This window comes from Amphiura filiformis, chromosome 17 (genome assembly GCF_039555335.1).
Source record: "Amphiura filiformis chromosome 17, Afil_fr2py, whole genome shotgun sequence".
Taxonomy (NCBI): domain Eukaryota; kingdom Metazoa; phylum Echinodermata; class Ophiuroidea; order Amphilepidida; family Amphiuridae; genus Amphiura; species Amphiura filiformis.
In genome coordinates this window covers 56,674,542-56,746,630 of record NC_092644.1, presented here as the reverse complement: position 1 = coordinate 56,746,630, position 72,089 = coordinate 56,674,542, and the positions used below count along the sequence as shown (strand labels likewise).

At 35.6% G+C, this 72,089-nt stretch overlaps 2 protein-coding genes across 2 annotated transcripts in view; both read left to right on the top strand.

Moving 5' to 3' along the window:
* LOC140138027 (uncharacterized) overlaps positions 1-23,210 on the top strand; it is a 24,252-nt gene extending 1,042 nt beyond the window's left edge. Inside the window, exons 2-8 of the mRNA XM_072159865.1 lie at positions 1,782-1,826; positions 2,037-2,440; positions 5,364-5,411; positions 20,610-20,660; positions 21,051-21,449; positions 21,772-22,016; positions 22,742-23,210. Of these exons, the coding sequence (XP_072015966.1) occupies positions 1,819-1,826; positions 2,037-2,440; positions 5,364-5,411; positions 20,610-20,660; positions 21,051-21,449; positions 21,772-22,016; positions 22,742-22,945 (1,359 nt within the window). The 5' untranslated portion in view covers positions 1,782-1,818 and the 3' untranslated portion in view covers positions 22,946-23,210. The remainder of the gene's footprint in view (positions 1-1,781; positions 1,827-2,036; positions 2,441-5,363; positions 5,412-20,609; positions 20,661-21,050; positions 21,450-21,771; positions 22,017-22,741) is intronic.
* Positions 23,211-27,923: 4,713 nt separating this feature from the next.
* LOC140138478 (uncharacterized) lies at positions 27,924-62,750 on the top strand. Its single transcript, XM_072160362.1, has 9 exons — positions 27,924-28,073; positions 29,145-29,273; positions 31,496-31,618; positions 33,479-33,601; positions 34,808-35,224; positions 38,576-38,874; positions 60,086-60,241; positions 61,454-61,616; positions 61,803-62,750. Exons 2-9 carry the CDS (start codon positions 29,147-29,149, stop codon positions 61,946-61,948), a joined length of 1,554 nt encoding a protein of 517 aa, XP_072016463.1. The 5' UTR covers positions 27,924-28,073; positions 29,145-29,146; the 3' UTR covers positions 61,949-62,750.
* Positions 62,751-72,089: the final 9,339 nt, after the last annotated feature.

Genomic DNA, 72,089 nt, shown 5'->3' with positions numbered 1-72,089 from the left:
GTGACTTTGCTTGTTATTTAGTATAGCTGTCAGTACCATCTATTAGCTTTTGTCATCTTTACATATGTAGTTACATCACCTGAGGTGATGTCACCTCAGATATATTGGTATTGTTTTTAGCAACATTAAAATTGATTCATCCACTTGTACACTAATTTTGTCCAATTTAACAGTTTGATTAATAAGTAGAATAAACAAGATATTCCTGAAAAAAATTAGTGTCAGTTCCAATTTACAATGTAATTATTATTTGAATGTAATGTTAAAGATGGAATTGCATGAGAAGTTTTGCACTGCAGCACTGACAGGAACATTTAGTGGTAGTTCATTTATCATTAAATAATTATACACTTACATACGTGTTTTGGCGCAGCGTCAGCCTTCTATTCTAGCTAAAAACATTTTTTAAAATAAACAAATATGCAAATGAGGTGGCTAATTTGAATATTTTGCGACAAAAATCATGTGGGATCTTAAGACTGCCCCTTTACCACCACCATACCAAGTTACATCTATATACCCCCTACCAGTTCCGAAAAATGGCAAAAAGCGTTTTTAAAAATAGAAAAAATGGAAATGAGGTGGCTGATTTGCATATTTTGTGACAAAAATAGCATCTGATCTTAAGACTGCTCTTAACCATCACCCCACCAAATTACATTTCTGTATGCCTCACCAGTTCTGAAAAATGGCCAAAAGCAATTCGACAAATAAAAATAGGCAAATGTGGTGACTAATTTGCATATCTTGCGACAAAAATTGCATCGGATCTTACGACTGCCGCTACCACAACCTCATCAAGTTACATCCCTATACGCCTCACCAGTTCTTGAAATGGCAAAAAAAACCACCCAAAAACAATTTTTTGTTAAATATGCAAATTAGCTACCTAATTTGCGCCAAAAATTGCATCAAGTCTTAGGGCAGCCACTTACCACCACCCTTCCAAGTTATACCCCATACACCTCACCAGCTCCGAGAAACTGCCGCTTACCACAACCTCATCAAGTTACATCCCTATACGCCTCACCAATTCTTCGAAATGGCAAAAAAAAACCAAAAAAAAAAGTTAAATATGCAAATTAGCTACCTAATTTGTATATTTTGCACCAAAAGTCTCAGGGCAGCCACTTACCACCACCCTACCAAGTTACACCCAGATGCACCTCACCAGATCCGAGAAACACAATACAAATGTATAAGACCCCATTATAGCATAAGGCAATTTATAAGTCATTTTAAATGTGACGTATAAAATTTGTCTATAACACAGGGAAATATAAAATGTAGGGATTTGGGTACTTTTTGTTCAATTTTCACAGAAATTGAAGGATTTTGACCCATGTTTTTGTTTGTCTGTTTACCCCAGGGTCGCTGAAACAAAGAATTATATTAATTAAATCACCTAATTTATAATTAATAAAGGACAAAGAAAGATAAAAGCAAAAGTATGCTTCATTTAGTTAAAACAATAGTAACATCCCTGTTGTGTACAAAAATATAACTCTAACGACAATGCAAATCAGAATCAATTCATGGACTATTAAAGTGCACAGGGAAATGTTGAGTATGTAAATTAAATCGAACAGCCAAAATGCCAATGAGTATGTAATTTAACTAGAACAGCCTTAAATTGATATCGATATTAATATTGACATCACAGATTCGATTTGTCACATGATCGTCAAACCTGTACTAGAAGGTGTCAGTTCTGCAGGAACTGACACAAAAATTAGATTGATGTTATAACATAATTTTGTTTTTTGATCATTTGTGTATAGTTGATTGCAAGTTTCTGGCAAAGGTGGACCACCTTTAATGAACAGGTTAGTGTTAATGAACAGGTTTATTGTAGGGTAGACCTGTGTCCATTGCCCGGATCCAACACAGTACATTTTCTCAGTATTTTTTAGAAAACTTAATGATTATTCAAGGTACTAATTATTTATAAAGAATAGAAAGCACAGTATGACCTAAAACCTGCTTTTAAAACATGTTTAAAACTCTAAACATTGATGTAATTTTCCTCTATTCAGATTCTACCCCAAAATGGCATCCCATGTTGTATCTGAAATAGCAAAGGTAGCAGACATTGGTTTATCTATCAGGACAAGGTTGAAAATTGTCAAGCAAAATGATAAAAACTCGAGATCTGTATACCAGCTATTGGAAGATTTAGAACCAGTGTTATACCGGTTTACTGATGAAGAGAAAGTACATGTATTTGTTGAACGGCTAGAAGAGATTGACAAAGAACTTGGAGAACTGCTTGGGAGGTTTGATGATCCATCTGTGCAGCAGAAATTAAACCAATTCTTAAAGCAGCAAGAAACAGCAAGGAAATTTGAAGCAATATACAGGAAACTTACAACTTGTATATTATCCATACTTTTGTGTCAAGAGCCACAAAGGAATCGGAATGTAGAACAACTAAGCCAAGGTAAGGGTCACAAGCATTAGATTTCTATTGACAAGCGAAAGCGAGAATGTTGTCATGGTATTTAAAGTAATAATGTTCAATTATATAATAATAATATTAATAATCCCACCTCCTGCATTTTGCCCCCTTTTACCATTGAATTCTGTGGCATAAACATCCTTCCAAAAATGCTGGTACACACCAATAGAATCTGACTACTCTACTATGGCTATCAATGCGCATTCAAAACCAGCATCAACATTCTATTACCCAAATAAACCTATGACAATCGGGTTTTAAAAGCAAAATTGTCATTGGTGTAATAAGCACCAATGCCTTGTGTCGAGCCTTGTGCCTTGGGTAATTCTTGTTTGTAAATGTCCGTTTCAAATTAGCTGTTTGAAAAAGTGAATTTGGTTGTCCCACTTCCGGGCCAAAAATGGTATCAGATGATGTAGCTGCAGTCTGATGCATATACTTTCAATGATTTGAGAGGTGCAAATTTGAATTAATATCTACTTAAGAATCTCAGATAATGTAGCTGTCTGAGGTGATATTAAATAAGAAGTATGAAGAACACATTAAATAAGAATGGGTCAGATGATATAGTTGCCTGATGCATATACGTTCAATGATTTGGTACTGCTTAAAATGGATCAGATGATATAGCTGTCTAATTCATATACTTTCATTTTTAAATTTGATATCTATAGATAAAAAATGTCCCAGATGATATAGCTGTTTGAGGCGCGAATGAAATTGAATTAATATCTACTTATTCTCAGATGATTTAGCTGTCTGAGGTGATATTAAATAAGAAGTATGAAGAACACAGTTGACTCTTGATCGGGCTCTTGATCAACTGCGTAAAAGAAAGGAAAATAAAAGATTCGGAGGGTAAAGAGCCACAAATAATTGTGTTTGGCCTACTTAATGCATCCATAGGACAATTAATGTAACTGTTATGTATTATTTATTAGGTTGCCATATGCAATAGCCTTGTACGTTTAGATCAAACTTTGTCTATGTCTGAACATATCAGCGATATTTGCCGTTCCTCATTTCTATCTCTGAGACGTATTGGCTGCATTCGACCTTACTTGTCTGATAAAGCAACATCATGTCTGGTTAATTCAATAATTCTGTCGCGGCTTGATTTCTGCAATTCCATCTTGACAGGTATCACTGCTGATCAACCATCTCCAACGCATTCAAAATTGTGCGGCCTGTCTCATTGTCAAAAAAAGAAAGCATGAGCATATTACACCAATCCTCATCGAGCTTCACTGGCTGCCCGTCGAATTGCGCATCCAATTTAAACTCGCTACTCTGGCTTTCCATCACTTCGATAGCACTTTACCACCATACCTGTCATCTGCGCTTTGTACTTATCAAACTTCCCTCTCCCTTCGATCATCCTCTGAAAAATTACTCAAAACTCCTCAGGTTAACCTTAAATCAGCCGGTGAAAGCTCATTTCATTTTGCTGCCCCAACTGTTTGGAACTCACTTCCAAACAACCTTCGTAACATCCCCACACTTTCTCAATTTAAACGTCAGCTTAAACCCATCTCTTTCGTCAAGCTTTTCCAGATTCACAGAATTAATTGCTTCTTTGTTTGTTTGTCTTTTCATGTGTTTGCGCGCTCTGAGTTCCACGGAAGATTTTGCGCCTTAAAAGAACCATTCATTATTATTATTATTATTATTAATGATAGTAAGGTATACTTGTAATAGTTATCCTGGAAATTTGCCTTATGAATTGAAACATCAAGATATAATAGCGCCTCCAAGATCGTGTTGTCATGCCAAAATACTCATATGCATATATTCCGTATTGTCTGTAATAAACGCTCCTCCTCTAATAAACGCCCCCTCCCATTTTTCTCTGAAAAATTAATAGAAATGCAAACATTTCCATGCTTTATCGCGTGAGTAAGCTTTAAACTTGCATCAGTCATGTCAGTCTTGTCAGTATCGATCGCTAAATTGCATGGACAAAACCTATTATGACTCAAACTTCAATCCATTCCATTGCCTAATTATGGTAGAATTTCACCAGATTCTTGTTTGATGATGCACTCACGGGTGTAATTTTGTTGTATTTACCACGAAAATATCATTTTCTACTCAACTTCCGTGAGCACTGCCATGGTATAGTATTAGTATAGTCATAAATCCCTCCTTTCTACAGGAGCACCATCGGGGAATTTAACCCGATTTTTAAGTTTTTTTCACTGACAATTCACCTTCAATAAATGCCCCCTTTTGGAAAAATGCAATGCCCCATTTATTAACTTTTAAATAAATTAAAGATCAAGATCCTTTAGTACATATAATGTAATATTGCTGCAAAGATTATATGTACATAATTATGTTGTAATATGTGATGCGATCAAGCAAAATCAGTCGGAACTCGGAAATATTGATTTTGAGATATAGCCAAATAAAGGAAATATTTCCTTTTGTTTCTTCTTGTTTTGGATAAACTTTAATTGCTCATATCTTTGGAACTGGTTGTTCAATTTCAATAGGGTTTTCTGCAAAATCCAGCTTTGTAAATGTTTTTTACTATCCTGTAAGAAACTGAAAATTTATTATTGCAGAGTTCCGACTGATTTTGCTTTATCGCATCACATGTCAGGGGTCTTTTAAGGTTAAAAAAGTTCAAAGAAATAATGAAACAATTGAACCAAGACAATTTATCCAAAAAGTTTTGTGATGTGGAAGTTAAGTCGAAAATAGGTGTATTCAAGAACTTGCAATTAATATTTTGGAGATAGATCAATAGAGTTTATAAAGGTGTTCTTTCTGTTATTATGATTATATTCAGTTTTTTATCGTTAACCCCCAATTTGTTGGTAAGTTGGTTCACAAAACAAAGTATCTTCATTAGCTTTCAGTTCTACAGGATTAATGGAACATCATCTTACTTATATTACAGATTGTTCCAAGGCAGTAGATCAGCTAAAGAATGACATTCAAACTAAAAGTAAGAAATTCATACATTTATTCAACAATTATTTTTGTTTTGTTTTTTTATTTAAAGGGGGTACTACACCCCTGCCCAATTTTGTGCCTATTTTTGCATTTTTATCACAAATTAGGGCCCTATAGAGCATTGGTGACAAGTAAGATATGTATATTATAGGGGCAAAGACTACAACTACTACACTGGAAATTTTATTTCAGCACAGACAACAGTTGTGGAGTTACAGTCAAAAGTGATCAATAAATCAATAACTACTTGCCTTGAGTTGCTGAATTTTCAGTGCAGTAGTTGTAGTCCTTGCCCCTATAATATGCATATCTTACTTGTCACCAATGCGCTATAATTGTTGATAAAAATGCAAAAATGGGCACAAAATTGACCAGGGGTGTAGTACCCCCTTAAGGAAGCAGAATAATGTTTTGTGGATTTTTAAGGGAAGGGGTATGAACGTTTGGGCAGTATTTATTTTGGGACATTAGAGCACATCAGACATATCGAATTGCATTCTGAATATGAAGAATGTCCTTCTGATATCAAATAATTTTGATTTTTTGAAATTGCAATTTAATACACATTTTATGGCAAATCATTAAAAATTGATATTTTGATATTTATCAGTACTCAAGTAAACTTTATAAATCTGATGATTTATACTAAAAGTGTATGTAGGTGGGATGAAAAGCCGACGATCAATTGAAAATTTTGACCTTTTGTATTGAATATGTGACTATCCACATCGAAACGCTCATAAAGTCGGCCCCTGGTCAATTTTGTTTTCTTGCGTATTTAGAAAATATATATCATAAGCTTTACAATGATATATCATTTGACCTCAAACAATATCCAGAAGCGGGGTTATGGCTTGTTAAACTTTGCTACTTCAGTAAAAAGGTACATTAAGCGCTCCACAGACTCCGAGTATTGTACGTACAATATTGTATGCAACATATCTACGTTATTTAATCTATTGCCATTCTATTTCCAGTAATGTTTAAGTTCTAACGAATGTTTGATGACGAAAAATCGATAATATGTTACATGTAATATCTAGTAGAAATATATTATCGATTTTATGTCATCAAACATTCGTTAGAACTTAAACATTACTGGAAATAGAATGGCAATAGATTAAACAACGAGATATGTTGCATACAATATTGTACGATACAATAAAAAGTCTGAATACCCCTTTATTTTGGTGCTACAATATATCTCTTTTTCTACATTGCTGGTATTAAATATCAAATGGTCATAATTGGCGGTCACTTCAAATCATCCGCAAGTCAACGAGGTTCATGAATGTCCTCTCATTGTTAATTGTTGGTTAACTCACCACTTGAACAAGATTTAACCAAAGCAAACAAAGACTAAAGCTATTTACTATAAGTATAAGCTTATTATCCTCTTCAACAATAGGATTAAAGATTGGTATTTGACTGGATTGAAATGAGACACTTGTAGGACAATTATTAGGTACATTATGAATACAAGGTTTATGCACATTTTGGACTGTAACTAAAATACACTTTTGCCGATTTTACGAAGCGGTTTGAGATGGATGGTCACATATATGGATTTTTTTTCCAAAAACACCAAAAAAAATTGGGTCTTTTTGGGAAAAAATCCATATCTTCAATATGAAAGGTCAAAATTTTCAATTGACCGTCGGCTTTTCCTCCCAGCTACATACACTTTAAGAATATATCATTAGATTTATATAATTTACTTGAGGACTGTTATATATCCAAAATTTGAAAAATATCAAATTTTTATAATTTGTAATAAAATTTGTATTATATTGTGATTTTCAAAAAATGAAAATTATTTGATATCAGAAAGACATGCTTCGTATTCAGAATGCAATTCGATAGGTCTGAGGTGCTCTCATGTCCCACAAAAAATACTGTCGAAATGCAATAAACGCTCATTCTAGATCCCTTAAAAGGATGCAAAATATTTTGTGAGTTTTATAAAGATTATACAAAATACAAATTGTATCAATTTGGACTCCACATTATTAAATATTGTATTAATGTTTGAGAGAGGAAAAAGCTTGGAGTGGAAAATCATTTTTATGCCTCCACCACGAGGCACACCGACATCGCCTGGCTAATAATTATTTGGTGCAGCAGAGACATTAAAATGAATACACGGGATCGATACACGTGAATTGCTATGCACGATTTTGATATCAGACGAAAATCTTCGGATACTGGGTTAGAAAATGATGAATATCTCTCGTAAATGATTTTTTCTCAAGAAACCAGATGTGGTCTCATACACTTGAAAATACGTGTTGAACAGATATGATAGTCGTTAGCGTGCGCTTTGAAAATTGGCTGTGCGCTTTGAACTCAAAATTTGACCAAAACTCTAATTTTATATTGCGTTGGTCCTGTCTGTATGGACTACAGCGCGCAGCAGGCTATAGCGGCACTCACTCAAGTGGAGACAGTATAACCAATGACCGCAATGTCGTATACAAGCTTACTCACATAGCGAGAAATCAATTACCCTGTCTATTGTCAGTAGCCTTAGTCAGGTCACTTCGCTAATTATGCATCTCATAAGGTCCGAATAAATGGCCATGGGTGGCTGTGGATTCAACCTACCATGGCGATTTCTACCATGAAGATATCGGGGCGATGTCACTGTGCGAGGCATACTGTTTTTGCAATGTCCGAGCTTCCGTGCTTCCGAGCTTCCGTCCGTCCAGAGGCTGTATCTTGGGCATGGATGGGCGGATTGACTTCAAATTTTCAGGATAGGTGGGTCATGGTCAAAAACTCTGGCTACTTTTTTTTGGGTGGGGTTCAAGGTCATATACTGAGGTCAAAGGTCATTTAAGGTCAAATTACTAAATTACAGCACACAGCACACATGCTCTGCTCTTGCTCTGACTTCAATCATCAATTAACAGCTTTTACTGGTTTTTGCTTGCTACAAATTTTTAACTGTGACTTTATTGTAACTTGTGGAATATACTTGTCAATTTTTAAGGATATTGAATTCCAACTTTTTGAGATATTTTATGAAATTAATTTCATAATTTGTCCATTGGATTGTATACTAATACACCATACTGCAGTGGTTGCTATGGACTGCTCATCCAGCTGATCAATATTTATTTCAAGTGTTGGACAATTGACTGGACAATTGCACTGATGAACATAACAATGGAGCCTAGCAACCAAGTTCAGCAGCAATCAATGATGCTCAACTCTACATGTATGTCCTTTAATGGTTTCTCACATGATGAATTTTTTAATATGCCAACTTCTGTATGGGAATGTTTCCAGAGAAAGAACTCATTCACTTTGAAAGTTAATGATGAGTTAGCTTTATCTTCTCTTGAGGAGCAAGTTCAGCAGATGTGTGGTCAGCCCGAATGTCATATAGAGAAGCATGGAAGGATTTATAGAGGACTAGCATCTACATCCAGTATGTCGTCAGATGTGACAATAACTTTCTACACCACTGGAATTGTCAGAGTTCAGGGCGCAGGGTATAGTGTGTGGGTTGATGAAGTTTTACCTGTGATGGCAAAGCAGGTAATGAATGCCTTGCAGAATGCGACTGTAAACCACTCTGTGGATGATGAATCAAAGGTAGAACAACCAAATGTGTCTAAAGTCAATGCTGCCAGTGAATATACTTTTACATCCACTCCACTGAAGTCATCTCAAATGGTTAGTGATCCGTTACTACACAAATTACTTCAGTGTACCGAAGAGAAAGCTAAGTATCAAGGTGAAAATGCCATCTTGAGAAACCAAGTAACTGAGCTGTCAAAGCAAAACAAAGACTTAATAGACCAAGTGACAGATGAGAAAGTGAAGCTGCAAGTTATGATGAGTAGAGTAGCTGATGTAGACTTGCTCGAGTTTGAACTTGATTGTGAAAGAAAACTACTTCATGCTAAAGATCAGAAGTTTGCAGATGAACGCGATCAACTCCTGCTGCAAATTCAGGAACTGTCAAAACATGATAATGATATGGTAAGCACTCACACCCAGACTACATATAGAGACGTACTTTGTCACCCATCAACAAAAACAGCTACTTCAAAAGAAGAATGGAACAAGGTTCCCACCAGACATTCAAACTCGCCGCCAACACGATCACCAGCTGCAGTATCTACTTCTAATAGATTTGCGGCTCTCGATCAGGCATCAACTATGTCTCCAAATCTGGACACGCATCCTGCGGCAAGCTCAAATCCTGCATCAAATGCACCGGTTGCACCCCCAAAGTCAACAGACACTAAGCCAAAAGCCAAGCCTACTAAACCCAAAGTTGTTCTCCTTGGAGACTCCATCATGACAAGAATCAAATGTGATCGTCTCTCACGCAGTGCTAATGTTGTTAATGCTGCTGTTGGTGGAAGAAGGATTGAACAAGTTCGCAGTGATATTGTTAGTGGTAAGTGTACAGACGCCGACACTGTAATTGTTCATGTTGGCACAAATAACTTGAAACAGGACAACATCGATACTATAAAGACAAAACTGTCACAGATGTGCAATACACTGAAAACCAACATCCCCAGTCACTGCTCTGTCGCGGTATCATCAATACTTCCACGTGATAAACCTCCTGTTCAAAATATTGATGAATGCAATGAATTCTTAAGAGATCTGTGTAAAGAACACAAATGGACATACATCAACAACTCTGCTGTTACCACGGATCTACTCTATGATGGCCTTCACCCAGACACTAGGGGTATGAGCTTCTTGGCTAAAAATTACCAGAATTTTTTACGTAGTGCTCATCCTTCCCTTTTTCAACAGGGTCGTCAAAAATCCTTCCAGCGCAAACCCCAATTCATCGTGCCCCCGGGGGCTCCAGACTGGCTGAAGTATCTCCTGTCCCCAGGTGGATCCAACACAGTGAATCCTTATCGCAGAAGGTGAACTTTCAAAGTGAACTTTACAAAGACTCAATTCCTTGTAATAATAATACTAATGAATATTTTTCTAATGTTGGAAATGACTTGCCAGATGATGTTATTTTTGATAACTCCACTAATTGTAATATTGCTAAGAGTGCAATTTATGATCATGATGATATACATGTACATGCATTTAGTGAGCCTATACAAAAAATGTCTGAATCTGATATTTATGTTGAAAGTGTTGTTAATCATAATTGTTCTGGTGGTACTATTAATAATTTTGTTTGTAAAGGTTCTGCTGCATGTGATGTTGATAATGGTCATTATACAGATATAGGCTCTCAAAATAATGAAGGGTCTAAAGACTCTGATAAAGATGTTTCTAATTCTAATGATATTACTTTATATACAAGTGTCAATTCTTCTAGTAATGTTTCTAAAAATGAATGTATAAATGTCAACAATTCTCAGATAACCTCCACCTGTGGAGAATGTTTTAAAAAGGTATTTGTAAACAACTCAGTTTCTTGTTCTCAATGTTCTCTTGACTTTCACTATGATTGTACTGATATTGACAAAGTTAATTCTGTTCATCACCACTCAAATTGGCTTTGTAATTCTTGCTTTACCAGAATTTGTTTAGATGAACTTCCTTTCAGTGAGGGCCAATTTATTGATCTTAAGTGTCATTTGAATAGAGGTTTAAAAATTTGTCACATTAATATTCAGAGTCTCAGATACAAAACAGATCATCTCCAAATTTTTCTTTTCTCAAATAATATTGATATCTTATGTGTCAAGTTTCAAGTTTCAAGTTTTTATTTGGAATTCACTTTTACATCAGCGGCACTCATCTATCTGATGGTGCATCCAAGACATTAAATATACAAACAAAGCTTAATAATTATCAACAATTATATAACAAAGTAAAAATATACTCAAGCAAAAGGTACATATAAATAATCTAAAGTGAGGAAGAGGGCTAAAGAAAGAGAACGGATGAAAGAAAGAAAGAAAGAAAGAAAGAAAGAAAGAAAAGAAAGAAAGAAAGAAAGAAAGAAAGAAAGAAAGAAAGAAAGAAAGAAAGAAAGAAAGAAAGAAAGAAAGAAAGAAAGAAAGAAAGAAGAAAAGCGAAAGAAAGAAATAACTTAATCAATTATTAAAAAAAAAAGACACGTACAGTGTCATACAGATATACTTATACTATAAAATACATGTTTGTATGAGCTTTATAAATCAATACATTAATATGGGTTATAATTATGAGATCATAAGTCTTTCAATATATTACTCCTTTCTTTCCACGCATCAGTGAGAAACATTTTACTACATTTATCAAGTATAGACCCTAGATCATAGCTCTCTTCGAAGATGTTATCTAGGAGGAGATGGTGTCTAATATTTGCATCCCCAACCGAGAACATATGCCAAATTACTTCCCACCCTTTAGAACATAGATCTCTTTCAAGTCTTTTGAAGTGGTCGTTCCTTATGTAGTCCAAACTTGTACAATTGAATAGAAAGTGATCAACTGATTCCTCCTGGTTTAAATTGCATAACTTACAAAGACCCGTGTTTATATCTGACCATGACTTTTTCCTTCCTTCCAAATCTAAAGAATTAGAGCGGGCTTTGAATTTTAAGTTTGACCCATGTCTCATTAATGTCTCATTAATGAGACATGGTTAACACCTAACATTGATGATAATGAAATTGTTATTGATGGATATAATTTATATAGAAAAGACCGTGTTGGTATGGAACATGGTGGTATTGTTGTGTATATAAAAGATGGTATTGATTACAATGAAGAGGTTAATATAAGTAGGGATGACCAATGAACCATCAACTTGATTAGAACACTCCCATAGACATGCAGGGAGCTCAACTGTGCACTGCTTGCACAGACATTTCTAAATTGATCTCATTCTTTTATTTTTCAATATTTTTCTGTAAAATTTGAGGAAGTTACTGCCAATTATATTTTGTAACTATCTTGCAAATTACAGCAACATAACTTATTTCGTTTTTCTGTAAGTGTGAGTCAAAATTGGTCCATCGCCACAGTGCGCTTAATTGCCAGTGGCTGAGTTTAACACTGCTCAAGAATGGCACAAAATATTCAAATCAGTAAGATCAGGTGAAAAACGTGGCCTACTGAGCTGTAATTTGGCAGAGTTGCCAGTAATACCTCTATCATACTCTCTGTAAAAAGGTTAAAAAATTGAACAAGTAGATCTCGAGTTACAAATTAAATCACCAGCTTCCCTTTGGAATTTTTATATTCCTTTCAAATCATGTTAAGAAGACACCTTTCTGAACATAAATGTGAAGTTTCGTGCTCATTCGATGTATTGTTCACCTGATCTTAACCCTAAACGTTTTCTTATGTTTAGGCCTATAACATCTACAACTTGCTGCTGGCTATACCTTGTTTAGGACTTTCAAAAGAAGTACCTGAATGTGCAACCATAACTGTTTCAAAATAGCCCGCGATAGTCATGCAGGTAACTCCGAGGTCAAGCATTGAATTGGTTTGAACAAAGATACTCATAATGTATTGAGTGCTACTTTGGTTTGAATGAGGAATACTACAGGAACCAGCGCTTTTTGTTAGAAGTCACACATGAGCATGATGAGGATAATCTCTATTGTTGTGAATGAGTCAATGACCTTCAAAACTTAAGATTTTGTTTACATACACCTACTAATTGGTCATATTAAACCCAATAACATTGAAATTCTTGGTTGTGAAAAAAAAGTTCACCTACTTAGTGCAATTTTGATTTTGTGCCATATCGGCTATCTTGGATGATTTTTGGCAAATGTCCTCTAAATGCATGATTTCAATGCCTCGGTTTGAAAAGATAAGTTATGCCAGTGACTAGTTAAGTGCCATTTCATACGAAACCCCTTTGATGCTTTCACAATATGCTTGTTTCATGTTTGCAAATATGTTAAAATAAAGAAATATAAAGGTAAATATATGCTTATGCCAATTTTGCTCCCAACTGCTATTTTTGGACCTTGTCATTTTATTTCGTTCCAATGACCGGTCAGAATGGGAAACTTTGATAATTCATAATTCGAAAAGTTTTTGACCAATTTTGACCATTTAACCACCAAAATACTTCTGTTGATGAGTTCTACTCAGAAAACAATCTTTTGTAGCAATGGGGTCAACATCAAATTTTGATGGTTGTCCCTAATATAAGTATTGATAATGATGTTGAAGTTCTATTCACTGAAATCAATTTACCTTGTACTAAACCAATTTTGCTTGGTACTGTTTATAGACAGCCTAGTTCAAATGCTGAGTATTTAACTAAAATTGATCTTGTGTTACAGAATGCTGTGGCTAATTATAATGAGGTTATAGTTGTTGGTGATTTTAACCTTGATTTATTTAAAAGTAACTTCTCTAAAAGGTTAAAAACTTGGCTAAAAACTCAAACTTTACTCAATTGATCACTGAAGCTACAAGAATTACTCCTGAAACAAGATCTTGTTTAGATCTTGCTTTTGTAACACATCCTGACATGATCACTGCTCATGGAGTACATCATCTTGGCTTGAGTGATCATTCATTAATTTTTGTTGTACGTAAAAGTAAGAAAATTAAAAACCCTCCTAAATTAATTAAATCTCGCTCATATAAAAATTTCAATGATGTTGATTTTATTAACTCACTTAAAACTAAAGACTGGGATATAGTTACTAGTTACTCAGATGTTGACTCTGCCTGGGCAGTCTGGTTTGATATGTTCAACGAGGTATGTAATAATCATGCCCCAATTAGGGAAAAGAAGATTAGAGGATATCTCCCTGAATGGGTAACTACTGACTTCCTGAAACTTACTAAAGATAAAGAATTCTATTATGATAAAGCTCATAAAACTAATGACCCACTTGATTGGGATAAAGCCAAAACTCTTCGCAATAAAGTCAATAACTTACGTAAAACTCTTAAGAAAAATTACTACAACACAGAGATTGAAAATAACTTGCACAATTCTAAGAAATTATGGAAAACCATCAGGAAGGTTATTCCTGGTAAAAATAAGAGTTCAGTAGCTAACATTAAAGTTGATGATAAAGTAACTACTAATGACAAAGATACTGCAGATGTTTTTAATGATTACTTTACTACTATTGGCTCTAACCTAGCTAGTAAATTTAACTCTCATGATGAAGATGATATTCAAATTAATAATTTGTGTCATGATTATAATGCTGTGAATGATGCTTGTAAATTTAATTTCTACTGTATTTCTGCTGATTATGTTTTTGATCAAATTTGGAATTTCTCAAATAACAAATCTCCTTGTCTTGATGATATTGATGTCAAATTATTCAAAACGGCTGCTCCTATTGTTTGTAAATCACTTGCGTATATATGTAATCTTTCCTTAGCTACTGGTGTTTTTCCTTCTGTTTGGAAAAATGCAAAAGTTGTTCCTATTTACAAAGCTGGTTGTAAATCTAATGTTGAAAATTATCGTCCAATTTCTGTGCTAAGTATTGTTTCTAAAATAATTGAGCGTGCAGTTCATGATCAAATGTATTCTTATTTGTCTGTAAATAATTGTCTAAATCCATCACAATCTGGTTTTCGTTCACAATATTCTACTGCAACAACAGTTATTGATGTTGAAGATTTTATTCTTATGAACATGGACGAGGGAAAGGTAACTGGTGCCATATTTCTTGACCTTAAGAAAGCCTTTGACACTGTCAATCACAGTCTTCTTCTTAATAAGCTCAAGAAGTTTGGCATCAGGGACATTGAACTCAACTGGTTCAAATCGTATCTCATAAGTAGAATGCAGTCAGTAAAAGTAGGCAGTTCTTTATCAGATTTAAAACCAATTAACATTGGAATTCCACAAGGGTCTATATTAGGTCCTTTATTATTTATTATTTTTGTAAATGATCTGCCTGATAGTGTTATATGTAAAACAGTAATGTATGCTGATGATACTTCATTGCTTGTTAGCTCATCAGATCCTTTATGTCTTCAAAACAGTCTCAATCTTAACATGTGTAAAATTGCCAGCTGGTTTAAAAGAACCACCTCACTTTGAATATCAGCAAAACTAAATTGATGCTTTTTGGTACCCCTCAAAATCTTAGTAAGTACCAAAATATTTCTTTAATTTATGAGGGTGAGACTATTGAGAGAGTTGACAACTTCAAATATCTTGGAATTATTTTTGATAGTCACATGACTTGGTCACATCATATAGATTTAATTGCTTCCAACGTTTCTAAACGGTGTGGTGTTATTCGTCGCGTGAAATATTATCTTCCAAACTATATTCTCAAAAAACTTGCTGATTCTCTTGTCATGCCACATTTTGATTATTGCAGTCATGTTTGGTCCAACTGTTCACTTACTCTGTCAAGTAAGTTACAAATTCTCTTGAACAACCTTGCCAGAATTATTCTTTCTGCTGATATCAGAACTAATATTGATTCAATGATGTCTTCTCTCAAGTGGCTTAAACTAGATAAAAGGTGGAATAATCATATTCTTATTATGTTATTTAAATGCCTTACTGGCAGAGCTCCTGATTATCTTTGTTCCAAATTTTCATTTACCAAATTCACTCATGATCATGTCACAAGAGGTACTTCCTCCAATTCACTTGTTGTTCCTCAATTTAACAATAACTCTGGTAAGAGATTGTTTCAGGCGAGAGCAGCAAATCTGTGGAATAGTTCTGTTGATGTTGACACTCGCACTAATTATATTTCCTTGAGCCTAAGTGAATTTAAATCAAGAGCTCTCACAATCCACACTGTTCATTGATTTTCCTATTTTTCATGATTCTTGTAATTTATTTATACATTGTAATATGGTATTGCATATTTTTCTTGTAATATTTGTGTAATAAATGTATTTAAGTGAATTACACCTGTACATGTATGTCACAGGGCCTCCAAGAATAGCAGTGCTTTTACACTGAAGGAGCTACCCTGTATAAAGAAAGTTGAAATAAATAAATAAATAAATAAGTCCGTCCGGAGGCTGTATCTCGGGCATGGATGGGCGTATTGACTTCAAATTTTCAGGATAGGTGGGTCATGGTCAAAAACTCGTGACTTTTTTTTTGGGTGGGGTTCAAGGTCATATACTGATTTCAAAGTTCATCTAAGGTCAAATTAATAAAATTGGTACAGTCAACATTTAGAGCCAAATTTTTGGAAGGTCATTTCCGGGTCATCCGGGGTCACCCAGGGGTCATCTAAGGTCAAATGACTAAATATTGTCTTATGGGCATGAAACTTGGTGGGTACAGTCAACATTTAGAGTCAATTTTTTGGAAGGTCATCCGGGGTCACCAGGGGTCATTTAAGGTCAAATTTATCAAATTGGTCGTATGGGCCTGAAACTTGGTAGATACAGTCAACATTTAGAGCCAATTTTTAGAAGGTCATTTTAGGGTCACCCAGGGGTCATATAAGGTCAAATTCATAAAATTGGCCGTATGGGCATGAACCTTGGTGGGTACAGTCAACATTTAGAGCCAAATTTTTGGCATGTAATTTTGGAGTCACCCAGGGGTCATTGGAGGTCAAATTACTAAAAATGGATTTGTACACATTTAAATTTAAATTGGCGGCATCCCATTTGACGCCTTGCGTCGAAAACCGCGACATTTCTAGTTTTATATATTTTTTCAAAAATAGGTTATTTCTTCTAATTTCTGATGACATAATTGGGCTCCTCATTCTGATTCATTGTAAATATGGGTCTACAGGGTGTCCCAGAATGATTTATACTGTGATTGAAGAAAATATCAAAAATATATAGTCAACAGTGTATCTAATTTTAATAAGTGCAATGCAATGACATGTGTGTCTCCTACTTGTTCTGTGACTTTCATGGAAATAGCTTGATTCGTTTTGACATGTGACGTTGCTATTACTGAAAATGGACAAAAACTGCATGTGTAATTTACAGTGCAAAGGCATCATAACACATGGATCCTTTATCACCATCGTCCAGCCACACTGTGCAATATATTGGAGCAATATCCTACATTCTTTTATAGGAAATACATCAAAATTGGCACTGATGTAGAGCTTACAACGCTGAATAATTCTTCATATGGGATTAGGTGAACATTGCAATATGACTTCAGATATTTAGGTTGAAAAACATACTTTTTATGTGATTTTTACCACAATTTTTACCCAAAAATGTTATTTTTACAGAGGATGTTACTTCCTCAAGGATCCTCTGCAGTAACTTGTAATTTTCTCCGTTATGCAGCTGTGGGTTTGCCAATATACTGTGGACATAAATACATGCTGTGACACTAGGACAAACCTTTTCTATACTTTTATAAAAAGTCCATCTCTGCCGGCATTTCAAATGATGACTCACACACCGCAATAATTGTGTTCAAAACTGCCACCAAAGAAAGAATAGTTGAAGGTCACTCAAACATAACAAATTCTTTATTCTATACAAGGATTGCTTCATAACATCATAAATAATCAATAGATATTGACCATTTAGTAGAAGTAAGAACAGGACACAACAAATATACTGCATAACATTTTCCAAATAAATTGGTGCTGAACGGTTAGTAATTTTACAGGTTTTCAAAAAAAGGTAGTTTTGTCAAAACTTGGAATTCACCATTTTTACGCAATATCCTGTAACTTCTATTAGAAACGTCCAATTTTTAAAATCTAAAATCCTAAGAAAGATAAATAATTATGTAAATGTTAGAATTTAAAACAATACTACCAATAGTAATGCCTTTCATACATGTACCTAGAAAAATTCAACTTTTCCGGTATAAATCATTCTGGGACACCCTGTACATAATCTAAGGGTCTATAACCACTATATAATTATATAGCTATATTAGGCTAAGCAATTCTATGAGAGTGAGGAATAGGAACATAATGCACTGCAGAAAATCGCAAAAAAGTGAGCCCAGAATATATTCCATTGTGACAGACGCAGAGGCATTTTAGTTGCAGCGTCTGTCCTCTGCCTTTTACCCAAAAAACTCAACTGTATTCTAGAACATTGACGTAATTTTTCCCAGACCCCAGGAAAATAGACTCTTGCAATTGATAATTCTCATCAGCTGTTGAGTTCAAACAGTAGTCAAAACCTAATACATCACATAGATTCACATACTGTATTAAAAACTTTCTACCATTACAATTGAAACTTGATCCATAACAAAATTTGGGGTACATAGGTTGCTAGGTTTGCCCTAGAAGGTGCAGACTGAAGTGTCATATAAAGTAGGTAGATGTTACATTATACCTTTCTATGCAAAACGGCTGGTCAGTTTTTTGTTTCCATAGCTTTTGAAATCAAATTCCTATGGTTTCTGCCAGTAGAGAACATCTGTGTTGCATTATTACATAGCTGATAGCATCTGGCGGTCATTTTTCAAAATGATATTGAATGTTCAGGAGCACAATTGTAAAAATGTACACAATTCAATGATCTTTATGTAATTGAGACAAGGCCGTACCAAGCAGGGCAGCTGGGGGAGGCCATGGCTGACCCACTTTCATCATGATTTTCTGTATAGCTTTATACCAATTTTGGTGCATATTTGTATTTTGGCCACCCTACATTTTGATGGCTGCCCCCATAGATAGTGAAGGCCTGCTGCCCCACGTTTTTTACCTGTGCTACTGCCCTGAATTGAGGTACTATTGCAGCTGTTGTACAGATCTTTTCAAATTAAAGTTATCTGAAGACAACTGCTGTTTGTTAATGGATGACCCAGTTTATAATTATCAACACTAACACCATAGGCATAGATTAGAGTCTGAAGTTTTACGGAAAACAGAAACAAATCACGGAATCGGAGGTACAACATGGAAAATGACATTTTTGTTTGTATGACGTGACAAAAATTGTAAAAGGATAAGAGAAATAAATGTTTGTGTCAATTTTTATGATAAAAATACTGTTTAATAATACCGATATAAAGGTATATTTCCAAGGCTTGAACCCCTTATATCCCTCCAAAAATCGTAACAGTCAGCCTATTATCGTGAGAATATTCCAATCAGAGCATATTGATCACGATATTGAACACTTTTTTGTGACATTAATATCGAGCCAATCCATGTCAACTCCAGGGATGTGCACCGCAGTACCTCTTCAATTTTTTCTTTTTCTGTGTGGTGCTAGATATTGGTGAGAAAGTAAAATCCTGAAAATTTGAGCTTCATACTCCATTTTGTTTTCCAGTGGCAGCAATTTGAAATTTAGGGGGGTCAGCATGGAAAAACGCGTCACAACGCGAAAGACGATGTTTGGAGGGCCATAAATGTATAAAGGGAACCCATACATGAAAAATATGTGTCTTGGGGGTACTTTTTTGTGTAGAATTCAAATCTGCCATCAGCAAACTAATGTAAGTCCTTTACTTAAAAAGATACAGGGCCCTCAAAATGCAACTTCATCCATCCAGGACCAACTTCGGGGGGTCAGAACTCCAAAAGTAAAAATAATTTTATTGTCCATTTTTTTGTCAGAGCTCTTTGGTGGGACATTCCTCTTATCCCACAATAAGCCTATTAGAATACTTTTACCCGAGATACATGTATTACCCATGCAAAATCCCAATTGTACATGTTTTGTACATTTTGACCCCCCTGAAAACCAATGTCAGACAGTTTGCCCCACCATCAACTTCAGGTATGTTGAAAATATGTCCTTGGACAACATTTCTGAGAGATATTGGCTTGGGGTCTTGATGGGTTAAACACATCAGTTAGGTTTGCCTACTCCATAGAGTTGTACACATTGTTGATTTCGCATGTAATGACTCTTAATGTACAACTCTATGGAGTAGGCAAATAGCAGAAGTGTTAGTTCAATATGATTTAGGAAAATATTTTACGTGATGGCCCCCATGTTGACATTGGCTAAATAAGCTGTATCTGCACTCAAATGGGTACTGTGATTCGATCATGATTATCTTTCTTTCTTTTTTTTGACCCCCTAGCTCACGGAATAGATAAATTATTACCCTATAAAACATTCGGCTATATACTGAAAACACCAAAGATTTTTTTACTCCTATTTGTGCCTTTATCCCAATTTCAAATTTGCCACATTTGGCCTTCATAACACCAGATTGTGTCACATATTGTAAGGCGCTTTGGCCTTTGTTTAAAGGGTCCCAAATAAATGACTTTTAGTAATAATAATAATAAATGTAGGCAAATCTGTTCCATTTTTTAAAAACAATATAAAAATGTAGGAGCTATTAATTTCTGTGGTTTGCTCTGCTTTTGTCTTACAGATTCTTCCAAACAGCAAGAGAAAGTGGATCAAATGTGTGAAGGCCTTCAAGGTAAGGAAACTATCAGAGTGTACATATTGTATGGTAGATCTGCTAAACAAAACATAATGCTTCATGACTCCGGCTTAAATATCGGGCAGGTAAAATTTCTGTTGAGCTGGTTAACCTTTTTGAGTTACCAGCCCGACTGGCTAGTGGCCAAAAAAGATTAGAGTACATCCCCTGGTTACATTTGTGTTTTTTCTATCTAAAAGTGTTCAGACTGTGCCTAGCTTTTGGTGCAGAGATGTTGCAAAATGAAATTCAAAATATTGGTCGGTGATTTTAATACTTGTACACCGCAGATAAGATATGTCAGGATATAATTTGAACAACATGACAATTTAAAAAAATCCCTCTGTAAAACTTAGACTAAATATTATTCTCATTGTTCTTCCCCAGGCGACACTCATAGCAAATCTGGGTATTGCAAAGAATATTCAGCAACTGTTGACCACAAGCGTCAAGTCGTAAAAGTTACCAATACCAGCGTCAGGTTAGAAGTTCCAGAAGGGGCACTTCGTGTCACAGAAACTGTGGCCATCAATATATCAGTTTATCAAGATGGGAATCACCACCCTCCTCCATATGGGAATCAACCCCCTCCTCCAGATGGGAATCACCACCCTCCAGATGAGAATCACCACCCTCCTTTAGAAAATAACCAATTTGTCATAGGACCAACGGTGTGCGTTGAGCCACACGGTATGAAATTTCTCAAGCCAGTTGTCTTAGTCCTACCACATTCAGCTCAAAACATCACAGAGAGAAATATAACAGTTTGGTCCAAGATCACAAAAGGTAAGAACTTTTGTCATGGGACGCAAGAACAAAATAAATATGTTATATGACCCCACCAGAAGTAACCGTATTATACATGTGAGCACCGTTGATGACATAGTTTTCACATTGCTTGTAATTGATATATCAATCCAGTTCAAATTCTACTTCTCATTGCAATAATTTTATGTATCTATAACTGCTTTCCTTGTGTGTAGGTAATATAACTAAGTCAACAAGCCTATGTGTATGTGAAATGAATAGACATTGTATCAAGTAGGCTCATTCATGGTGGAAATAATAACATTTGAGATCAAATTTGTTTTTAATTGTACCATATCAGCTTCAAAGTGGCATGTTATATTTGATGGAGCAGCTGAATCAGATGCTAGTGAACCAGCCACAGTTTGTGTCACAGAAAGCACCGTAAAGATTAGAGTTACTCACTTCAGCTGGTTTACAGCTATTCTCTCATACTTCTTGCCATCACTACAAACAATGAAGATGGAGATGAGGCCATATATGCACGTAATCGGTACAGACAAGATTTACGTACGAGTTTATGCTCTACGAGAGGATCAATCACAGGTAATCAATTCAAAGCATATGAATTCATCTGTTTCTCCTATAAGTCTTGCTCTTGCAACTGTATGTGGGGCTTATGTTATAGGATGGTTGGCTGTCCCTCCATATGTCCGTTTCTCTAGCTGGCTGGCTGGGTGGAAACAAAATCATTAATCCACTACATCCATAAACAAAGGGCAGCTGTCTTCAGAAAATTTTGATTTGAAAAGGTCTGTTATTTCTGTTGTAACTTACATAATTTGACACCCTATTTTATCTAGCATATTAAAGTATGGGCTTCCAACAGAGTATCAGAGAACAATATACTTTAATATTTGAATAGTGTGGGTATGGTAATTATAGCATCTAATAATTTTCATAAAATGTGCTTTTTGGTCAAAATGACATGTTGTTGCAACTTTTATTTAGTTTATCACGTTAAATTTGACTGTACCGCATAAAGAAGTCCAAATAAGGACATTCTAAAACTGTCCGCCAGTCAACAACCCCCACAAAATCTGTGAATATGCTTTTAAATCGATTGAAATGTCAAAACTGGTGAAAGCACATGTAGAGTGATTTTGAATTGGTTGAACTAGTGCATGCATTAAGAATTAGAATGCCTACAAAAATATATGACCTTGATGACCAGTACACATGAAAAAATTTTGGTCAGAAGGAGACTGTTTCTTAATACAAATGTCATCCTGATTTCTGTGTTATTTCTTGATCATGTTTGTTCTTTTCAGAACATTCAATATGAAGAAGAAAAGGTGAATGGAGTCCAGTGTGGAGTAATGACACCCTTTGTACTTCGGTTAAATGGAGAAAACATCTCTTGCCAAATATCACCATCCATACAAGAAAAAGAAAGCAAGTGGAAATTGATCGAGGATCAAAAGGCACGAACATATTTCATATATTCCAATTTAATTAAATCATGCCAGCCGTAGTAATGATTCTGAATGTGTCAATCATGAAAAATCTGATTTACCCCTGCAGAGAAACATTAGCGTCCATTTCGACCTGGTAAGGTCATTTAAGATGACCCGCAGAGGTCATCATGTTGTTAAATTTGTTTTGTGTGTAGCAACCTTTTGTTTCGTCATGCTGTTTTTGGCCAATCAGAGTGAGCCATTTTTTTTTAATTGCTGAGGTCGCTACAATTAAATCACATCACTTTCAGCCATTATCATTGTACTTGGTCATGAGATTTTATGTCTGTGTTTTGCTGCGGTTGTTCCTTGTTGTGACGTTTTTACAAAATTTTGATGTTCTATTATATGGTGGGAGTGTTATTTCGTAATTTTTTTTTAATTATTTGAAAATATTCCTTATATTATATACATGCAATATTATGTTATTTACATTACAATGTTAAAGAACAATATAATAATTAAAATTATCCTTTGAATTAAACATTTTTCCAGGAACTTCTCCTGTAGGCAAGATCTGGAACTTCTCACAAGCTCCAGCCAGCTGCATCAAATATCAAATATTCTAATTAATAATTCTGAAGGCTTCAGCAAATAATTTTGCTCTTGTTTCCAAAGTATCTCACTTTCAGCTACAGGGTGTCCCAAAAGTCTCGATACCATTTTAAATGTTCATAACTCTAGTATACAGCACACGGCAACAGAAATGAAGGTATTGTTACAAAGAGAAAACTAGTGCAATTTTTTGACACCAAATTTGACTTATAAACCCACTTACATAATAAATAATGTTACGAGTCGTACTGACTCAAGGCCAAAATCACCTTTTACCCGAACTCACACGAATGCACAACACAAATACACCGTTTGATTTTAAGCTAACAAAATCTAAGTCTTTAATTGAAAACAAAGTATGCTTGGTACATATAACAACAATTACAATAAAATCACACAATCAGTTTTATTCTATCGATACTTAACCAGCGGTCTTCTTGTTGGTGATCCTAGAGTTCTTGCAATGTTAATGTTCTGGACGACTGATGTAATATATCCTTATTCACTTGTCCTGCGAAAATCAGCGAAGTCCAGTGTACACTTGCGTTTATAAATATCCTTGCGTATGAAATCCTCACACGAAAATGATGCTGTTTTCTCCTATTGCTTCTTCTTGTGCTGCTTTCTCCTAGATATATCTCCTTGCGCTGCTTTCTCCAAAAATGGTGTTTCTTTCACCAATCACTCTTTTTTCCAGGGAACAGGTTTCTTTAACACAGCTCCGCTGTTTGTTGACAGATGCGTGGCCTTCACAAACTCAGCAAACTCCAGCAATTCGACAGAAGAACTTTAATCCTTTGATGAGGAAGAGCACATTTGTTTGCTCGCTATCTCCTTCGTTGCTGTATTAAAATAGCTCAATTATTGGCTTCATAAACTGGTTAAAATGTACTTCTTTTTTAAAGCACGAAGACCATCACACACATGTGGAGTTTCACAATCTCCCATGACATTCTGTAAAGTCCCAACCTAAGCATCCAGCTTTTTATATCAGTACTCATGCAAAAACCCATCATCTATTAATAAGAATGCAAACCTAACTAATGTGTTGAAGCCATCGAGACCCCAAGCCAATATCTCTCAGAAATGTTGTCCAAGGACATATTTTCAACATACCTGAAGTTGATGGTGGATCAAATTGTCTGACATTGGTTTTCAGGGGGGTCAAAATGTACAAAAAATGTACAATTGGGGGTTTGCATGGGTAATATCTCAGCTAAAAGTATTCTAATAGGCTCAATATTGGATAAGAGTAATGTCCTACCAAAGGGCTCTGACTGGCAAAAAATGGACAGTAAAATTATTTTTACTTTTGGAGTTCTGACCCCCCAAAGTTGGTCATGGATGGACGAAGTTGCATTTTGAGGGCCCTATATCTTTTAAAGTAAAGGAGTTACAAGTTTTCTGATGCCAGATTTGAATTCTACACAAATAAGTATCCCAGGATATATACTTTTCAAAGTTGTTAAGGGTGCCCTTTATACATTTATGGACCTCCAAGCGTCGTCTTTTCGCGCACGACACATTTTTTATGCTGACCCCCCTAAATTTCAAATTGATGCCACGGGAAAGCGAAATGGAGTATGAAGCTCAAATTTTCGGGATTTTACTTTCTCATCAATATCTACCACCACACAGAAAAAGAAAAAAAGTGAAGAGCAGCAGCGGGGCACACCCCAGGAGTTGACATGGAATGGGTCTATACTTATGCTTTGATTTTATTCAGAAATAAAGCCAGTAAAAGCTATCTTCTGAAGTTAGTGTAATATTCCATCCTTCAATTCACCCCTCACAAGATTCTTGCACCAAGACTGTAGTGTAAGGACATACCTCTTAATAATTCGCAGTGGATGGTGAATGGTGGGAAGGTCAACATTGTGGTGTCGTACTACATAATTATTGTAATTGCAAACCCAAGGAAACAGCCAGTTGTTTTCCATTAAAAGTGTTCCAAAGTCAAGGCATATTCTAAACATTAATTGTCACATTTGATCTTCGGTTGGTGCTTCATCATCAGTGTGATGGGCCAGGGATGAGACTATTTGAATATAACTACACTACAAAATTCCTGGCGACGTAGTACCTCTGCTGCAATGTTACTTCGCGGCTACTACCGCTGCTACTACCGAGTACCGAATCCCTTTGTGGACGACGTTGGTACTACACCAAAGTACCAGCCGCGTCGGCCACCATACTGTAGATACCCCCGTAGCAAAGTACTTACATCGATACTCCGCCATGCGTCACCTAAGAGTCAACTGCGATGCACCGAGTAGGTGACTTATAGGCACACCATAGTCAAGGGTACTTCAATGGCCCTTCAGCGGAAGTACCTGCACAGTAACCGCATACATGGTGTACCCATGTGTCAGTAGTGAAGTAGCAGTGAAGGTACTCACCAGCGAGGTACTCCGTCGCCAAAATCATTCGATCGTAAAGTTCATTGACTTCAAGGCGCGCGCGCCTATGATACAACTACGCGGCCGACTACGCGTTCAACAAGGTTTGCACACGAACGTGTTGAAGTGGAATTATTAATTTGTTATGATGGATGCAATGATGCTTGTTGCACAATGCAGTTTTTCCGTACGCCGGCGACAGTGTTATATTATAATCCCGTCGTTTTTCTTTTGTTTTCCGTTTTGTTCTGTAAAGAACATAACACTTTAATTTGTTAATACCAAATTACCATCATCATTGTTATGTTAATAATGTTTTAGCATGTTACCTAGACCGATGTTATGTGAAGATTTTTCTGTTTTATTGCCTTGTTCCAAAACCTGAAGATTGTTATTTATTTTCTTGTGCTTTGATTTTTGTATCGGTTTTATGTTTGTTTGATTGTTTACTTAGTTGGTTAGTTAGCCGTTTGCTTGACTTGGTTGTTTTCATTTGTAATTTTTATCTTATTTAATTAATTATTTAGTAAGTTTATTATTTTTCAGAAATGTTTAGAAAAGATTGGAATCATGTATTTTATGAACATGTTCATATGTTTTTTATTCATTAAATCATTATTTGCTTTAGTTATTTACTCATTTATTTATTACCTATTTATTTATTTAGTTAGTTATTTACTTATTTATTTATGTAGGCCTACTTATAAATTTACTTTTTCTTTACTTATTTCACTATTTATTTTTATTTAGTTGTTTATATACTTATTTATTATCTTCACTTATTTATTTACTTACTCATTTAGATATTTATTTATTTAGTTGCTTATTTACTTACTTGGTTATTTTTTATTTCCTTGTTTATTTACTTACTCATTTAGTTATTATTTACCTAATTATTTACTTATTTTTTATGATTACTTGTTTACCAATCTCCTTATTTATTTATTTATTTATTTACTTCAAGTTGGGTAATTATTTATTTAATAACTTATTTATTTGTTTACCTATTGCCTTATTTATTTACTTACTCCTTTAGTTAGTTGTTTACTTACTTATTTACTTATTTATTTACTCATTTACTAATAGGCCTAGGCCTACTTAACTTATCCGCTTAAAATGCCCCAAAACAAATAAGAAACATAAATCAAGAACATATTAATCAATATAAATCAATATGGCAACAAAAACAAATAAGAAATGGCAACCCGCTTGCCTCATTTTCTTGCCAGAGTACCGACGTCGGTACTCAGCTGCGGAGTAGCTGGCAGGTGAGTACCAGTGTCGGTACTCGGAGTACCTTTAAAGTACCTACGCCACGAGGTATTCGCGAGTTGCAGCCGGCTTGCTGGGCCACAAGGGGCTGGTGGCCGACGTGGGTACTCAAGAGTAGCAGCGCTGCTATATACTCTCATGAGAATCCTGTAGTGTATTGTTAGATTGGAAATTCTATGAAGAAATGATTTCAACATGTCATCATCAACCATATCAAAATTTTACTAGAAAAGAAGGTGAAGAGCAAAGTCTAAAAATCGATTTTATAATTCTCAACAAGAAATGCATATTTTTGGTTACCAGTATTGACATGTCGCATTGGAGCTGTATTGTTCATTAGTCATGTATGTCTTATTAACTAAGGAAAGTGTATCATGTTTGGAATCCAAATAATTGCATGAATTTTCCTCTTTCCAAATATGTATTTTGATTTCCCTTGGCCAATCCTAGCGTTGTGGTAATTCACAACCAGCCTTCTGCTTTTGCTCCTAAGTATGTTACACCAGCTTTTTGCTTGTTGCACAAATGTTTGCTTAGATAATTCATTGTGAAAGAATATGATTGCTTTGCTGACTGAAGCCTTTAGATGTGTGGCAAATTGATTAATGTGATTTGATTCTTCTGTTTCTCTGTCTGGGGTGATTAATCAAATATATAACGTAAGTAATATAAACTTCAAATCTCCTCTGCCAAATTTATTTTACTCTAAGTCCATTTTACTTGTGCAGTTTTGTATAACTTGTGTTTGTACTTTACATTCTTAAAGGAAATCTTGTATGAGGATCTGCAGCGTGGTCACTACGCCAGTTGTTTATTTACCTTTGTGGAGGTAAATAAAGTGGTATACGGGTTGATCAAAGCATTTCAATCATGGCGAAAGCTTTTTGAAGATTTATCATTTGCATGTGATCTACAGAGAGGTAGGGACATAAATTCACAGGATCAAGCCTGTTTTGAACATTTACCCTGCCCATTACCCTGATAGCAGAATAAAAGTCTTTATGAAATGTGGCAGTTGATCTGGTGACCAGATGCACTTATAGTGTGCTGTTTACTCTGACAACTCAAACTCTGAGTACCAAACTTGAGTATGCTACTAAGGACAGTTCACGTGTCCGTAGCCCAAAAGTTTGCCTCTACTTAATTGTATCAAAAAAACAAATGTTTATTAAATTTCAGAATTTACACTTTAAGGAAATCCAGTCAGAACTGTCAAAATATTGTCACAAGTGGTAGAAAAACAAACTTACTTTCTTGTATTTTTCAATAGGACATTTATTTAGTGGTGTACGCCTTTGACTTACAAGTAAGATTGTTGATTCAAGTCCCTGCACGGCCAGTGTCCAGAGTTTTCTTTCTCTGGCATATAGATCTGCATATGCATGCTATGTTTGGAAGTGAACAACATATTTATATGTTGTAGGTTGTGATGCATGCTTCTTTTTCTTCTGGTAAGGTATTTATATATATTAACAATAAGTTTCATTAACATGATCTTGTGAGCTAGTGGGTAATGTAGGGGTGTGAGAGACCAGATTTGAATCTGTTTCCAAATATTTTTTTTTCAACTTCCAGATTTTTTTCTACACGTACAAAATTATGTATGGTTTAAATTATTTCAGATTTTTTTAGCTGTACCAGACCCTCCGTTCGCTAAAAACAGATATTTTTTCAAAGACACACTCTCAGGCCTGGTAATGTTTGAATGTTTTCAAGTTATGATATATGATTTTATTGACCTGTACAACATTGTGGCCAAATGACTGAATTGCTTGAGATGCAACAAATATGAAACAAATTTTGAACAATATTGCCATAAAAAGTGGACATTTTTGTAATTTGGGAGGTTTTGCTTTAAAAAAATTTTTTTGGGGGGCAAGAAAAATATTTTGGGGAGGGGGAAATTCCCCCTTAACCAAATTACATTACATTGAAGTACATTGAAAATTAGATTTCTGACTTTGAAAATGAAACTTGTTTATTAATTAAAGGAATGAGTACTGAGAAATCTACTGTTGAGGGAGTTGACAAAAGTGGTTATATTGGTGATCACACACAAGAGACACAGAAGGATGGGAAAAAGAGTCCAATAGACTTGGCTATAGATCAAAAACCTCAGGGTGAGTATGACTAATAATTGTATCAGAAAATAAGGATCGACTAGACTTTTTCACTGTATTTTTGAATGTGCTTTTTGTCACATTTGAATCTGCTGAAGTGAAATCATTGACTTCAAACATCTTGTTCTTAAATTACTTAAATTGAAATCATCTTTTAAAGAATTAGCTTTCAGTTTCTAAAAACATTTGTCTCTTCCAACTTTCAAAAATGGTGCATCATGATCTACATGTAGTCAAAAAGTTGGGCACCCAAAACTAATCTGCGCACGGACATGGTAAGGAGGCATTCATGGCCATACTACAGTAAAATGTAAGACAAAATACACTTTGAAAACATGTTTGTTTAAACTTTTCAGTGCTTTATAGTGGAAAATGGAAAATCACGGAAATCGTTTTTGTAACACAGATTTAAAATTTTGTAACACAAAGAAATCATGGCTTTAGATATATGATTTTATTGACCTGTACAACATCGTGGCCAAATGCCTGAATTGCTTTATATATACTAGAGCAACAAATATTATGAAAGATACAAAATACACATTTAAGTCAAAAATATGAAGAAAGGTAAATTGGCATGGAAACAGCAGAGAGATGCAAAAGGACACCAAAGGTATATGCAGTACGTGGCAGCATGCATCAGGAATTTTTTCAAGGGGGGCAAAGTGAATTTCAGGGGGGTAAAATCAACCAATTTTAAACAAAATTGCCACAAAAAGTGGAAATTTTTGTATTTTAGAGGGTTTTGCTTTAAAAGTGAGGGGGGAACAAAAACAATATTTTGGAGAGGCCAAATGACATTACTTTGAAGTACGAGGGGCAGTCAGTATGTTTTAAGAATGGACTCGTGACGTCATATGTGGATTGTTTTCATGGCATTTCTCAATGATTACATCAGCACTCTACCTTTGTCTTTCAAACAACACATGCAAAAATTATATCACACACATGATTACGTAACAGCATTAGCATAAAATCAATGGTCTAGAGTCACTGGTGAAATTGAGTCGTTTTTGTTAAGTGAAATAAGAGGCTGAAATGAGCTATTGTTGTATTTTTTATATTTTCTTGGGAATTAAAGAATGGAGAATGCTGCCTTTTGGAACAGTAATAGAACACAAACTACCAGTTTATTAAACCATGTTTGTTGGGCTGTAAAGGTTTTAGTTTGTTTAAAATGCATGGTCAAATATGTCTTATTTTTGACAAAAACATGCAGCTTTTCTTTCTATACAAATCTTGATATTGCCAAAAATAGCAAACGTGGATTTTTGTTTTGTGGCCAGTTCTGTTGACTAATCTCCAAATATTAAAACGGGAGTCTCCCTAGAAAATATTTGAATCCGTGATTAAAATATAACTGTTATTCTACCATTGTTACATTTATACAAAAAGTAGTGATACAGAGAGAGAGGCCATCGTTTTAATAAGAAATTTATTTTAAAACTTTTCTGTTCATTTCAGGTTGAGATCATCCATAAAAATTCATATAAATATTTAAATTAAAATTTTCATAGCATTTTGTAATATTTTAGGCCCTATTTACATGGAATTTTGCCATTTTCGTGCATTTCCACCATGTTGTATCGGTCATCCTACCTACGCATGCATGAATTATTGTTTGATTTGCACCAGTTATCATCGCACTGAGTACTAGCTCTCACACGTGACCAGTCATTATATTTTAGTCTGTTTCATTTTGAAGATAATTAATGTCATTTGTAATAACTGCTTTTTCATTAACGCCATTTTTGCAGAATAATTTTGCTTCCATTCAATCCCTAAAGTTGTTGAAGTTTCCAGGCGTCCCATTTCCACCACAGTTTAATGACAAGTTTCATATTTTACTAAATGCAAAGTGAGGACCTAATGTTTATTCCTGCCAAAAACTAGCCTTATGCCTTTTGTACTTTTTTTGTTCTCGGACATTGTAAACACGTGTCTTTGCTGTAATTTAAAAGGCCCTCCTTTTTGCGTGATTTGGCAGTGTCCCTAGTATACTGATTTTATGCTAATGCTGTTACGTAATCATGTGTATGATATAATTTTTACATGTGTTGTTTGAAAGACAAAGGTATAGTGTTTATATAATCATTGAAAAATGCCATGAAAACAATCCACATATGACGTCACGAGTCCACTCTTAAAACATACTGACTGCCCCTCGTACATTGAAAATTAGATTTCTGACTTTGAAAATGAAACTTGTTTATTAATTAAAGGAATTGGTGTTGAGACATCTGAGAGAGTTGACAAAAGTGGATATATTGGTGATCACATACAAAAGACACAGAATGATGGGAAGAAGAGTCCAATAATCTTGGCTATAGAACAAAAACCTCAGGGTGAGTAAGACTAATAATTGTATGAGAAAATAAGAATCAACTAGACTTCCCCTGCATTTATGAATTATGGGTTCATTCATAGGATTGAGGGCATGATCGTTGTTTATGCTCCGCGTGAGATGGGCGCGGTGACATGTGCGTGTACGCAACACTAGCAAATCGTGGATCATGTTAATTATGTTCCAACGCTGCATGGCGCAGTTTGTTTATGCTTCAGCGTACTGGTCATAACGGAATTTATGACCAGCAAAAATCGTCCCAAATCCAATCAGAAACGTCGTTATATCGTGAATATGTATGAATATGCTTTTTATCACATTTGAGTCTGCTGTAGTGAAATCTTTGACTTCATCAAACATCTTGTTCTTAAGTACTCAAAAATTGAAATCATCTTTTAAAGAATTAGCTTACAGTTTCTAAAAAATGTGTTTCTTCCAACTTTCAAAAATGGTGCATTTTGATATAGTAAAAAGCTGGGTGCCTGAAACTAATCTGCGCACGGACATGGTAAGGAGGCATTCATGCAAGCTGAAAATAAGGGTGAGGCCGTTTAGATGTCCATAGCCCAAAAGTTTTGTCTCTACTTGTTTCAAAAAAATTAATTTTTATTAAATTTCATACTTTATACTTTAAAGGAAGTGTACGGCAATCACAACATTATGTCTTATAAATAAAAATAAATAATTATCAAGCATGAATCACATGGTTATATTTTAAACAAACTCATATTGACCATAAAAATAAATAAAAACAGCCAGCTTTCAACACGCGATATTCTTAGGCCTAAAAAATGTTTGATTGGTTTAACATAAAAAAAATTAGGGTAGGTCGGTCAGCAATTTTTTTTACACACATTTTAAGCGGTAAATTGCGTATGATAAAGACCTTGGAACTTTTTTTGTTTTTGTTTTTTTAATTTAATTTAATTTAATTTTTTTTTTTTTTTTTTTTTTTTTGCAAAAAATATAAGAAAAAACGTCTAGTAGTTTAGGTCGGTCGGGTTAAGCCAATCAAACAATTTTTTTAGGCCTTATTGAATGCAACATATCTTAATGGCATGATTTGGCTCACTTCAATACTGAACAATTCTGATTTTAGAATCTACCAGTTTATTAATTACCAAAGCCCAAGTCAAAAATCGACTATGTACTTTGGATTTTGAGCAGGACTTTGATCGGGGACTTTGTCCCTAATGCACACTGTCAATCATACTTGTTTATCAATCCAATTTAACTGCAAGCACAAAGCATGGAAGTACAAGACGTGCTATACGTACGTCATGCACCTTGTGAGAGTTTTTTAACTATTGCGCCAACACAAAGTGCCGCAAATTCCACAGATAGTTGTGACTAATAAGATGTAGTTAATGGTAATGGCACGTGCCCGGAGGATTTAAATCGTAACAAGATCAGGGCGACCAACCACAAGCCAGATCCATTTAAAGATATATTACATCATGGCCAATTTTAGTAGGCCAGAAATTCAACAATCTCATCCATAAACAACCATGTTAAGCATGTTAACTGCAATCCAAAGTAAGTAGTCCACTTGGGAAGCTAACAGAGGGTGTAAGGTGACTGAAAAGATCAGATGTGAAAATCTATCAATTGTGCACAAATTAATACAAATCAGAGTTTAAGCTTAAATGCAATAGCCAGAGTATGCACAATGGGCAAGTGGACTACAGAGAAGTCTTAATTGCACAAAAAGTGTTTTATTTTTTGTAATTTCGGAGGAAGGGGGGGGAAGAAAAATATTTTGGGGAGGGGGAAATACCCCCTTAACCAAATTACATTACATTGAAGTACATTGAAAATTAGATTTCTGACTTTGAAAATGAAACTTGTTTATTAATTAAAGGAATTGGTGTTGAGACATCTGAGAGAGTTGACAAAAGTGGATATATTGGTGATCACATACAAAAGACACAGAATGATGGGAAGAAGAGTCCAATAATCTTGGCTATAGAACAAAAACCTCAGGGTGAGTAAGACTAATAATTGTATCAGAAAATAAGAATCAACTAGACTTTTCCTCTGCATTTATGAATGTGCTTTTTATCACATTTGAGTCTACTGAAGTGAAATCATTGACTTCATCAAACATCTTGCTCTTATAAAATACTCAAAAATTGAAATCATCAAGAATTAGCTTTTCTAAAACAATTATGTGTCTCTTCCAACTTTCAAAAATGGTCAGTTTATTTATTTATTTTTTATTTATTTATTTTAATCATATTTATCCAACATAGCCCAATTCAGCCAAATAGCTGGTCTAACATGGGGCCCTGCTACACATTTACAAAACTTTAAAAATCAACAATTGTCAACATGCAATTTATATAGTATATACAGCTATTAGATACAAATTAAAATACAAAAATACATACAATTTTCAAAGTAAGTAAAAACACATCATTTACAAGTACATGCTCAAAATTTTAAGATTAAATATTTGTTTGAATGTCTGCAGCTTGTCTAGCTGGTGTTAATGTTATGCTTTCATGCACATAAGAAAACCTGTTGCTAAGGTGCTGTGGAGACATATCGTTGTTTAAAAACATTAACAGAGATTTGAAATACATTGCCCAATTAGGAAGTGATCCCCACCCTAATATAGGAAACATTATTTGAGAAGAAGTAAGGTGATTGACACGCAATATTATTCTTGCACATCGATTTAGATAATGAGAATCTATTTTTTGGTTGCTTCGACCAACAATACCGAGTCTACCATTAATTGCAGAAAGATCTTCACTGAGCTTTTTAGAAATAATATCAGTATTAGTACCATTGATAGAGTGTTATTGTCTGCACACATAGATATTTTCCCATGTGATAATACATTTGGCATATCATTGATAAAAATGAGAAATAATAATGGGCCCATACTGGGGAACACCAACTTTTATTTCAAGTGAATCAGAAACGATACCCTTAAAATCAACTCTTTGCTTTGTGCTTTCTACACAACAAATACGAAGCAAATCATTTAACTGTATCATCCTTCCCACTCAAACATCCCCATCTTTCAGGGTTGTAGTGTCTTCAACCTTTCCGATCATGTGACAGGTAGTGTCCATAGAATAAATACATTTATGTAATCATGTATTCACTTTTAACCTTTACTAGTATTTTGAAATAAAATGCTTAAAATATATACCATTTTTTTGTTTTTCCATATTGATAGAAGTACAAGAGGAGCCTTCTGTAATGCCAAAACAGAAGTATGAAGAAAGTAGTAAAACCACACAAACATCACAAGAAACAGCACTTGGCCAGCTACACATATCAAGAACAAAGGCTCAAGCTCAGTCTGCAGTGATTGATTCGAAGGGAGGAATTATAAAGGTACACAATACTGGAGTTACCATTAAAATTCCAAAAGGAGCTATTTCCTCTGGAGAATCAGTTAAAATATCAGCATCAGTTCACTGGGACAACAGATATCATCCTCCACTTGGTGCACATGATTTCATCATTAGTCCAGTAATTCACATTGAGGCAGAAGGATACCAATTCAAGAAACCAGTACAGACAACGCTACCCCATTCAGTTGTCAACTTGGACAAAAAACACTTGCGTGTCTTTACCAGATCCTCTAATGGTAAGTTACTATTTATATGATAAATACTGTATTTGATCTACTTCGAATTGCTCATAGACAGATAATGAGACAAAGAGACACAAAATTTTATATGAGGCATTCACCTGCCATACCAAAAGTATTTTATTGCCATTTTTTTCACTTCCAATATGTAAGCAATAAATCTTAGCTCAAGGTTGTATAATATAAGCATCAACGAATATCAGTTGGATTTAAATTTGAATTCTTACTATTAAAAAAACTTATTCAGCATTATACTTCTTATAAAACAAACAAAGCTTTTTTAAAGCATAACTAACAAAGCTATTAAATTATACTTGTTATCAATTCCAATTTCAATTTTTGTTAATGATTCAATCAAATGGCAGCAAAATTATCAAAACTAGCGGTCACCCGTCTTGCGCGGTCAGAGTCTTTCGCGGTTTGTAAATTTTTTATATTTTGTGAACATGTTAATGTTTTATTTAATGTGATTAATGGTATGAGAGGAGATTATATATATCATTTAGAAATATAATTTGTAGTATCCTTTCCATATAAATCAATGGCTTGAAATTGCAATTACATCGTGATCGAAGCAAGTCTTCTTGCCACCATATCATATCCACCGTGAGAAGTCTTGCCCCTGTTTGATGTTGGCCGTTCTGATATTTAAGATTTTTATGCATTTACAGTACTTTTTAGCCCATTTTGGACAAATTTGGTGTACCTTTTGGCCATTTTGTACCATTTTCGTCCAAGTTTGTCCCAAACCTTGAAATGTACCTTGCTGCCCCCTGCAAAAGTCCTGGCTACATCACTGAGCGGATCCTTAGTATTTCTTGCTGCCACCAATGCCTTTCGTTAATAATATTTACAACACATTGTACCAATCATACTACCTCTTAACAATTATCTCATTAAATATCAATATCAGTATCGGTATCTGCCTTTTATACTAGACTCTACAATTTTGAATAAACAATTTGCTATAACAAAATAGGTTATACAAACTAATTTTACACCACAGGTAGAAAAAGGGGACCTCAAATCTACCAAAGAACTCCCTTAGGATATAAAGGAACTCTGCTTTTAAACTACGGGTAAAAAAGGGGACCTCAAATCTACCAAAGAACTCCCTTAGGATATAAAGGAACCCTGCTTTTAAACTATGGGTAAAAAAGAGGACCTCAAATCTACCAAAGAATTCCCTCAGGATATAAAGGAACTCAGCTTTTAAACTACGGGTAAAAAAGGGGACCTCAAATCTACCAAAGAACTCCCTCAGGATATAAAGGAAGTCAGCACTTTACTAAACATTTTTACTTGCAACCAATTTGTCCGAACTCCAAAAGGAAGATTATTTCATGATACAATTTTCAAATTATTCCAAACAAATTGCCAATAAAATTGAAATTAACACAATATTATTTTGTTCACCTGATAATATAATTATAATAATTAATTATATTATAATTAATTACATGATAAAACTTAGATGACCCTGCTACATTAGTTTTACAGAACTGTTTCGTAAGGGCCGTTAGCCCTCACTCCTCAGAAACTTTGTGCAGAATGAGGTTCAAATTAATATTACAATACCAACCAGGAAAATATGTGCATGCATCAATGATCCTCTGATATAATTTTGGGGCTTCAAGAGCGGCAATCAATAAATTCAGATTCACTACTTTGCTTTGTATGTAATTGGTTTGAAAATTATGGCATTTGTCATTTATACTATGTATTTTTGAAGTTGTGAAATAAATGTTTCTTGAATTGAAATATAAGCAACCCAAGAAGGAACTTTTGGCATATAAAGCTGATTAACATGCATGCATGGTTAATCAAACCCTTAACCAAACTAATCCCATTATCTACTTAAGCAATTGAAGTTCTAAAAGATTCATACATTCACTTTTTCAAACCTTATTCCAGAAAATTGCAGAACTTAACTCCGGGGGGGGGGGCACTCACATTCCCCAGCTATAGTATGTGCAGTGGCGACGACCCCCTTTTTCAGAGCCGCTAGCCGTTCCTTAGACCCTCTGAATTTATTGATTGCTGCTCTTGAAGCCCCAAAATTTTTCAAGCCGTTCCATAGACTCTCAGATCACCGATCTCCGCTCTCATTGGCGTCTTAATAAGCGTGTTTTCTGTCCTACTATTTCAAGCCCAAAAGCTACTTTTGCGAGCCCAAAAGCTTCAAAGGGAATTTTCCATCAATTTCTTCCCCATTGAAACACATTGTAAGGAATAAGGTGAATTTTGGGCTCCTTGTAGTAATGGCAACACTGGTTGGTTGTTGATAAACAGTGATTGCAGCACGGCCGAGTGCCGAGGCCTTCATCAGCTGATAAACATTTTGCTGGAAATAAATGATTTTGAGATCTCTTTTGGGAATAAAATTGCCAAATATAAGGAAAGTACCTCAAATAATTATGTACACGTCCTTGCAGCTGGCCATAACAGTGAATTAAAAGGTTATTTACGATCTGGTTTAGTGCCAAATAATGGAATGGTTGTCAAATTCTGCATATTTCACTCAATCGTCTAGCGTCTCATGTATGCATGGCAGTTCAATGTTACGGCACTGAAAAAATATTTTTGTGGGTTTGTTTTTATGGTGGGCTTTTATGTAATGCTGCTGGCTGCTGCTATAATTATCAGTAGGCTATAGGTAGGTCTGCAGGGTCCTTCTCCGTACGAAGGAAGGAACAGGGCCATGATGTTTCGGGCTAGTTAATTTAGTTCCCAAGGCCCCTTTTTTGGCCGGCCGATCAGTTCCTTAGACCTCGAGTTCGAAACTGGCGGTGGCACACCCCTACCAAAAAATTTGAGTGCCCCCCCTCCCCCCGGACTTAACTAATGCTGATTGCACAGAAGTTTAAGATTTAGACATGCAGACAATGCGCTTATTTGGTTTGTCTGAATTTTCTATGTAAACAGTCATAAAATAAGCCTCTTGCACATCAGTTTAAATATATATGACTGTGCCTGTGCAATCAAAAATATCCCAGTGGCCAAAAAAGGTTGACATGCAATTAAAGTGATCTAGCCCTCTGTGCAGATATGCCGAGAAATGTGTAGGTGTTATAAAACAATTTCTGGCTTTGTTAGTCCACATGTCTGTTCACTCAAGTACATTTTTTTATATACTTTTCATGATAATTAGTACTGATTAACATACATGTATAGTATTATAGTACATACCTACACTGGACTTTAATATGTAGATTCCAGCATTTTGAATACGAAAATATGATACAATTAATCAAATTTTGAATCAGCCAGGTTTAAATCACTATTTATAAGATATAAGGGTATTGACAGATACAAATTGCAGTCATTGATGTATTTTTACACCAACAGGTCAGAATGACCAATGGCGAATCCTTTGGCCCCCCCAAAAAATGGATTCAAAGCATTCTGAGGAGGCTACTGTTCTGATAGAAGGCAACTCAGTCTATATCCAAGACTACCATTTTTGTGATTTTGTAGCCATATGGAAAGGAGCAACAAACTGGCTACAAAATGCTTTTGCTCATGCCTGGCATGAACCTCCACCATTTTTGGATATGTTAATTTTGGTTTGCATGGACCGTGGTGACTTGAAAAAGCAGGATGTACACATCATCATACAAGTTGTTAAAGCTGGAGTTGAAGCTCAGGTAATGATAGCGTAACTTAAGGGGGTACTACACCAATTGCATTTTTTTGCATTTTGTGAAGAAATGAGAAACAAAAATTTATCAAAATAATATGCAAAATGAAGGGGCAAATCTTCTTGTTCTATTAGTAGCATCGGTATCAATGTAACTTACATGCTTTTACATGTAGAAGCCAAAAGGTGGTACATCACTGATGTTTTTAATTCACTTCATCAGGGCTGTCAACTCTCACGCATTGGCCGTACAAGTCTCACGCATTGCGTCACTTCCTCATGGTCTCACGCCAAGGTAGTATAATCTCACTCCTAGGTAGTAAATCTCCCGCAAAATGCTGGAGAATTAGTAAAATCTCACGCATCATTAAAATAATATGTTGTCCCTACCCTCCCCCCCTTTTTAGATTCTCGAACGTCATGGCTCAAATAATCATGGGTCAAAACGAATATTGTAGTCGACAAATCCCGGTACGGCTCTGTCTCACACCAAGCAATTCCAAAACGTTGACAGCCCTGCTTCATTTTGGAAAGCTTACTATCAATGGATTTCGTCAAAATTTTGGATACATGTTGCTAACACATTAGAGAAATAATGTTGATATGTAAAATGGGAATAAGTGGTTCTTGATGACTTCATGAACTTGGTGATTTTCAGTGCTCCACGCCTATCAACAAACGAACTGGTTAAAATGCTTCTATTTTCAATGTTGAGCTATATTTTTAATTTTTAACTAGCGACATTATTTCACTGAAACATAATTAAGCCATAGGTAAAAAGTTTCCACAACCAAACTAAAGTTATGTTGAAAAAAATTGCATTTCTCTTCACCTATACCATCAGATTAGGTAGTTTTTCATAAGCTTCATTTTTGTGATTTTGGTACCAATTTTACCTAAATTTGTCCAATCCATTTCAACTAGACAATCTAAATTGTACTCAACCATTTACATCCATTCCCAAGAAATGTTATTCTGTCCATCATAGCATTATATATCCAGTAAAAGACACACTAGACCAAATATCAAAATTGATGCCTCATTATAGCTATGTTGATATATCACATGTTGTTCAAAATGGATGCCTAAATTTGACCTCAACCAGGTGACCTATAACCTGACCTATGATGACCTATAGCCTTATAGAAATCTCATTTCCAAACAACACATGATAGAGGCTATATAGTATTCAATTTGCTATACCATTCATTGTGGAAGGGATATTTTGGCAGGCCTGGTTGAGCACAGTCTGAAGATGGTACAACAAAAGATATAATTTATTCTATTCAAGTACTACTTGAATGGAATAAATTATGTTTTGTTATGAGGCACACATAATGAGTTACTATAATCCCATAATAACAGGTTGTGATGTGCCCTGAGTAATTTAATTTGATTATCTTTGTTTACAATTAAAATCTATTTTATGAGACATTTTAGGGATTCCCCTTTCTTGCATCAACTTGATCAAAAACAAATTGAATCATTTCTAATTTTGGATCATATGGGAATACCCCTAGAGATTGTAAAGTAAAGATGACATCATAAATGGGATTCCCCTCAGGAAGTGATGTAATGGAATTTCCCCTCAGGAAGTGATGTAATGAGAAAGGTTAATGTTATAATTAAAGTCATAATGTACGATCTTTTTCAGAATTTACCTTTATTTTTTCAAAACCGATTTTTGGCATATTTGTAATACTTACACATGTTCTAACTTAAATCTATGAGCAAACTGTCAAATTCGTCCTATTTGTAGTAAAACGGGACGATTTTCTGTTGGTCCGACATAAAGTCATAATTTTTTAGATTATGACTTTATGTCGGCCACGATCGCAAATCGTAGTCTCCTACAAAACTAGCAGTTACGCTCCCTCCACATGTGGAGGGAGCGTAACCAAACTGGCCGTGAGGAGACTAACTCTGAGGCCGCACTCGCTGTCCTAATCCAAATAGTGCGAGATGTTTCGAGTGATAGAGGTGATGATCATGATGTTGATTGGCTAATTCCCAATGTTTTTCGCTACCAAATGTATTGGGAACTTTCATAATAATTGCATATTATCATTTTAGAAGAAAAAAAGAAAAATCTAAAAATTTAAAAAGATCGTACATTAAGGCTTTAAGGCTTGGGAATTTCCAAGTTCTCATCATGTGTATTAATTACTTGGGATTTCCCAGGGCCTGACATATAAGAAAAGGTAAACATATTTCTTCACAGTTGATAGTGTTGATCTGGGCTGGCTAGCTAGCTAAAATGCTTACAGTCCAATTCCTTCAAAGAAAGGAAATTGCAAACCAGAAATATTTTATGTAGTCAAAGTACTACTATTTGCCAGTGTTGTCGGAGAAGATCTAGAATGCGTCAAAGAACGTACTTCTTCCAAGAAAGGAAATATATTCTTCTGTCAGTTTGCTGAAGTCTGGTATTTTGATTCAACGCAACTGTCAAAATAAGTGGGGACAACTGCATCGCAGTCCTGCTTCCTGAAGATATTGTGTGAAAGGTGGAAATAGCACCAAGTTTGGAGAAAGCAGCGCAAGGAGTTGAGTTTGGAGCAAGCAGCGCAAGGAGTTAAGTTTGGAGGAGAAAGCAACGCAAGGAGAAAGCAACGCCATTTTTGTGTGAGGATTTCATACGCAAGGATATTCATAAACTCAAGTGTTAGCGGGCATCGCGCCTCGGAACCGCGGTGCAGGGGGGTGTCTGAGAAATGGGAGAATTTTGAAAAATGAAGTCCCAATTGAAGGCATTTGGTGCATAATTTTTACATTATTGGCTCCAAGCTTGCTTGACGAGCCATCGTGATCGCGCTAAGTGGACGGTGTATTTTGCTTCATTTTTCGGCCACTTCTGATGGTGCTTTTTTATGCTAAGGTTATTTCTGTGTGCGATATGTGCTTTTAAAATTGAGTTCTAACTTTCTAAAAGTTATTTTTCAATCGATTGCACTCCATATTGGGTTGAAATGAGGTGGGAAAAGTAGTTATTTTATGAAAGAAAAGTCCGAAATCGTCATGAGAAATGAGCAATTTCAATCGCTTTGCTTGGTTCCCTGTGTGTGCTAGAGATTATTTTGGTCTGTATAATTTAAGTTGTGAGAAGATTACGGAAATAGACGGATTGCACTATTTTTCTTTGGCAAGTCAAGTGCACCTGTTATCTGAACACGGACCGAAAAGTCATGCAAGCTGTTCGTATTTCGTCACGCTCTTTGTAGATTTAATTGTTAGAATATACAAATGTAGTTAAAAACAGTAAATTAAACCATATAGTGGACATGATTCCGAGAAAAAATTATATTTTCAATGGGATTTACCCTCTTCATAAAATTGAAAATTTTTCGTATTTTCTATAGCAAAAACAGTCTAAATAAATGATGTTCCACTTTGCCCAACAATTTTATACTTCAGAATATCAAAGACCATGGTTTATTTGATCGATGTTACATCGACTGTGCCGACAAATCTCGCCATTTTTGACTTTTTATTTTGGTTTGACCACACAGGTCATGACCTTACGGCGTATTGATTGATCATGTTGATTCTGTTTGGACGGTCCCAAGGTCATCACAGTTATGAATGAATAATTCATAAGGGGGTGGCAGAAATAGTAAAGTTGAAATAAAATGTACATAATTATTGAATTAAAATGTGACTGAAATTAGTGGTTTCAGAAATCATTGATCATGTTGATTGAAAGTTGCCAAGTTTAATGTTTTGCTCTAGGCTGTGCAATATTAATCATGAGCTAAGTTTTTGAGAGAAATCAAAAGGAATGTCAAGCAATCAATGACAGCCCGGGGGGGAATCACTTTTAAAAAAAATATTCCCCAATCAGAAAAAAGTTACAAAAAAAAATAATAATAATTTGACCCGATTGCTTCCGGAAATTAGTAACAACTGTCGTAGGGGCATGAAACTGGGGTGGGTACAGTCAACATTTGGAGTCAAATTTTGGAAGGTCAATTCGGGGTCACCAGGGGTCATCTGAGGTCAAATTAGTAAAAACTATCGTATGGGTATGAAACTTGGTGGGTACCGTCAACATTTATAGCCAAATTTTGTGAAGGTCATTTCGGGGTCACCAGAGGTCATCTGAGGTCAAGTTAGTAAAAACTGTCGGATGGACATGAAACTTGGTGGATACAGTCAACATTTGGAGTCAAATTTTTGGAAAGTCATTTCGGGGTCACCAGGGGTCATCTGAGGTCAAATTAGTAAAAACTGTCGGATGGGCATGAAACTTGGTAGCTACAGTCAACATTTGGAGTCAAATTTTTGGAAGGTCATTTCGGGGTCACCAGGGGTCATCTGAGGTCAAATTAGTAAAAACTGCCATATGGGCATGAAACTTGGTGGGTACAGTTAGAGCCCAATTTTGGGAAGGTCATTTCGGGGTCACCATGGGTCATTTGAGGTCAAATTAGTAAAAACTGTCGTATGGGCATGAAACTTGGTGGGTGCAGTCAACATTTAAAGCCAAATTTTGGGAAGGTCATTTCGGGGTCACCAGGGGTCATTTGAGGTCAAATTAGTAAAAACTGTCGTATGGGCATGAAACTTGGTGGGTGCAGTCAACATTTAGAGCCAAATTTGGGGAAGGTCATTTGGGGGTCACCAGGGGTCATCTGAGATCAAATTAGTAGAAACTGTCAAAAGGGCATGAAACTTGGTAGATACAATCAACATTTGGAGTCAAAATTTTTGAAAGCCATTTCGGGGTCACCAGGGGTCATTTGAGGTCAAATGAGTAAAAACTGTCGTATGGGCATGAAACTTGGTGGGTACATTTAGAGCCAAATTTGGGGAAGGTCATTTCGGGGTCACCATGGGTCATTTGAGGTCAAATTAGTAAAAACTGTCGTATGGGCATGAAACTTGGTGTGTGCAGTCAACATTTAAAGCCAAATTTTGGGAAGGTCATTTCGGGGTCACTAGGGGTCATTTGAGGTCAAATTAGTAAAAACTGTCGTATAGGCATGAAACTTGGTGGGTACAGTCAACATTTAGAGCCAAATTTGGGGAAGGGTCACCAGGGGTCATCTGAGGTCAAATTAGTAGAAACTGTCAAAAGGGCATGAAACTTGGTAGATATAATCAACATTTGGAGTCAAAATTTTTGAAAGCCATTTCAGGGTCACCAGGGGTCATCTGAGGTCAAATTAGTAAAAACTGTCGGATGGGCATGACATTTGGTGGGTACAGTCACCATTTAGACATTTAGAGAATGGTACAGTCACCATTTGGATGAAGTCAACATTTGCAGTCACATTTTGGAAGGTCATGTTGGGGTCACCAGGGGTTATCTGAGGTCAAATGAGTAAAAACTGTTGGATAGGCATGAAACCTGGTGGGTACAGTCACTATTTAGAGCCAAAGTTTTGGAAGGCCATTTCAGGGTCACCTGGGGTCAACTGAGATCAAATTAGTATAAACAGACAACACTATTCTTGACATTGGCCTATGTATTTTGATACATTTTGATCAGTTTCGGTCCATTTGGACCCATTTCTATCCAATTCCACCAGATTCGATTCATGTCGCTAAATAGTAATTCCCTAAATTGATTGATGTATTCTTGTATGCTCTGCAAATGAGATAGCTACCAACCAACCAGATGTACCCATTGAATGTGATCTGTCACATTGCACAATCGACTCCAAGAACAATTACTTTCACTGTCACCAAAAAGCGCAGAGCCACAGCGCCATTGGTGCTCTTGTTATCAAAAATATATGGACTATAATATTTAGAGGTTAATAACTGCGCTTCGGTTATTTGGAGGGCATTGTGAAAAATCTAAACATTTTGCCTTTGGAACCGAGGACCGAGGTCCAAAGCAAAATGTTTAGATTTTTCACAATGCCCGACATATTACCGATGCAAAGTTATTAACCTCATTCATAACCGTCACTTTGATCTCTTAACTTTACAAAATGTTCCTCAAAAGTTTGTAAAACATCTCCCCTTTCCCAAAATCGATCAGGCTAAAACAAGACGACCAATAACAAAAGTGCGTATCAGAATCTGTGCAAATATGGTAGCGCGCAATCCAAGTACGGCAGCCAGTGCGCGCAGTTTGTTGGACGCACTGTCACGGCGCACGCAGAAGTCAATTGTGTGCGACATTGGAACAATTACGCATTTTGCGGTCAATTGTGAGATATTAATGACCTCGATTTGCGTTAGCGTTTTCGCAAATAATAAGATATGATTGGATCGCATCGCGTTTATTAATGAGGTTATGAATATGTTTTAATTCATGATCGTTGGGAACTGGTGGCCCATTGTGTATGTTTTTTCCCATTGTGTATGTTTTTTCTCCCTCCACCAGTTCCAAGAACAGGGAATAAAAAACTTCAAAAAAAAAAAAAAAAAAAAAAAAATATATGGTTCCAATTTATTATTGCAAAGAGGCAAATTGGCACGGTTAAAACAAGAAAAAGTTGCAAATCAGGCATATGAGCTGAAAAATGCCTTCAATTGGTGCATTATTTTTACATTATTATCAGGAATATATGGATATATTATAGCAAAGAGGCAAATTAGCTCGATAAAAACAAGAAAAAATTACTAATCAGGTGCGTTATTTCATCACAAATAATATCAGTTATCTTATTTTCCTATGTTATATCACTCCCTTCATCTCTGAACTAAGCTTTCTCGGTTATCGTTTTTTTGCACACCAAATAATTTTTAAAAAATCTTCAAATCTAGATGAGACAAAGAGGAAAATAATGACTCTGCTGTATTTATAGCATTAAATTAAGTCATAGGCTTACATAAACTGGGCGTTGGGGGATTTTTCAAATCGGCCCGCTAATCTGAGCCTAAAATTAATAGGACAATTTGCGCGAAGCGCGAGAAAAATAACAATTTTGTGCTAAAATTGCCATTTCAACCACATTTCCCATGTTCTCCTTTTTAAAAAAAATTTATGCGGAACGCTTCTACAAATATGGTTGGAAATCGGAAGAAATCCGCTTTGTGGAACTGTATCTGGGGTTATCTGGAGATCCGTATACATACATTTAGGGAATGGGCTTTACCTGTGGGCTAGGCTATGGATTTTGTTAAGTGCCATTAATTTGTGGGCAAAATGGATGTGGGATGGGACTAATTCTTTTGCTATACTTGCAATTATTTATTTTTCTTGGTTATTTATGCCTTTTTGTTTTATTATGTTTATTACTTTCTTACATTTTTTGGATAAAAGCCAGCCCTGAAAAGGGCTGTTTTAGGCCAATACACTAGAGTTAGTTTTGGATGAGAAAACGGACATTTTGATGAGAAACGGCCAAAATGGTGAGAATTTAAATTTTCTCATTCTTTTGGATGAGAAACTTCCTGGTGTGTGTGTCAATCATTATTGTCTTATTAAAACTGGTGAGAATTGCTAATCCCGCTGAGCTCAAAATAAACATTATTATTTTCTCATCCAAAAGAATGAGAAAATTTGAATTCTCACCATTTTGGCCGTTTCTCATCAAAATGTCCGTTTTCTCATCCAAAACTTCCTCTAGTGTAAGTTGTCATACAGACCAAAAATCACATCATCATCATCATCATCATCATCATCATCATCATCATCATCATCATCATCATCATCATCAATACATACATACATAATTATCATACGTAGGTCTGGGCATACGTAATTATTTATTTATCTATCATTCAAACATACCACCATATGCGAGTTAACGCATCATAAAGAATTCCTTCATAAGCACTATATGTAGCAAGTCCTTCATTCAGTCTCGTTCCAAAACTAAGTCTAATCGTGAAATTTAAATATACTGTATGGACTTTGCATTTTAGGATGCGCACATGACGATAAGCCAACGGTATACCACACGCAAATCAATGTATACCATCGATAATCCACTACTGTTAAAGATTTGATCATAGTGATTTCTAATATTCTATGAATATGGTGGTATATCGTTAATTTATGTGTTTATGGTGTACAAATCGACACAATATTTTCACAACAATATGGATTACCGATATGATCATTTCAGAAATTAATTTTTTTTAGCGCAATTTGTCAATTTAAATAACATGATTAATATGACACTTCTCAATGAATAAAACCAAACCAAAACCACTGGCCTTCAATAGCTCAATCGGTTAGAGCGCTCTTGATATGCAGTTAACGAGGTGGGTTCGAATCAATCCAAGTATTTTTTTTTTTTTTTTTATTAATTGTTATAAATATTTCAGGAAAATTTTCTTTCAAATAACTTTGCAGAGCAACTGTTGTCAAACTCTTTTTCTTTTTTTCAACTAAAATACAAAATGTCACTATTATGCGCAGTTTATTGTGTCTTCTTAGTATATCAGGCAGATTCTCCTATACTCCGTTTGTTGTGCTATAAGTTAATATGTTGTTTCATGAAGATGATTCATATTTTCCTGTGATTTATCCCTAAATCGTGGACTATACATTGACCATGTTTACTAGTATTCATCCTTATGATCACCAGGACCTACAAGGATATGAATTTGAAAACATCTCCTTGCGCATTTAAACATAGATTTTCTTAGAATGTGAATTTGCATGGTTTTTATGGTCCGGTATACATTTTCATTGACCGTTCCCTTAATTTATAATATTTAATACTGCCCATTTTATAAAACTGAGAACATATTGTTGTGATAAAAACGTGCCAAATTTGGTTGTAATAGCTGCTTCTGTTTTAAAGATATGAGCCAAAAACCAATTTTAGATGATTTTTTTTGGACATCGCCAATACAATCCCGGACATAAGTCGTTCGAACACTTGTGTCAAAGTAGGACTGTTTGAGACCGTATTTCTGATATACTTGACATATTAAAATTTCGCTTTCTTTGACGTGAAGTCTGAACCATTTCCTACTACTACAACCCTCCCCCTGCCCCACCAATCAATGTTGGATGTTTCTAGGGGTTCATGACCAAAAAAACAACCAACAACATTGATCAGGGGGAATGGGGGCATATTTGAGGTACCCATGTTAAAGTGTTAGAACAATTATGACCGGGATTGTATTTGCGAAAAAAAAAATATAACATCTAAATTTGGTTTTTGGCTCATATCTTTAAAACCAAAGTAGGTATTACAGCCAAATTTGGCACACATTATCACAATGATATGTGTCATGTTTTCTGAATTGGACAGCATGATATTGATTAAATTAAGGGAACGGTCAATGAAAATGTGTCGCACACCATGTAAACCTATGTGAAAACTGTCCTATTTTCAAGAGTGTTTTGCCTGCCAATTTAAAATGATTTAGTAGAATTTAATGATTTTTTCAGATATTATTCCTGAAAGTAAGAACTTTATATACACAATAATATTTTCTATGGGGAATCTTTATATTTTAGGGATCGGTCAATATAAATATTGAATATTATAGGTTTTTTGAATGTAAATTAGGTACTTTTTTTATGAGAAAAGACCACATTTTGATATTAAGTGTTAAAAAGAAATCATTTTCATTGCAAATATATTTAAATTGTGTACAATTTAATAAATATTCGATATTAAATGCCAAACTTTGTGCTAAATTGATCACTGATTGAGCCACTGGAAGTGAATTACCGCAGAGGCAAGATTTATCTTCAGTAGATAGCAGGGTTTATCTTCAGTAGATAGCAAACCACTGCACAACCTGTACGCTTTTTGGTTCGTGATCAGTAGAGTACAATCATTTCGACCCATATAAACAGAAAGCCAGAGATTCACAGATGGAGGCGACACCCCGAGTAATGTGTTTTGGGAATTTATCCTCAATTCAAATATTAAAGTGAAAAACAAAACAATCAACATGCATTTTCAAGAAATTTGATGTAAATTTGATGTAAATGTCAAAATCCAAAATGTTAATACATCTTATTCAGACAAAGTTACTTAATGACTCATCATTAAAAATGAAAAAAATTGTAAAAATATATCCATTTACTTTTGATTATTTTATTCAACAGTGTCAAAGCAATTTAATGTGTAAATGAGAGGGGACGATAATGACAATGTTTAACACTAGAGTTAGTTTTGGATGAGAAAACGGACATTTTGATGAGAAGCGGCCAAAATGGTGAGAATTTAAATTTTCTCATTCTTTTGGATGAGAAACTTCCTGGTGTGTGTGTCAATCATTATTGTCTTATTAAAACTGGTGAGAATTGCTACTCCCCGCTGAGCTCAAAATAAACATTATTATTTTCTCATCCAAAAGAATGAGAAAATTTGAATTCTCACCATTTTGGCCGTTTCTCATCAAAATGTCCGTTTTCTCATCCAAAACTTCCTCTAGTGATAGTATTAGCTCATATGTCATAAAAAGGTTAACATTTCTCATAACAAGCTGATTTTTTTCAGGATAGGTCCAGGAATATGTATAGAATCAAATTCCAAAAGTCCCGAGAATCCCCCTTGTGCTTCCTTCAAAATCCAAGATGGCGTCCAAAATGGCCGCCATTTTCAGTTTTTATCATAACTTTGCCCCCAGACATGTTAAAATCACAAACAAAGCATCTAAATATATGTTTTGAGGTACAAGGAATGTTTTAAAAACATTTGCAAGAGGTTTCAATGATCCTAAGAAGCCAAATTCCAATATAGCGGCCAAAATGGACGCCATTTTAGTAAGTAAAATTAGTTTCCAACCAGACATGTTAAATACATTATACAAAATATAGGTTTTGAGGTACAATGGATATATTCAAAATGTACTCGAAGGATTTCAAAACCTAGATAAAGCCAAAATACAAGATGGCATCCAAAATGACCGCCTAAGAAGTGTTTAAGATGTGTTAATTGGCATTGGAGAAAGTTCAAAACTCATGATTTGTAAGCAGACTTATAATGCACATCATCCAAATTCACTACCATTATTACCATCATTATTTTACAATATTGATTCAGTGCTTTTACCATGTGTACAATACAATAGTTACCATTATTTTCTATTTGCCTCCAAAAGAGCTGAGCTCATGCCAAGCCTATGTTCACATCGGTATCCCTGTGATGTAATGCAATCAAATGGTACACCTTAAACTTAATCAACTTGCACTGTGTCTTCGGCATTAATGTTCTTAAATGTTGGTTTGGTCTCCTCCTCATTGTCCCCAACTAGTACAGGTGCTGTGTTGCTGCAAGACTGACCATAGTATTTGCTGCACATCAATGTACAGAAGAGTCCAAGTTTCTTGCAGCTGCATGTCATGTTGTTGCAGCCATCTTGTTTGCATCCACATGATATCATGTTGAGCAATGTGTCTGGTGCAACAGCGAGTTCTGTTTCTACTGGAACAAGAATTCCATCTTGTGATCTCCATCCCCAGTCAGTTGGACTTAGATTGTTCCCCATCCATTCTTGAACCGTGAGGAAAGTGCGTAATGAGCTAAGGGAACTGCATCCAGTTGCCCGTTTGTATGCAGTGTGGCGGTATTCATTCAATGAACCATTGCTAACCCCATACATCTTCAGGATGAAGCTCTCCCCTGCTCTCTATACCTCATCATGCGTGCTGCTGGCATTTGTAAAGGTATCTAACAAGTCATATTCATGTTTCTTGTTCACCATGTTGAAGGGTTTGCGCTTTCCTCGACGATAAATGGCTGAGACTGTGTCACAGCCTGTAATAGCGTGAATAGACATCAAGTGATATCTTGTTTCTCCAATCGCCTGCTGGATGTGACGAATGCTGAATACCATTTCAGGATTACTGCAGCATTTCATGTAGACATCTATACTAGCGCTTGCCCAAGCCACCATCATAACAAGTAGGTCAGTATCTGTACCAACGACCACAACTGGCGCCTCTCCTGCCTCTGCTACTGCTACTTCATCTGCACTTATTGGAGTTTTGTTGGATACTCCTGACACTTTGGAGAGCATAGACAAAGTCCAATTAGAGAACTTTTACAGATCCCTTCTTAACCAGGAGCAGAGTGCCACTGAAGTAGCTGAAGAGGACTGTGTCAAACAGTTGAGCCAGATCATCACGCAAGTACTTGATCGTGCTGCTGGTGAAAGCAGAATTGGGAAGCTGTGGGTGCAATACATCAGACAGGTGGCCCTTATTCGGCATTTCATTAGAGCTGAAAGAACAGGGAATTTGAAGCTCCACCTCTACTGCATAAGAGAGATGATGCCTCACTTCCACGCTGCAGGGCATCTCCACTATGCCAAATCTGCAAGGTTGTATTTACAAACAGATGGAGTCTTTGGGGAAAAACATGCCAGCAGATGAGTTCCAACTGTTCACAGACAAGAGATATTTCACCATCCGACGTCTAGATTTTTTCCGGGGTGGAAACTTCTCTGACCAAACCATTGAGCAGTTTTTGTGCGGACTCTAAAGACATCAGGGGGAATGACACATGGTCGCAGCATCATAGACAGTACATTAACCAAGTGGGTCCACGCACTTTCTCGATGTGCCCCAGTTTGTGATGCTTTAGAGCAGTTCACGGGTGTTCATACGGGTTCTTCAGAGCAGCACAGGGACTTACGTCAAACATCTCAATCAAGAGACATAAGGGATCGTCAAGTTTTTGTTGGTTGGTGAAGGCACATCCCCCTTTGCTGGGTATGAACCGGATCATCTCGGATCTGTGTCAACTGGGACTGTAGCAGATTCATCCGCTAACTGTGATAGAGCGGTAGAAGTTGGCACTAAGTCAGCATTAGAAATAACGGGCAAGAAGTTTACAAACATTGCCTTACGCCGAAATGACAAGGTTACTACGATTGGAGCAAAGGACAAGATGGTGTGAGTTAGTGGACAACAAGTAGAAGTGAATCCGACTCTATTATTTAATAGAATCACATGTGTACTGAACAACAGCTCTGAGATGGTGTTGTTCTTTACGTACGAACTAGCTCCTCAGCCACCTTCTCTCTTTGATGATGACCTTATGCGTAAACCGCCAAAGAGTTCCCTTGGCCTATGCAGGCATATGTCAGAATTACACATAACACATGCTAAAGCATTATGGAGCCCACCCGATTGTTGTATTTGATGGATATGGCACTTTCCTCATGGTTCAAGAAATTATTTATGGATGGGGAACAATCTAAGTCCAACTGACTGGGGATGGAGATCACAAGATGGAATTCTTGTTCCAGTAGAAACAGAACTCGCTGTTGCACCAGACACATTGCTCAACATGATATCATGTGGATGCAAACAAGATGGCTGCAACAACATGACATGCAGCTGCAAGAAACTTGGACTCTTCTGTACATTGATGTGCAGGAAATGCTGTGGTCAGTCTTGCAGCAACACAGCACCTGTACTAGTTGGGGACAATGAGGAGGAGACCGAACCAACATTTGAGAACATTAATGCCGAAGACACAGTGGAAGTTGATAGTTTAAGGTGTACCATTTGATTGCATTACATCACAGGGATACCGATGTGAACATAGGCTTAAGCCATCTTGGCATGAGCTCAGCTCTTTTGGAGGCAAATAGAAAATAATGGTAACTATTGTATTGTACACATGGTAAAAGCACTGAATCAATATTGTAAAATAATTATGGTAATAATGGTAGTGAATTTGAATGATGTGCATTATAAGTCTGCTTACAAATCATGAGTTTTGAACTTTCTCCAATGCCAATTAACACATCTTAAACACTTCTTAGGCGGTCATTTTGGACGCCATCTTGTATTTTGGCTTTATATCTAGGTATTGATATCCGTCAAGTACATTTTGAATATATCCATTGTACCTTAAAACCTATGTGAGATATTTTGTATATGTATTTATCATGTCTGGTTGAAAACTAATTTTACTTACTAAACTGAAGAAGGCCATTTTGTCCGCCATATTGGAATTTGGCTACTTAGGATCATTGAAACCTCTTGCAAATGTTTTTAAAACATTCCTTGTACCTCAAAACATATATTTTGATGCTTTATTTGTGATTTTAACATGTCTGGGGGCAAAGTTATGATCAAAACAGAAAATGGCGGCCATTTTGGACGCCATCTTGGATTTTGAAGGAAGCACAAGGGGGATTTTCGGGGACTTTTGGAATTTGATTCTACACATGTTCCTGGACCTATCCTGAAAAAATCAGCTTGTTATGAGAAATGTTAGGGTTATAGCTAATACTATTGGCCTATTTGGTTTGTTTTTGGTTCTTCAGAAGTGAGTTTACTGTGCTGCTATGCCCTCTACCTGGTTGCCTCCTTGACAAAATAATACAGGTTTCAGCCCGGGTCCTCATTGCATCAATTGCATTGCTTACCAATGCAGCAGTAATACGGTTGCAAAGATCTTGGAGGCCAGCTGGTGGTCTTCGCTCATAGATTTGACGTCGCTTTGAATTTTGCCCCAAAGGAAAAAATCAAGTTGTGTGAGGTCTGGTGATCTTGAAGGCCACTCAACAGCATGACCCATCCCATCCACTCTGTTTGTGTTTGGGAACAGTTCCTGGAGCCGATCTCTGACTCGGACAGTGTATAATAATACATGTATGTTCCATCCTGGAAATATCAAGCACGCTGGATAGCTCCATTATGTTGAAGACCAAAGCTGCATAGTAACGCTGGTGCAACATATGTTGGTTATTGATGTATATACTTCTAGTGCCCATTTCTATTCATTGTTATGTATTCTTCTCCCGTGCATTATTTTCGCGAACTACCCTTCATAGCTCAAATTATATATACCTGCACGCTAAACAATGCATTATCTGAAACCCGCATGCTAAACAACAGATTTTAGATAATACGTGCACGCTCAAATTCTAGAAATACTGGTTCCTGCTCTCTGTGTTCGGAACCCTGATAAAAATGATCACAACCAAAAGTCAATTGTTCATGAAAGTTCATGAAAGTTCAAAAGTCAATTGGTTGCAAACCGTGCGTGAAAAAGTTACTAAAGTATGACGCAGTCGATACCATTGATAGCTTACTTATACAGTGATTGATTTTCTTGACAAGTTAAATGCTACCTGGTCAGTTTTTAAAATTAAAGATATTTTCCTTAATATATATTCAAACTAATATAGGCCTAATGAATGCAGCAATTAACATTGCCTATTGTTTTAAAATACTCAAAGTATATGATGCATAATGTACTCGTGCAAATGCATTAGTCAAGATAATCACACTTGCCATGAAGTTATTGCATTTAGCTCTCGAGCCATCGGCTCTCGAGGTAAATGCAATAACTCCACGGCGTGTGCGATTATCTTGACTAATGCATTGCACTCAGTTCATTATCCTTATCATAACTACCTCTCCCCTGACCATCAACAAACATAGAGCCAATCAAGGTGTTGTTGCCAAGGCAAGGTTTCTGCACCATATAGCAGGATGGAAAGAACAAGTACTCTGTACAGTTCAACTTTGTTTGAGCGGCGAATATCCTTTGCACTCCAGATTGGTTGTAATCTCTGAACTGCACCTAGCGCTTTGCCTATTCGGTGTTTGACATCCTCCTTGCATATTCCACTGCCAGATATTTTTCCCCCAAGGTAGATGAATTTGTTTACTTGATTTAGATTTTGTCCATTAATAATGATGTTGAGCTGGATTTCTTGTCGACTGATGACTTGAACTTCTGTTTTTTGAGATGTTGATTTTGAGCCCTAGGTTGGAGCTATTTTTGAATACTTTGTCCACAAAAGTTTGGAGGTCCCTGGGTGTTTCTGCTATAAGAACAATGTCGTCGGCGAAGCGGAGGTTTGAAATAAGCTGGCCTTGGATATGTGGCCCTATGGTGATGTTATCAGTTGCATAAAGCATAACCAGTTTGAGGAGGATATTGAAGAGTTTGACGTACACCCACTGTTGTATGGAACCATGTTGCCAACCATAGTATAGCAAATAGAAGACAAAGTTGTGGGGAGGATATTCAATTAATCTGATTGACCCACCCTTGAACATCTAATTCTGTTAAATGTACCAATTAAATGATGTTTAGTACACACGTTAATGCATTCCAAAGCCTTACCTTATTATCTTTCCACATCATTATAACCAAGGGTTTCATTTTAATCTTTGATGTAGCCATACCTCATCCATGGACAGAGTGAAAAATGGGTACATTTCTTTAAAAGGACATATCTTCAAAAGTTGTTAGCCTATTGAAATAATTGTTTTGGTTTATTAACGATTGACGGTTTATTTACATATCAAAATAATATATTTGATCAACCTTTCAGAAATAGGAGAAAAATAGTCCGGGGCACTCAAATATTTATGTAAGCATGCGTGACCAAAAAAACGTTTGAAAAGGGTGGTTTTTGGTTGAGCATGTTACGTGTGTGACGCATTAAGGGGGTAAAAAACGCTGATTTTCATGAAAAGTGGTATTTTAAAATCGTTTGTAACACATTTAGGGTACAATTTTAATCCGCTTTTCAAATCTGCTGACACTCCGATTCGAAAAGTTTATTCCTGCCGGAATTCCGTCTGTAGAAATGTTTAGAGTGTTACGGTGTTATGCAAATATATTTCATGATGTGTTACATGTGATTTAACCATGGCCTCGTACTTCTATGTAAAATACTGTTAAGATTAAAAAACGTAATTAATGACTTCATATAAATGTTATGACGGGTATATAGTTCAGCGGACAGACGGGTCGACGAAAATATCGTGTGTAGGCACTCGCTGACAAGCATCCTAAATTTCAGCAAGAATTTCAGGACTTTATAGATTCCTCATGCATTATTTATTACTACTATAGTAGATTTACGAGTTTTCTCCACTGAAAAATGTTAAACCTTCTCTGGATTACTTAACGAATTCGGAATCAAATACGACATGAATACTGCATATTAAAACGTTGCCTCTGTATAAATTACGATGTATATTGGTATTTTATATTCTCACAAAACTACTTCACATGAGAATTCAATCAGATTCAAGTAACAAGCTAAGAATCTGAACTTTATACACTCTGAATTCATTGTGTTATTATTTATATGTATAAAGTGGTATGGTATACCCCTGGGGTCATATCAGAGAGGGGTAGACTTTATGTTCAATGAGATGTTAGTCCAAAAAATTGTTCTCAAGTTGTCAAAATCCATCAAAACTTGTATAGTGGGTCAAATTTATACAAAAACTTGTTCAGGGGGTCAAAATTAGACAAAAACTTATATACATAGAATGGTAAAGACTTGATAAATCCATCTGTGAGGTCAAATTTGGGCCAAAATGCTCATTTTGGCCCCAAATTAAAAAAAAAAACAGGATTTTTGGCCCACGCCGTTTTTTGTTAAACTTGAGGCGAAAATACCTAAAGGTATTTTCGTCTCAGGTTAAACATAACAAAAAAAATTTTGGCTCAAAATTTTTTCTATTAATTTTTTTAAAGTACATAAAAATATCTAGGAATCTTTTTTATTTTGACCAACTTCACCAAAAATATTTGAAATTTGGGTGAAAATCAGGCTTTTTTATGATTTTTTTTGAAAATTGAGCATTTTTTTTGCATTTTTTTGGTGCAAATTTCTCAAAGTTGGTCAAAATTTAAAAAAATAAAAAAAACAGTTTCTAGATATATATCTAGTTTTAAAAATTAAGAAAAAAATTTGGCGCAAGAATTTTTTTGTTACGTTTAACAAAAACAAAGTGGGCCAAAAAAACCCATTTTGGGAAATTTTGGGCCAAAAGGAGCATTTTGGACCAAATTTGACATCACAGAAGAATCTTTTCATTTGCCATTCTAGATATGTATACTTTTATATACTTTAGACCAACAATTTAGCAGTTATGAGGCCCAAAAGTTTCCATAATTCCAGGGTTAAGACCAACAACACATTAATTTAGCATTAGTTTTGCAGATCCTGTTTTACTTAAAATGTTCAACACTGTGCTAATCTGAGTTTTGATTAGACCTTACAAAAAGGGGAGACTTTAAGTAGAATATGATACTGAAAATTGAAATTGCAAAGGAATTTGGATGTAACCAGCATATGTCAAGTAGATGTATCAAAGTCCAATATTTTAATTATGTGCAAGACCTGTAAAACTGAGAGCAAAATATTTGAAATTTGTACAGTGAGATATGTGAGCTGTTTTGGGGAGAGCCCTTAATGCCTTAAAGACATTTATCAGCAATCAGAAAATAAGATTTTAGTATTTTTGTAATGATTATAGAGGTTGTGCGTGAAATTATTGATTGGCTGGTTAAATGTACCAATTAAATGATGTTTAGTACACACGTTAATGCATTCCAAAGCCTTACCTTATTATCTTTCCACATCATTATAACCAAGGGTTTCATTTTAATCTTTGATGTAGCCATACCTCATCCATGGACAGAGTGAAAAATGGGTACATTTCTTTAAAAGGACATATCTTCAAAAGTTGTTAGCCTATTGAAATAATTGTTTTGGTTTATTAACGATTGACGGTTTATTTACATATCAAAATAATATATTTGATCAACCTTTCAGAAATAGGAGAAAAATAGTCCGGGGCACTCAAATATTTATGTAAGCATGCGTGACCAAAAAAAAACGTTTGAAAAGGGTGGTTTTGGTTGAGCATGTTACGTGTGTGACGATTAAGGGGTAAAAACGCTGATTTTCATGAAAAGTGGTATTTTAAAATCGTTTGTAACACATTTAGGGTACAATTTTAATCCGCTTTTCAAATCTGCTGACACTCCGATTCCGAAAAGTTTATTCCCTGCCGGAATTCCCGTCTGTAGAAATGTTTAGAGTGTTACGGTGTTATGCAAATATATTTCATGATGTGTTACATGTGATTTAACCATGGCCTCGTACTTCTATGTAAAATACTGTTAAGATTAAAAAACGTAATTAATGACTTCATATAAATGTTATGACGGGTATATAGTTCAGCGGACAGACGGGTCGACGAAAATATCGTGTGTAGGCACTCGCTGACAAGCATCCTAAATTTCAGCAAGAATTTCAGGACTTTATAGATTCCTCATGCATTATTTATTACTACTATAGTAGATTTACTGAGTTTTCTCCACTGAAAAATGTTAAACCTTCTCTGGATTACTTACTAATTCGAATCAAATACGACATGAATACTGCATATTAAAAGCGTTGCCTCTGTATAAATTACGATGTATATTGGTATTTTATATTCTCACAAAACTACTTCACATGAGAATTCAATCAGATTCAAGTAACAAGCTAAGAATCTGAACTTTATACACTCTGAATTCATTGTGTTATTATTTATATGTATAAAGTGGTATGGTATACCCCTGGGGTCATATCAGAGAGGGGTAGACTTTATGTTCAATGAGATGTTAGTCCAAAAATTGTTCTCAAGTTGTCAAAATCCATCAAAACTTGTATAGTGGGTCAAATTTATACAAAAACTTGTTCAGGGGTCAAAATTAGACAAAAACTTATATACATAGAATGGTAAAGACTTGATAAATCCATCTGTGAGGTCAAATTTGGGCCAAAATGCTCATTTTGGCCCCAAATTAAAAAAAAAAAAAAACAGGATTTTTGGCCCACCGTTTTTTGTTAAACTTGAGACGAAAATACCTAAAGGTATTTTCGTCTCAGGTTAAACTATAACAAAAAAAATTTTGGCTCAAAATTTTTTCTATTAATTTTTAAAGTACATAAAAATATCTAGGAATCTTTTTTATTTTGACCAACTTCACCAAAAATATTTGAAATTTGGGTGAAAATCAGGCTTTTTTATGATTTTTTTTTGAAAATTGAGCATTTTTTTGCAATTTTTGGTGCAAATTTCTCAAAGTTGGTCAAAATTTAAAAAAAATAAAAAAAACAGGTTCTAGATATATATCTAGTTTTTAAAAATTAAGAAAAAAATTTGGCGCAAGAATTTTTTTGTTACGTTTAACGAAAACAAAGTGGGCCAAAAAACCCATTTTGGGAAATTTTGGGCCAAAAGGAGCATTTTGGACCAAATTTGACATCACAGAAGAATCTTTTCATTTGCCATTCTAGATATGTATACTTTTATATACTTTAGACCAACAATTTAGCAGTTATGAGGCCCAAAAGTTTCCATAATTCCAGGGTTAAGACCAACAACACATTAATTTAGCATTAGTTTTGCAGATCCTGTTTTACTTAAAATGTTCAACACTGTGCTAATCTGAGTTTTGATTAGACCTTACAAAAAGGGGAGACTTTAAGTAGAATATGATACTGAAAATTGAAATTGCAAAGGAATTTGGATGTAACCAGCATATGTCAAGTAGATGTATCAAAGTCCAATATTTTAATTATGTGCAAGACCTGTAAAACTGAGAGCAAAATATTTGAAATTTGTACAGTGAGATATGTGAGCTGTTTTGGGGAGAGCCCTTAATGCCTTAAAGACATTTATCAGCAATCAGAAAATAAGATTTTAGTATTTTTGTAATGATTATAGAGGTTGTGCGTGAAATTATTGATTGGCTCCAAACAAAAGATCATGAACCGGTGTCCTTCACCGTAATCATGGTGCAGTGCAGTCCATCCAATCAAATGTTGGCATCAACCTATTTGATCGCAGTGCATTTGTTATGTGTGTGAGAAGAACTGTCGCGGTAGATTGCTATCATGCTTTTGTTGAATGAATTTGAGTAGTCTGCCATATTTATGGTATGATACGTCATATGCACAACTTCTATAGGCGTGCTAACCTACCCTGCAAGTGATAATACCAAACATGACCAAATAAAGGTAAAACGTAACATTTTATTGACTTATCCTTTACTTTTAAGGTCACATTTTAGCTAATGTTGGATGTCCGTATGGACACTTGTAGCTACACACAACTGGCTGGAGCTTCATATTTGTCAACATTGCAATTTCTTGGTCAATATCTTTCATATGAAAAAGTACCAAATGACAATTTTAATGACTTATCCTTCACTTTTAATCTGTTCTTAAAGAAATTCAATATTTTTACTCCTTTGCAAGATCACTGCACTTCTTTTTGCTCTGATTAACGCAAGCACCAATGAGCAGCACACATGGAGCTTTGTGTTCCCTTCATGAGTACCGTTCTGCGCCAACCAGCGCTTTGATGCATTATCGGCCAATCAGATTATCGTTTAATATTGTCAGAAAATTAAAACAACCAATCAGATCCCAACTTCCATGTTTATGCTGTTCTTTTCTGCCAACAAGTGGTAGTCAGTAGTTGTCATTGTCACCTGAAACAAAGCAGGCAACTCTTTTACTCTTTAAGGAACCGTCATTATTAAATATTGCAATGACATTTTAATTTATTGTAGAATGTGCTTGAAGAGTTGGAACAAGGAGGTGCACTTGAATGCGCTCCACAGACACAATACAAACTCTCTTTGAAAGATGAAAATACAACAAACATGTCTTTCCAAGTGGATTCTGTATTTCCAACAGGAGCTTGGAACTCAGCAAACCAAGAAGTGGTAAACATTTTTTTTTTTAATTTAAAGGTCATAAATTATTTTCCCCTTTAAATAGATTCATACTTGTCCTGTATCTTTTAGTGTGCCTTGGTCAAACACCAAATAATATTGAACAAAAACCTTAGTGGCATACTTCACTTTAATCTCCCTTTTTAACCCAAGTTTTCCATAATACCAAATCTACACACCATGGAATTCACCATATCACGTCCAAGTTCACATTGGGCGCCACATTCCTTTTTTAAAGGAATTTTTATTAACCCAAGTTTTCCATGAGCATTATTTGTTTGGAGAGTGACAGGACGGAGACAGTGAGTTAGACAGGCATGTGATGTGAGGGCTAGCTGGACCAAATTTTAATTATGTCTCTCTCTCTGCCTGGAGAGGCAGTGTCCCAAAACAAGAAAGTACTATTAAAATTGTAATTTTGTTACAGTTCAGTTCAGTTCTTTATTGACATGCACCACACATTATAGGTATAGTCAAAACACATATACATCAATACAAGGATATAATAATGGTAGTATAAAACATTACATCATTCACTTTAACACTTAGTAATACCAAAGGAGCTAGGTATCAAAGCCTCGCCTATAATAATAAAAATTTGATATCCCAATATGCTTTGCTTTGTGCCACAGAGCAGAGCATCCCCTTCTATATATGTGCTATGTTTGGAATATGTCAGTATAAGGGATCTTTTTAAATTACTTGGTTACCTTCTGCACATGTGTGTTTGTGTAAATGGTATTTTTTATCCTTTTATATGGTGCAGAGAATGATAATTAAAAAACAGTTTATTTATTTTGGTTACGTTTCTGCCCGAGATTGCACATGTAAACATAGGCCATTGGTGACAAAAGGGGATCATGGGCACTTTGTGCCAATGGAATACTGGGTGAAATTTGCAGGGGGACCAAAAAAGATTATAAATGTATATTGTTATGGGTGATGCTTGACATTTGAGCACTATTCCATTGCACAGTGACGAAACCAGGAATTTCTGGGGGCGTGCTCAATGGTGGGAGGGGAGGAGGATTGTCACATGCCCCATACCCCAGAGTGGCCATATCCACTGCCATTGCATTGCACATACATAAATACTTATTAATGATAAAGATTGGGAAACAAAGGAATAAAAAGACATCTTAAAAGTTATATGTTGCATAGTAAATGGTTGTAATTGAATTGCATTATAATTTTGAATTTCAGGAAATAATACCTTACACAAGCCTACAACATGGAAATTCAGGTTCAAGGACTGTGTTATCTTTTCTGAGACAGGTCCAAAATGCCAAACACATAACGGGAACGGTGAAAGTAAAACGCCCTGATTTGATCACAACCTTACATTTCTCAAGTGACTGGCGCAGTGGTAAGCACTATATTGATATCAAATTGGATCGATTGAGCCCATATTTATAGGTCGAGCTATGAGTTTTAAAATATTGGACGAGACGTATACAACAGAAGTGGTTGTATATATACAACCACTTCTGTTCATATAATATATGACGTCATCAGTCTGTTGCATTGAAACTGTTTTCTAATTTTGTTACAGCACAACATGAGAGGGAAACACCAGTAAGCTGTGATGAAAGTCTTACCAACAACTCAACTCGGCATCCTCAAAATTTACGAAGGAATGGCACTGGCCAACGTGGATCCCCTCAGCAAAACATACGCCAAGCGTCAAATTGGCTTTGAAAATATGGAAGGAGCAGCAGATGATCTAGAATTTTTACACTAGCTTGGCGTATGATGAAGCAAAATTTGGTCTTACATGAGACCCAGGGTGTTCGCTTCATGTATGAAGGCACAATTTCTGGAATTTCAAAATATCTCCCCTTTTTTATGCAATTTACATTATAAGCAATAGATTTTTTGATGAAAAATAGACCCCATTTTGTACACCAAAATCCCTTAATATTGATAATCATGATCTGTGAAATGTAAGTAGATGGCCTGACAATGAATGTACATCTCTTTCTTCAGGCTCCAGAATGATGCAGTATGCAATACTCTTGAAATTTTCTTAGAAGCAGTCACTCTCACAAACATTTCATCCCCATGGGTAAACTCTATTTTCAACAACTCTTTCTATACCTTTGCTCCTGATTGCTCCTCCATGCGCAGTGCTTCTTCATCTCATACTGTGCCCTGTTCTAATTTGATGTCAAATTTTGAATCACTCACAGTGCTGAGGTTGAGAAAATCATCAAGGGCATTTCAAACAAGTCTTTTATTCTTGATACTTTACCATGTTGGTTGATCAAAGATAATTTGGATATTGTTTTACCTATTATAACAAAGATTGTAAATTGTTCTTTATCCTCTGGAATCTTCCCTGATACACTGAAACAATCTATCATTACCCCGGTTCTTAAGAAGGTTTCTCTTGATGTTAATTCTCTGAGAAATTTTAGGCCTGTTGCTAACCTCAAATTTTTGTCAAAAGTAATAGAGAAGGCCGTGTCATCTCAAGTTAGTAACCATGTGAACAGCTTTGATCTTGGTGAGAAACATCAGTCTTCGTGATAAGAAACATCACAGTACTGGAGACAGCCCTCCTGAAGGTCAAGAATGACGCTCTCCAGTCCCTGGATGATAACAAAGCTGTTCTCATGGTTCTACTTGACATGTATGCGGCGTTCGACACCGTTGACCATCCCATTCTTTTAGAAAGAATGGAGAAATGTTTTGGTTTGCATGGTGCTGTTGTATCTTGGTTTAAGACCTATCTTGAAAATCGTACTACCAGAGTTTCTATTAAGAATAATTTTTCTGATGAACATGTTTTGTCATATTCCTTACCACAGGGCTCTATCATCGGTCCACAAGGATTAATATTGTATACATATCCTGTTGGAAACATCATTCGTGGACATGACCTGAGTTTTCATTCTTATGCTGATGATAATACAACTATATTCTGAATTCGACCCCAAGATTCCTGGTGACTGTGATCATGTGCTTAATAATCTTGCCTCATGTATCTCTGAAATCAGTGCATGGATGTCTCAGAATAGGTTGCAACTTAATCAGGATAAGACTGTATTCTTTGTCATTGCGTCTTCTAGAGCTCTGTCTACTTTACCTTGCATTCAATTAGACATTGGTGATATCACTATCAATCCTGCCGTCACTGTTAAAAATCTTGGGGTGACATTTGACCAGTGTTTAAATATGTCAAGTCATGTCAACAGCATTTGTAAAACTGTCAATTTTCATATTCGTAATTTGTGGAGTATTCGCCGTTTCATCACCCAAGACGCTTGTCATGACAATGTCATCATGCCGTCAGAGCATTGATCTTATCCCGCATCGACTATGCCAACTCACTTCTTTATGGCGCTCGCGAAGTCGACCTGAAACGCTCGCAGCGATTACAAAATAAGGCTGCGCGGCTAGTCCATGCTTGTGGACGGGATCAATCCTCTGATGGCCTCTTGCTGTCTCTCCATTGGTTACCGGTAAACAGAGAATTATTTACAAAATCATTCTATATGCATTTAAATGTCTTGTCTAAATAACCAGGCCCCTACATATATATCTCACTGATCTTGTCCAGCTACTTCAGGATGTAGCTACTGGCGGATACAGACACAGACTTTGTTCTTCTACTGATGCAACAAGACTTGCTGTTCCTCGATCTAAAAAACGAGTCAGAGATAATTCCTTTGTTGTTGTTGCACCTCGCCTTTGGAATAGTCTCCCCGTTGACATCAGGGAATCGGTGTCTGTGTCTATTTTTAAAAAACGCCTGAAAACACACTTGTTCCAGAGTTTCTGCATTTCTTTTTGTTTTCTTTATTGTTGCTTGTGTATTGCTATATTGTGTTTTTGTCGCTTTTGTAAGGCGCTGTGTGCTCCGTAGAGCGCCCTATAAGTATTGTGTAATAATAAATAAATAATAATAATACCTTTGCACAGGAGCCAAGCATTGTTAATCAGTGATAAATCCGACGTCCAGTAGCATATACGCCATCACAGGGTTACGCATACGTGTTACGCGTGAACTTATGCGTAAACACTCTCTTATGTTGGAGGTATCACATAAACATTGCAGCTTTATTCTTAAGTTTTATTGCCGATATCAATAGAAAAATCACAGATCTTCTTGCATGAGTGGCAATGACAAAGGAACATTCTGAATGAAAAAGAATCATGTGAATTAGATGATCTTTAGCTTGTTTCGTTGTTGAAAGGGATTAGATCAATGTATCTATGGTTGGTAGATTGTCAAAATATTATTAGCTTCACAATTTTCGAACATTGCTCCAGTTCTTAACAACACAATGTTCTTTAACTAGATTTGGAAACGAGTTGTGAAGCGGAATGCTATTATTGCAGATTATGAATGAAATGGTATAAACAATTTTCATGTTGAGATGTTTTTCAATGCTTCTTGCATTGCTTGCTAGAAAAGCATTCCACTTCACTCAGAATGCTACTGACCACCCTTTCTTGTTATGTATAGTCGTGCTGGAACTTGATCAATATGTTGAAATCAACACAATTCTGAGATACACCTTTTGCTTTGAAATTTCTCGTTCAAATGAAAAACATTAAAAGTTTTTTTTTTTCAGTAAAGTCAGATAAAACCATAGTGCTTGGATATATCTTTGATAAAAAATCCTGATGTTAAAATTAGGCACTGATGAAATTGTGTCGTTTAGTGTAATATTTTTTATTTTTACAGACCTAAACTTCACCTGTGAGCTTTTTTGGGGGTTAACGTTTTAGTGTTAAACTAATATAGTTCACTATAGAAAGATTTTTCCAACTCTATAAGGCACACAGGTCTATATATTTGACTTTAATGTTCAAATCATTTGGAACAATGATGCTGTAACTATTAACAAGAAAACTCTTTTCTATATTTATTTATTTATTTAATCTTTCTTTAAGCAGGGTAGCCACTACAGTATCTGTTACTGATCTCCAACGGGACCTGAGAAACAATTAACAACATACAATTTAATATATAAGCAAATGTATGAAAGCAAAAGTTACATAAATGCAGTATTTAAATTGTATAAGTCAAGTAAAATTACATATATAAGGCTGAAAAAAATGTGTTATGTCTCAAAGCCCACACGCGTGTTCGTTTTTCTTAGCACGTCCATGTCAGCTGTAACAGCAAATTCATTTTTATTTTTTCAAAAAGTTTTTTTTATAGTTTTTTGCCGTAAAATCATGAAATTCTGAGACAAATTTGGAGGAAAAGTTACTTGATTCGATACTCGCATTGTTTAGGTATAAAACAATTGATGTTTGTACTTCAATTGTGTAAATCAACCGTGTACTTTCATACTGTGTACTTTTGAACATTCGTAAATGACATCTTTGTTCATAATTTTGTTTTAAAAAAAATCTATAAAAAAAATAAAATCTTACAAAAAAACCTCATTCTGCATTCGTTTTTTAATCTGCCATGGGCTTTGAGACATAGCATTATTTTTTTTAGCCTAATAACATTCTACATGTTAGGTAATTCAATTGAAAGATCATAAAAGGTACAAAGTTACAAATTTGTGAAAATTGATAGTATGTCCGCAATTCTGAAATACAGTTTTTAAAAGTTTGAAGATTTGAAGGAAACTTTCCCTAGATATCTTGTTGGGGTCCATACCAAGTATAACATCCGGCGCGTATCCAGGCGTGCCGTGGGGTGAAGGGGATGTGCGCCCCGGGTGAAAAAAAACTTTGGGAGAGGGAGAGAAAGTGAAGGGGAAAGAGAAGAAAAGAGAAGACTGAGAAAGAGACGATGAAAGAAAGAAGAAAGAAAGAAAGTGAAGGAGAGAAGAGAACAGGTTAAATTGCACGTGAGTAGGCCCATACCTAAAAAACACAGTTGGGTCGCTCAGAAGTATAATAGGCCTATAGGCCTGTTATTATTTAGGCGTTTGCTTGAAGGTGAGTCCACAGCCCAAAAGCATGTGAAAATTAGTACTGCGGGCCCACCGATATGCAGGGCCCGCCACATTTTTTCGCCAAAGTCAGTAATTAGGCAGACTCACTGATGCTCAACATCAACATGATCTATCCATGCATGCTTTAGTAATTGCGAAGTCTCATGTCTTATAGGCCTACAGTGTCAGTAGACCAGTGTAATTTTACAAATTGAGTTCAGGCCCTTTTTTTGGTTGAAAGCAATAATATAAATAGTGTAAAAATGATGCACCAAAATGGCTTCAATTTGACCTTCATTTTGCACAATTTCACAACTTCTGATGGGGGAACACCCTCCTGCGTATCATCATATGGTAAATGCTCATATGTTTTAGGCAATAACTTAATAATTAGAGCTACAGTAATAGTAAATAATATAACTTTTTCTAACTAAAATTGTACACAATAATAGTGTCAAAATCGCCCACCAAATGGCTTCAATGGACCTTCATTTTGCAAAATTTATACAATAGCAGTAAAACTTGACCATGAATTGGGCCGTCATTTCACAAATTTGCGACTTTTTCAAACTAAAAGTTTACATAATAACAGTGCCAAACTGGTCCACCAACTGGCTTCAATTAAACCCATGTAGGTCATCATTTTGTAAAAGTTTCCCATTCCCCAGTGCATCGCACAATGCTCATTCTTGGACCAAAATCCCAATTTCCCTTTGGCCCACTTCTTTCCGTTAATCAAAAAAAACCAAAAAAGGCCAAAAAATGTATTTATTAATTTTTAAAAACTAGATACAAATATTTGAGAGTCGTTTTTTATTAGCTCATTTGCTCGCAAATGTAGCTATAGGTGTAGTCCATATTTCTGTATGTTTTTTACTTTCTCTTGCTACATCGTTTGACCAATGGAGCTGCTAATTTGAGGGAGCAATCTTTGCATGATCGTTCATGATTGTTACTTAATTAGCTAGGAAAATTCGGACGGAAAGTGTGATTTTTGGAGCATTTTCTTACGAAAATTTTTACCAGATTTCATAGAATATTCTCCTTTACAGACTGTTTGTGGTGCTGATCATATTACAAACACTGTTCTAACTCCTTGATCTGGCGATTTTGTAAAAGAGATGTTGAATTTTAATTGCTTCATGCGGCTTCAATGTTTGCTTTTCAGTGTTGCTTGCCATACATTTTGCAAGTCCATAGATATTGCACCAAGGCTAACTAATAACTCAATGGTGCTGCTATGTGCTAATAATGTGTAATTTTTCCAATTGGGAGGTTTTTGGGGACCAGTAAACAACTATAAAGGCTTAGCAGTCATAAAATACTGAGCAAATAAACTGAGAGCTAATTAAATACACTTAATTAGATCAGGCAAACATGTTGTGAAAGTAATTATATCGAGAAGGTCGTATCTGCAATAGCTACCCTATACATAATCTTAAAAATAAAGCACTTGACTATGGCAAGCCACATTGTTCATAAATGCGAGTTTTGCCCGCTATACTGGTCGAGGAGCCCGCTATACTGGTCTTGCAGCACGCTATACTGGTCGAGCAGCACGCTGTACTGGTCGAGGAGCACGCTATACTGGTCGAGCAGCACACTATACTGGTCGAGAAGCACGCTATACTGGTCGAGTTTCACCACGCCGAACAGCGAGTTTCTACAACGCCGAGCGGCGAGTTTTCACCACGCCCGAACGGCGAAGTTTTTCTGACGTCGATCTAAAATACTTCACGAAAAAATACTACATGTAGGATTATAATAATGTTTAAAAACAATTTTGGTAAACTTTTCTGCAATATTGTAACAGGAACACGAACACTTTCCTGATTGTAACAACCCACTGTTTCCGGCGCAAAAGTTGGACTCCATAGCTTACTGAAAATTGGTCGCTCTATACCGGTACGTAAACGGAAAAATGATAGGCCCTATATACATCATGTTTGTTTGTTCTGAGACTAGTTATATATCAGGTATCAGGTTGTTTTGCCCTAACCCCTAATACTTTTTTTTATCTTTCAATATTTATTGGTTTTTATTCATAAACAAGAAATAATTAAGACAATTAACATCAAATCATACACAAAAAGGTAGCAAATATGGATACACAAATTATGCAGTCACTTCTACCCATACACTAATCATGCTAATAACATTTTTTACGTTAATTTATAGGCCTAATACAAAAAAGAAAAGAGATCAGAACCTTTAAAATCAAACACAGCACAATTTTCCTTTAATTTCATTTATGATATTTCCAATTTATTTTCCATTTTTACACATTAAACAGAACTTCAGTTACATTTTCAAAGGGCAACACTTGGGCCTGTTATTTTTCATAGAGCGACCAATTTTCAGTAAGCTACTGAGTCCAACTTTGGAGCCACAAACAGTGTGTTGTAAAAGCCTTCATATTGCAAAATTGTTTTTAAACATTATTATAATCCTACATGTAGTATTTTTTCATGAACTATAGGCTAAGTATTTTAGATCGACGTCAGAAAAACTCGCATTGATTCAAGGCGTAGTGAAAACTTCGCCGTCGGCGTTAGGAAACTTCGCTTCGGGCGTGGTGAAACTCGACCAGTATAGCGTGCTTCTCGACCAGTATAGCGTGCTGCTCGTCCAGTATAGCGTGCTCCTCGACCAGTATAGCGTGCTGCTCGACCAGTATAGCGTGCTGCTCGACCAGTATAGCGGGCAAAACTCGCATTTATGAACGATGTGGCTTGCCATACTTGACAGCTATTGCATAAACCCTACCTAGATGTGTTTTTACAATTTTGTGTATAAGAGATAAAGTACACATTAGGGGTTTAGGGCAAGAAAACCCTATCTGCAATAGCTGCCAGGTGTAAAATGTGTACAATATAGAATGCAGAAATTACCCAAATGTCTAAAATTCAGCAAAACTTCTAGTATTGGAGATTAGATATGAATCTAGAGTATTAGCCTTTGTTAAACTGATACTGGACAAAATTACTTATGGAAACAATTATTATAGACACATTCATGGTCTGCTAGCTCCCAAAAAATACTCAAATATTAAGCATATTAATTAACTAATTTGCATATTTAATTAGGAAAATGAGCTACAGCACCATTGGTGCTCTTGGTTGTTTTTTTTAATTTTGACCAACTTCACCAAAAATATTTGAAATTTGGGTGAAAATTTTTCATTATTTTTTGAAAATTAAGCATTTTTTGACCATTTTTCAAAGTTGGTCAAAAAAAATAAATAAAAAGTTCCTAGATATTTTTATCTAGTTTTTAAAAATGAATAAAATTTATAAAAACTATTTTTTGGGATTTTGGGCCAAAAATTAGCATTTTGGCCCAAATTTGACCTCACAGATGAATTTACAAGTCTTTGCCATTCTAAATATGTAGGCCTATACATTTATATACTTTAGACCAACAATTTAGCAGTCTGCAGTCTATGTATTTAGCTGTAAATTCTGACGAAACTTTCAAGACAAGCATGTCAATAATTAATGGGATATTATTATCACTAATTAGGCTTGGCATATCACACTCAATGGGAAATTGTGTACAACATTCCTCATTTTAAGCACAACTTAGTTTTGTATCATTGACATACACCACTATGTTGTAAGTATGTAACTTGCGCCACTATTTTTGTATATCGTGGCTGTATGGCTAATACGGATATACTGGACATACTAAGGTATCATGTGTCGTATGATAATTTTGAATGGAAAATCATTTTTCAAAATCTTTTACACATTAGTGATAACAATTTATTGGTGAATGACAAGAATGTATTTTATACATTATAAATGTATGTACTTTTATATTAATTTTTTCATACCATTTCAAAAAAAGGGGACATTTAAAATCTTCAAATGCGATTAACTCAAAATAACCATTTTTGTGATACGCCACTATGTCATTCTAACGATGATACTAGGCACATTCATTTTGTGGTGTGATCAACTGAATAGTGTAGGCTGTCGTTATTCTGAATGATGTGGTACATTCATAGTTTTACACAAAATACCCAAATAAAAGTTGCAACAACGTCTTTATTTTTACAAAACAGCAATTTTGTAAAAAAAGTTATTGGATCTGATTTTTTTTTACAACTCTTACACACCACACTAATAGCATAGGCAGCGGAAGCGGGGGCCCCATAAATTTTAGCAAGGAGGGGACATCTCCCCCTAAAAATCATAACAGAAGAATAAATAAAGCAACAATTGCCCTATAAAACCTTTGCCTTTTTAGTAGGAAAAAAACAGTGTTTTGGGCCCCAAAAGGGTAAAATTGCCCAATTTAACACACCTCATTTGGGGCTAAAATGCCTGGTCTGGTATTTAAATTTTTTGCACACTTCATGGGCACAAAAATGAGCCAGTAAAACCGGAACAAAATATGCTTGTCTCCTGATCCCTCTAAATTTTAATGCTTCAGCCACTGCTATTTATGTTGATTTTGTATTGTTGCAACTAGTGGCGTAACTAGGGTTCGTAGCGCCCCTACCCCCCCACCACCCGAGAATATCTTAGACGCAGGGTGTATTTTAATAATAAGACATTATGAAATTGCAGTAGCTAAGGCTTGTGGCGCCCAGGGCTAAGGATACATAATGATGCCCCCCTCTTGAAACAATTACGCACTGAGTGCGCGAAAATTACTACAAATAGGGCCTACCGCTAATTAATTTTGGTTATAAAGAAGTCTTAAATTAATATTTCCAATGATTTTGTGCCGAAATGCGTGTGAAGCGTGCGGAAATTTTGACTTCCATTGCTTAGAGGGGCACAGAATCGAATGGTAGGTTCAATATTTTTTTTAAGTGAGGCCGATTGGGCGTCCTGATGGTAGTACCCGGGGCATGTTGGCCCCCCTAGTTATGCCACTGCTTTCTGACGCTAGATTTAAAAAAAGAGGCAAAATGAAAGTGGCATTGAGACATTTCCCTCAAATTGCGTCCTCAATTTTGGTCCAAGTCTCTTTTTTTACAAGTACACAATGGTTGTCCATATGTGACCGTCCACCACAAACCAGCTTTAAAGTCGGCCCCTGTCAATTTTGTTTTATTTAGTGTTTAGAAATACATATATCATTATCTTAAAAAATTTTACAACTGGTAGATAGGCTCTTATATATGGTTGCCAAGATAAAACGAGCTACATGAAACTGAAATGAGGAGTCAACTTGTGTACAACTATATAATGTAAACCTACCATATACATATTCAGTCATCAAATACTGCAGTCTTGAACATGTTGATCTTAAATTGGATTAAAATCAAAGGACCAACTACTCTGGCTTTTTAAGGTTGTTAATTTATATCGTTATGAATACGGCAGACGGCCGAATCCAGATTCGGCTTTTGGTAAATTCATTTTAAACATGCATTACATTTGAATTCAAGAACAAGGGATCAATGCTATATCTATAGAGGGCAGCATATCGATTTTTTAATGGTTGCCGTCGGTGACCGTACTGTGATGCACTGTCAACTAACCCCAGACAAACGAGAACCTAGACCAATGACTTTTACTCGCGTAGTGAAGCCGACACTGCTTAGCAACGAATTTGACAAGGACGCATACCGGACGCAAACAAGCAGATATGTTCGCGTCTATGGAACATGTTGCATTTGACGCGCGATAACGGCGCGCAGTAATCACGCATAAACGAAGCGCGTCAAACATGTATGCGATATTTCTCCTCGCCTAGTAACCCCGTCAATCCGTCAATATCACCTTGGATACGGGGCTTCACCTCCCGCTGTGGTAAAGGATGGGCAGTAATAGGTCTAGGTGGTATGTCTATGCAACTAACCTTGTATGCCGCCCTCTTTTGATTACTTATTATCCTGTTATCATCTGGTCTCCGTTAAAAAAATTATATGCTGCCCTCTATCATGTTCAACATTGATCCCTTGTTCTCTAATTCAA

Bases quoted from the DNA above. Each gene is read 5' to 3' on its own strand.
- LOC140138478 (XM_072160362.1), top strand. From the start codon at position 29,147: ATGAGTACTGAGAAATCTACTGTTGAGGGAGTTGACAAAAGTGGTTAT. The intron at 29,274-31,495 runs GTGAGTATGACT...TATTAATTAAAG, and splicing joins TATAGATCAAAAACCTCAGG to GAATTGGTGTTGAGACATCT. The intron at 35,225-38,575 runs GTAAGTTACTAT...TTACACCAACAG, and splicing joins CTTTACCAGATCCTCTAATG to GTCAGAATGACCAATGGCGA.